This window comes from Rutidosis leptorrhynchoides, chromosome 11, assembly GCF_046630445.1.
Source record: "Rutidosis leptorrhynchoides isolate AG116_Rl617_1_P2 chromosome 11, CSIRO_AGI_Rlap_v1, whole genome shotgun sequence".
Classification (NCBI taxonomy): Eukaryota; Viridiplantae; Streptophyta; class Magnoliopsida; order Asterales; family Asteraceae; genus Rutidosis; species Rutidosis leptorrhynchoides.
In genome coordinates, this window is record NC_092343.1 from 50,605,916 (window position 1) to 50,678,004 (window position 72,089).

Genomic DNA, 72,089 nt, shown 5'->3' on the forward strand with positions numbered 1-72,089 from the left:
TTAAAAATATCTTAAAAATAGATTTATATATATTAAATTTTTTTTTTATATGTTTTAAATAAAAACAAAATACTTAAATAAAACTTATATAAAAATAAAGAAACTTTATAAAACTTAAATATTTAACAAAATCTTAAAAAAACTTATATTTTTGTTTTCTTTTTTATATTTTCGAATATTTAAAACGTATTTTTATAAAAACGAATTTTAATAAAAGTAAACTAAAAATCTTTTTTTTTTATATATTAGCGTTGCGCTTCCGGCTTTTAAGCGAATCCCCGGCAGCGGCGCCAAAAATACTTGATGTTTATGCGAGGTGTATATAAAATACTATTAAATTTTACAAGAAAATACTATTAAATACGGTACAATTTTACACAAGATATTTATTTATTTATAGAATGGATATACTTAAACCTTGCTACAACACTTATAGGCAGTGTACCTAATCGTACAGTAGTGTAGTTTTTAGTAAGTCCGGTTCGTTCCACAGGGAAAATCTTTAAACAAAGCTTAACGCTATATTAGTTTACTTTTATAAAAATATAAATATATATATAAGTAATATTATTATTATAAATGGGGGTTTTTACCGTTTAATGACCGGTTTGTCGATTTTAAAACTTTAGTCGCAGTTAAAACCAAATGTAAAATATTAAAAATAAATACAAGACTTAAATTAAAGCGTAAAGTAAATAACGATAATGAAATTGCGAATAATAAAAGTGCGATAAAATAAACTTGCGATAATTAAAAAAAATACGATAATTAAAAGTGCAATTAAATACAATAACAATAAATAAAAATGCGATAATTAGAAGTGCAATTAAATATAAAATAAAGGAAATTAAATATGAAATAAAAGAATTATGCTTATTTAAACTTCCGTAATCATGATGTTTGACGTGTTGATTTTAGTGTTATGCCCATGGGTTAATTGTCCTTTATCCTGGATTATTTAATATGTCCGTCTGGTTTTGTCCATAACAGTCCATCAGTCATAAATATAAAGTGCGAGTGTCCTCGTCAAATTATTCTTATACCCGAAGTTAAATATTCCAACTAATTGGGGACTTAAACTGTAACAAGATTTTAATATTTTGTTTAATAATTACACCAGGATGTCGACTGAGTGTAACCCCAGGTTTTAATATTTTGTTATCAATTATACCAAGTGTCCTTGTACATAATTTCACCCCTGTTTTAATTATTCTAGTGGCTATTAATCCATTCCCGTATCCGGTTAAATGAACGATTATTCGTACATATAAATACCCCGCCCATCGTGTCCGATCGAGTGTATATGGTAATTTATAGGGACGCCCAATTGTAAATCTTTATATTAACATTAACAAACTATCATTTAGTTAAACAAATATAAAGCCCATTAATAGCCCATAGTCTAATTTTCACGAGTGTCGTTCTTTTGTCCAAACCCCAATTATGGTACAAAGCCCAATTACCCAATTTTAGTAATTAGCCCAACATCATGATTACTTCGTTTTAAATAAGCATAATAATAACTTAGCTACGAGACATTAAATTAAAAAGGTTGAACATAACTTACAATGATTAAAAATAGCGTAGCGTTACACGGACAGAATTTCGACTTACACCCTTACAACAATTGCTAACATACCCTTATTATTAGAATTAAAATTAAAATTAAAATTAAAATTATAATATATATATATATATATATATATATATATATATATATATATATATATATATATATATATATATATATATATATTACAATATAGATAGAGAGATGGATGGATATATTTTGAAAAATGATCAGAATTCGGTTGGCTTTATAGGGAATTGAGTTCAGGTATACTCCGCGACTCGCGGCCCTTTTTGCCTTCAAACTCCGTGAGTCGCGGAGTTTGTAAATACAACTCACAAACTTTGGAGTCTTTCTTGCCGATGGTTTTTTATTATTTATATAATATATAAATAATTATAAGAGTTATTTAAATATTATATTATATTTATGTGCATAGTTGACTTGTAATTTTTAGTCCGTTGCGTCGAGCGTTGAGAGTTGACTCTGGTCCCGGTTCCGGATTTTCGAACGTCCTTGCGTACAATTTAATATCTTGTACTTTGCATTTTGAATCTTGTACTCTTGTAATTTGGAGACGTTTCTTATCAATAATTGAAACCTCTTTGATTTTATTTTGTACTTTTGAGCTTTTTGGTCGTTTGCGTCTTCAATTCGTCGAATCTGTCTTTTGTCTTCACCTTTTATTATTTAAACGAATATCACTTTTAAATAGAACAATTGCAACTAAAAGCTTGTCTTTCTTGAGGAATAATGCTATGAAATATATGTTCGTTTTTAGCATTATCAAATGCATTTAAGTCATTAAATGCACTTGAGTGAATTGTTGGTGTTTAGCCCAACAAGTTTGTTTGTTGATTGAGTACATATTATATTAGGTACTCGGCTTTGAAGCTTTCAGAGGTATAAAATCATCACCAAATCGTTAAGGTGAGTGGAATAATTATATATGTATGTATATGATTTATTTACTTGTGGGTATGGGTTAAAGTTCGATGTTGACGATACCATATCCTAGAATATATTGTTGGTTCGTTTTGATGAGGGTTTAAGTTCGATGTTGACGATACCTCATGTATGGATTTAAAGTTCGATGTTGACGACGCCATATCGCTATTGTAGTGAAATTCGATGAGGGTTTAAGTTCGATGTTGACGATACCTCATATGTGGGTTTAAGTTCGATGTTGACGATACCACATTTATTAGGACGAATGGGAATTAAGTTCGATGTTGACGATACCATTCGTTGGGCTAGCCTTGAGATTTGAATACTAATGGATGTTGTGAACATCAATGCGTATGTATTGTGTTGTAACATATTGTATTGTTTGCGTTATATGATATTGTACACTGGCTTATGTAATCGAGGGTTTTAGCGTTATACATTATAAAGGTATGCTAATTATGTTGCGTATGTATGCAGTTTGTTGTAAGTGTTTGCAAGTAGGTAAGTTATATATGTATATATATAATTATTGCATTCACTAAGCTTTAGCTTACCCTCTCGTTGTTTATCTTTTTATAGGCTCCGGCGTTGACAAGGGTAAGGGCATTCGATTGGATTAGAGATCCCGCTTGTTGTTTAGGGGACGCTTTTGGGATGTGATAGCTTTTGGAGTTTGACCGAGATTTGGGTAGTTTAACCCCAAACACCATGCTCATAGGGTCGTTTGGAATTTAAACTAATGTGGTCGAAACTCATGTTTTGTATGAAACTCGTAAAACGGCCGATGTGGGCCCTGTTTTGTAAAACTCATTTTATTATTGAATCGTGTGAGTTTTAACTATTATAACATGTTGTGAAAAGCGTTTCGTCTAAAAATGTCTGGAAGTGGGAGATCTTTATTTGAAAAATTGTAAAACCGGACAGAACTGAAAACTGAGCTGTGCGCGCCGCGCACCCTGAGGTGGTGCGCGTGGCGCACTCCGCTGTTAAAAAAAAAATTTGTTTCGCGTATTTGGTTGGTTATTGGTTTGGGTTGTTACAAGTGGTATCAGAGCATGGTCTAAGGAATTTAGGCGACTTGAGTAATAGGTGCCTAGACTTAGACTTATTTGTGTATGCGCTTTATGCGGGACTTGTAGGAGACGGGTCAGACCGGGAGTTGATTAGTGCTTAGGTTTATGTGAATTAACCTTGCACTAATTGTTTTGTGTTGTTTTAGCGACCATCAAGCGAGATAGACGTTGTACTAGTGAGTTAATACGAAGTGCTCGAGTAACAATGATTAGCTACCATTGTTACGGGTTCAAATCGTGTCAAACAAGCGATGTACGATGATTGTTGAGCAAGATGGGGTAGTGTAGTGTATATGTATATACATATGTGTTAAGTCCTTTCGTTTCGTTGCTTAATTTACTCCGCTTTATAGAATGAAGATGAGAAATGGACACGACACCAATGACGGAAGTACGAGTGAGGACGTTGAACTCACGGCCAAGGTTGAGGCCATCTTTAAAAGGCTAAAAAGGATTTTCTTGACGATGTTCGAAAGGTTTTCCAAGAGTCGGTTGATGGGCAAGTAACCGAAATGATAAATGAGCGAATGAGTGCCACGATCGAGGAGGCATTAGAAGCTAGAAACATTTGTCCTCGAGGCGAAGGGGGTGCAGATAATGGTGGGGGTGGAAGGCGGGACTTCCACTACAAAAATTTCAAGGATACTCAACCTCCGATGTTTAATGGGGTGAGGGATCCATTGAAAAGCACTTGTTGAATTTTCGATATTGAGGGGGTGTTCCGTACCGCGGAGTGTCCTCCCGAGAAGAAGACGAGGTATGGGTCTAGCATGTTGCGCGAAGAAGGCAAGTTGTGGTGGGACGATAAAATCAAATTATATGGTGAAGAGCAATGCATGAGCTTGACATGGGAGGAGCTTAAGAAGGATTTTTTTCAAGAATACCGAACTTCTTCCGATCTTGATAGAATCCGGGACGAGTTGCACAATTTGCAACAAGGTTCGATGGACTTGGTTACTCTCAAGTCTACCTTCTTGACAAAGACTTGTTTTTGTCCGGAATATGTTGGTGACGATCATAAGCTAATGAAAGATTTCTACCGTACCATGAATGATGAGTATAAGGGTAAGATTAGTCGAGGAGCGGCTAAGTCTTTTGAAGAGTTATTTGAATTGGCTCAGGGTTTTGAGCCGGAGGCTCCAAGGAGAAGTGATTTCACTTTTTCTAAAAGAAAGTTTGAAGGTTTTTGTCATTCTAACTTTTCAAACAAGAAGAACAAGAACAAGAAGGGTTCCGAAAGTGTAAATAGTGTGAAGAAAGGAGGTTTCGGGAACTTTATCCCTACTTGCTACAATTGTGGAGTACGAGGTCATTTGGCTCGGGATTGTACAAAGCCTCCTTCAACAAACAAGCTCACTTGTTTTAATTGCAACAAAGAAGGACACCAAAAGTAGGAGTGCCCCGACTTGAACACCGATCATGTTAAACGGTTGGAGAAAGCGGCGGGCACGGCTAGGGGTCGCAACTATTTGATGACGAATGAGGAGGCCAAGCAATCCAACGAAGTCGTTTCAGGTACTTTCATGGTTAACTCTAATCCGGCACGGATCCTATTTGATAGTGGCGCTAATTTATCGTTTGTTTCTCCAAGATTCGTGCCTAAGTTAAATAAACCTCTAGTTAAGTTAAGTCGTCCGGTAGAAGTTGAAATAGCGGATGGCAAAACGGTGCTAGTGGTTGATGTGTGTAAAAATTGTGATGTTGTGTTTGGTGCTGAAAACTTTAAAATTGATCCCATCCCGATGACTTTGGGTGATTTTGATATCGTTGTTGGTATGGATTGGCTCGATCATAATAGAGCCAATATTGCATGCCATGAAAAATTTATTCGTGTGAAGACCCCAAGTGGGGGAGAGTTAATTATTCACGGTGATAAACTGAGAAGACTTGTGTCGATATGCACTTTTGCACGGGCACGTCGTTTCCTTGTTAGTGGTGGCATGGCTTTTCTTGCCCATGTTGTTGATACTCGTGATAAGCCACCACCCATTCGTGAAATTCCGGTGGTAAATGAGTTTAAAGACGTTTTTCCGGATGAGCTACCGGGTGTTCCGGCGGAAAGACAAGTTGAATTTCGCATTGAGTTGGTTCCGGGAGCTACTCCCATTGCTAAAAATCCTTATCGTTTAGCGCCGATGAAAATGCAAGAGTTGTTAAATCAAACCCAAGAGTTGCTTGAGAAGGGTTTTATTCGACCGAGTGCTTCGTCATGGGGCGCTCCGGTTTTATTCGTAAAGAAGAAATATGCTAACATGCGGATGTGCATCAATTATCGGGAGTTGAACAAAGTGACGATCAAGAATCGTTATCCTTTGCCTAGGATTGACGATTTGTTTGACCAACTCCAAGGTGCAACGTATTTCTCCAAAATCGACCTACGGTCCGGCTATCACCAAATGCGGGTCCGTGAGGAAGATATCGAGAAAACGGCTTTTCGAACGCGTTATGGGCACTTTGAGTTTGTGGTAATGCCTTTTGGTCTTACGAATGCACCGGCGGCATTCATGGATCTTATGAACCGAGTGTGCCAACCTATGTTGGACAAGTCGGTAATTGTGTTCATTGATGACATACTTGTCTATTCGAAGAGTATGAAAGAACATGAACTTCATTTGCGGTGTGTGTTAAAGACGTTGCGGAGGAGAAGTTGTATGCTAAATTTTCCAAATGTGAATTTTGGCTAAGGGAAGTTCAATTCCTTGGCCATATCGTGAACGAAAATGGTATTCAAGTAGACCCGGGGAAGATTGAGACGGTAAAGAGTTGAGGACGACCGACTACGCCTACGGAAATCCGAAGTTTTCTCGGATTGGTCGGTTATTATCGTCGGTTTATCCAAGACTTTTCTAAGATCGCTTCTCCATTGACGAAATTGACGAGAAAGAACGCGAGGTTTAATTGGGAGAACGAACAAGATATTGCTTTTCAACTGTTAAAAGAGAAGTTATGTCAAGCTCCGGTGTTAGTATTGCCGGAAGGGGTAGAAGACTTGACGGTTTATTGTGATGCTTCTTTAAATGGGCTCGGGTGTGTTCTAATGCAAAGGGGTAAAGTCATCGATTATGCCTCTCGACAATTAAAGGAACACGAAACGAGGTATCCGACTCATGATCTTGAGTTGGCGGTGGTTGTTCATGCCTTGAAAATTTGGCGCCATTACTTGTATGGTGTCAAGTGTACGATTTATTCGGATCACAAGAGTCTGAGACATCTTTTTGATCAAAGATATTTGAATTATCATCAACGTAGATGGATCGATGTGGTGAAAGATTATGATTGTGAAATACTTTATCATCCGGGCAAGGCAAATGTGGTCGCGGATGCGTTGAGTCGAAAGAGTCACCACCCGGCATTACGATTAGGATTGTTACGTATGATTATTACTAACGATTTTCTTGAAAAACTTGGTGTGATTCAAATTGAAGCTTACGTTCACAACAAGCATGCGGAACGAATTGTGGGGCAATCGAAATTCATTACTATGGGTTCGCGTGGTTTGTTGTCTTTTCAAGGAAGAGTGTGGGTGCCTAAGATGGGGGATTATCGACGAGTGCTACTTGATGAAGCACATAAGTCAAAGTATTCCATTCATCCGGGCATAACGAAAATGTATCTTGATTTGAGGAAAGAGTATTGGTGGCCGGGCATGAAACGTGATGTTGTTAAGTATGTTGAACAATGCGTCACGTGTTTGCAAGTGAAAGCCGAACACCAAAAGCCGTATGGTAAGTTACAACCGTTAGAAATCCCGAGATGGAAATGGGAGCACATTACCATGGATTTCATTACAAAGTTACCAAAGATGGCGAGAACCCAATTTGACTCGATTTGGGTAATAGTTGATCGGTTGACGAAGAGTGCCTTGTTTCTTCCCATTCAGGAAGCGATATCGTCGGAGACCTTGGCTAACTTGTTTATCAAAGAGGTAGTCGCTCGACATGGGGTTCCTATATGTATTATTTTGGATCGAGATATGTGACGATCGCTCCAAATCCATATGGACGAACACGTCATTCATTGATTTCATTGTGAGGTATTTGACCTCTATGTGATACATTTTGTAACATTGTATTCGTTTGAAAAGGTATTTCATAAATGAATATATAAATTCCAGGTTTTTAACATCTGATGATTTCTACGTATAGACAATCACCATTTAATGGTTTACAATAATACATCTGTTGACAATACAGTCAAAATAAGATACATGGTAATGGTTTGGTGAATGCAAGTTTCTTGTATATAGCATGTATGACTCCAAGCACATATCTTGTATCACGTATAAGCAAACAACGGAAGACTTCTAGAATCCTGAGAATAAACATGCTTCAAGTGTCAACACAAAGGCTGGTGAGTTCATAGTTTTATTATTACACATAATCCGTATATCAATGTGGATTACAAAAGTTCAGTTGTTTTATTCAAAACGTTTATCAATAGGTTTTACATAAAAGGTGGATCACAAGATTTCAGTTATTTCATCCGAAACGTTTATCAATAGGTTTTACATAAAAGGTGGATCACAAGATTTCAGTTGTTTCATCCGAAACGTTTATCAATAGGTTTTACATAAAAGGTGGATCACAAGATTTCAGTTGTTTCATCCGAAACGTTTATCAATCGATTCTACAAAATTGAGCACCCTGGTAACTAAACTTTAATGCTTATATAATTTGTACCCTTTGTATAATCATCTTAATAATACACGCAAACCAACGTGTACGCTTCTCAAATAGCATACGTCCGTTAAAAGGCTAGCGCTCTAGCTCGGACGGGGATATCAAGCCCTATGGATCCATATACTACTACTCGCGCCCACCAGTTCTTATAACCGGCAGTTACTAGTTACCAAAGCTAAGGGATTTTCGGTTCAAACTCGGTGTAGAATTTAGTATGTACTTGTATCCATTGCGTTTAAAATAAAGTGCATGTATTCTCAGCTCAAAAATATATATTGCAAAAGCAATTAAAAAGGGAGCAAATGAAACTCACACATATAAATATTGTATATCGGTTAATAAAGCATTTGCATGTATTCTCAGCCCAAAAATATATTGAGTAAAAGGGATCATATGAAACTCACACAAAATCAGTTTTAGTATTTGTATCCATTTAGTAAAACAGTTTATAAAACTGCGCATGTATTCTCAGCCCAAAAATATATATTGCAAAAGCAATTAAAATGGGAGCAAATGAAACTCACACATATAAATATTGTAAATCAGTTAATAAAGTATTTGCATGTATTCTCAGCCCAAAAATGTAAAGGGTAAAAGGGATCATATGAAACTCACACATATAAATATTGTATATCGGTTAATAAAGCATTTGCATGTATTCTCAGCCCAAAAATGTAGAGAGTAAAAGGGATCTTATGAAACTCACTGTTTAATATTGATATACAATATTGTAGGAAAGCATGTAGACGCATCGGAGATAATAAACACGAGGTTTGATTCACAAAAATATCCCCGAACATTACCCATAACCTCCTTGGCAATAACCCATATTTTCCTTAGCTCTAGCTCGCTCGGAAACTCGTTTTGAAAATTACTTGGACAGTACTCCGTCGTAATATTTTATGTACATTATTATTTTTGTATTGCAAAAATAATAATACTAATAATAAGATTAATAAGATTAATAATAATCTTAATAGTAATAATAATAATAATAATAATAATAATAATAATAAATATTATACGGAGTAATATATATTTGTGTATGTGTGTTTTGATTTTTTTTTTCATTCGAACAAAACACCTGAATTTATAGTACCTGGCCTGGAATTTGGAGTCATGCGACTCGCATGGAAATGGCCTTCTGGCCATGCGACTCGCATGAGGACCAGGGACAGCTCACATTGTTTTGGCTCCTAGCTTGTCGACATAATATAAAAATATAAATATAATATATATAATTTAAATTAATTAATTATATATTATATTAAATTCACGTGCATAGTTGACTTGTAATTTTTATTCCGATAAGTCGTACGTTGTCACTCGACTTATGTCCCGGTTCCGGTTTTTCGAACGCCCTTTCGTACGCTGAGAAAACTTGTACTTTACGTTTCGTGAATCGTACCTTTGTCAAAATATAGTCTTAAATCATCCATAAAATATACCACTGTAGCAAAGTCAATTTTTACTGTAGCAATTCACTGTAGCAAAGTCAATTTCACTGTAGCAAATAGTGATTTTCAAAAACACTGTAGCATTTTGGGTACTGTAGCAATTTGAAATGTTACTATCGTTTACTAAATAACTTGAAATTATATATATGTATATATCTTTTTAATATATATAAATCAGTTTTTTTTTAAATACACATTGGAAGTTATTTATAAATAAATTTTAATAATAAATATTTCAACTTATCATATACATTCAAATAGATATTTAAACCAATAAGTTTAATGTACGGTATCAAACAATTAATACATTGTTACCTTTTCATGTTATAGTATATATGTATCTATTTACATATAATTGTTCGCGAATCGTCGAAAACAACCGAAAGGTATTTAAATATATAAAAGTAATTCAAAAATTTTGAGATTCAGTTTTACAGACTTTGCTTATCGTGTCGGAAATGTTAATCATACAAAGATTAAGTTTAAATTTGGTCAAAAATTTCCGGGTCATCACAGTACCTACCCGTTAAAGAAATTTCGTCCCGAAATTTGAGTGAGGTCGTCATGGCTAACAATAAAAATGTTTTAATGATGAATATGAGTTGATAATAGAGTTTTATCTATGTTTGAATAATATGGATAAAATAATCCAATTACTCGAAGCGTATGAGAGAAGTTATCGTAATCAAGTGAAATGGAGAATAGAGATGCGTCTTATCTCTTGATGTAGTAACAATTGATTTCCGGATTTTAAGGAATAGAAAATCTTCATAATCTAAATAAGATTTGATTCTTCAGAATTTGCGGAAATTAGGATTTTCTTTGATTAAATGCGTAATCTGCCTCTATTGCTGCGTCCGATATTTTGCTATAAATTGACCACTTCCGTTGCATTTATTTTCACCACTTCTATAATCTTCTTCCTTATTTCATACTTCTAACAAATTGTGAAATGCTTCATCCAGTTCTGATTCTTGATATACTCCTAACTTTCATATCTGTCATTCTTCTTTTTCATCTACCACCAGAGGAAATTACTTACTTCTACCATTACCTTGGGGTTATAGTGTTTTTCATTCTCCCGTGTCTTTATATTGCTATACGCATTGATATACACGGTTTGTAATTTCGGGGTTGTTATCGGGCTTTATATTCTCCATTATATTTCGGAGCTTCATACTTTTGTTTTCTCTTCCCGACCTTAAGTCAAACGGATAATGGTCCAGAATTTGTAGGTATGAAGTTTCAGATGAACATAAATAATGTTCTAAGAAAGAAATGGTAATAGTACAATCTGACTTGTCAAATTACCAGAATACCTCGAAAAAGACCGAATCATCAAGAAATATATTTTCTTGTTATATTTAGAGATTATATAGAATGAATGAGTTATGTAACATGGTTCATGATGAGGGTGGGATCTGTGAACCTTTATCACGTTCCATTAGAAACTCAGCATGACTTACTGTAATATAATCACGTTGATCAAGTGTCATTATATTATACTAACTCATGCTTCAGCTCCCAACACCACTTCCAAAATATTCATATTTTAAACTTGAAAGTTTAAGAATTTTAGAAACTAAAATAGTTTCTTTTATGATGTAACACAGATATCTCAAGGAGAAAATTGATTTTCGATACGAATGATTATGAAATTATCTCCAGAAATATGGAGGATATTTATAATGAAAGATACGATGATATTTTAGAATTTCTAATATCAGAGGATGATGAAGAATATTGTCCGTAGGGGTTTAGTATCAGGAGCAAGATATTCGTTAATGACTTCAGCAGATACTGAATCATTTGTATTCTTTGAAGGCAGGTTTAGTCTTTGTGATTTATCCACAACCCTCCTTCATACTTTGCTCAATCCGTTTTCCAGTTTCAAACCTTCTCTTTTTCTCAGTTTTACCACCATATTATTCTTTATCATCAAACTTTTGACTGTTAAGGTCGTTTACAGTTTTTGCTGCTTCATCAGCATTGTTCCAATTTCAGAGAACTAGTTTCATAGTTTGGGGTGTTTTTTGGAAACTTCACATTCGAAGTATGTAATTCGAGGAGGTAGACGTTATATGTACACATATAACTGTTGGCGTAGACGTGCTGCGAGATTTCAAAATACTGATTGCAAATTCCCGATAGTTGGAACGGCAACTATTGTTACAAGATGTGGATGAGTACATGATAGGGTTTCAATGTATATATAGTGATTTCCGGAGAGATTCAAATAGCAGAGTGACGGAGTCGCTGGTACATTTACTGCTAATATGGTGGAACATAAAAGGTTCCCCAGTAACAAAAACGTATATGCCAAAGTTATAAGTCTGAAAGGTCGTCGTTGACTCGTTGAATGGGTGATAATACTGGATACTTTTAAAAAGGAATTGCAAGGTTATTTTCAGTAATGATAATGCCGAAGGATTTATCACAGATACGTGTTAAAGTTTTACTTAGGTTTCGAGAGCTTTCCAGATATATGATTATAATTACAAATCTTTCTTCTCGTAGATATCGTGTAGTTGGTTTGTCTTCTCGTTTGTTCATTAGTTGAAGTGTTTCCAAGAATTTCGATGGGTTTGAACGCAAAATGTAATCATATGATGTTCTAGTACTGTTCTGAATTCAAAGCATGGTTTTCGAAGCATGGTTTTGAAAGATGTAGGAATCTAAGAGTGATGTTTTTCGTTTAATCTTGACTTGGATTCTGATCTATCGAAATCAGAATATGAAATTGAATGAAAATGGTTATTCTGCGATGAACAGATACGTATATCTATAGGTTTGAGCAGTATAGTTAATGATTGTTGAATCAAAATTGAAGAATGTATAGTGTAACATATTAATGTGGAATTTATATATTTCTAGGGTATTACCTACCCGTTAAAATATTCTCATCATTAACAGTTTGTACAAAAGGATTTTCAATTACAATCTTTATGAAAATATATGTATGTATATTTCCTTCAGATGTAATATAAATTTAATGAGTTATTAAACTCATTTGATTTTCGGTTGGAACTAGAAACGAATAATCTCTTCTATATTAAAGATTACATAATCGTCGCAGGATATTTCTCCAATGAAGTTATGAATCAATACTTCATCGTTTATGGTTATTAGTATTCTTCGGTGCCTACGGTGCATATGAGGTTGATACTCGTGGAACAGATTGTGAGGTTGAGGTTTCCGGTGCGGATGTTGTTGTTGGTGGTAATGGTACTGTTGTTGGTTGTGCTGCTGGTACTGGTGGTGCTACCGGTGCTGCCTGTGATGCCTGCAAATTGTGCATCATATTCTCCAAAGCCACAACTCGAGCACGAAGCTCGTTAACTTCTTCTATTATTCCGGGATGATTGGCGGTTGGTACGAGAGGATGAATAAAGTTTAAAATTCTAGTTATCATATAATCGTTGCGAAATATCCTGGAAATTAGGGTAAAGATAGTGTTTCGAACGGGTTCGCCGGTAAGTGCCTCAGGTTCCTCACCAAGAGGTGAATTCGGTTGGTGGAAAGGATCGCCTTCCTCTTGTCTCCATTGATTAAGTTGATTACGAACCCATCCCCAATTCATCCAGAATTGGTGATGACTGATTGGTTGATTCATTCCGGTTACACTGCTTTCGGAACTCAGGTGGAAATTCATATCGGAATCCGAAGAACTCGAATTACTTGCAGAATTCATCTTACACGGTTAGATAAATAATTTTCGATGTGAAATGATTTTCGGATATCGGATGATATTTTAATTACATAGAATACCTTTATATAGTACAAAGGATCCGTAAATTATGGAGAAACTTTCGGAAACTGTCAAGTAAAGGTAACAGTAACAGATACGCTAAGATATTCATTTTGTCTATACACTAGTCATGCAATCCATGCAATAAGTGTGTCTAGACTACAAATGATAAGCAGGTAATTTTCCACACAAGGAATGATAAGCAGGTAATTTCTAACAAAAAAATTATAAGCAACAACTTTTATCATGCAGACATGGTCGAAGTCCAGACTCACTAATGTATCCTAACAATAACCGGTTAGACACACTAATGCAAATTCTGGTTCGCTAAGACCAACGCTCTGATACCAACTGTGACGATCGCTCCAAATCCATATGGACGAACACGTCATTCATTGATTTCATTGTGAGGTATTTGACCTCTATGTGATACATTTTGTAACATTGTATTCGTTTGAAAAGGTATTTCATAAATGAATATATAAATTCCAGGTTTTTAACATCTGATGATTTCTACGTATAGACAATCACCATTTAATGGTTTACAATAATACATCTGTTGACAATACAGTCAAAATAAGATACATGGTAATGGTTTGGTGAATGCAAGTTTCTTGTATATAGCATGTATGACTCCAAGCACATATCTTGTATCACGTATAAGCAAACAGCGGAAGACTTCTAGAATCCTGAGAATAAACATGCTTCAAGTGTCAACACAAAGGCTGGTGAGTTCATAGTTTTATTATTACACATAATCCGTATATCAATGTGGATTACAAAAGTTCAGTTGTTTTATTCAAAACGTTTATCAATAGGTTTTACATAAAAGGTGGATCACAAGATTTCAGTTATTTCATCCGAAACGTTTATCAATAGGTTTTACATAAAAGGTGGATCACAAGATTTCAGTTGTTTCATCCGAAACGTTTATCAATAGGTTTTACATAAAAGGTGGATCACAAGATTTCAGTTGTTTCATCCGAAACGTTTATCAATCGATTCTACAAAATTGAGCACCCTGGTAACTAAACTTTAATGCTTATATAATTTGTACCCTTTGTATAATCATCTTAATAATACACGCAAACCAACGTGTACGCTTCTCAAATAGCATACGTTCGTTAAAAGGCTAGCGCTCTAGCTCGGACGGGGATATCAAGCCCTATGGATCCATATACTACTACTCGCGCCCACCAGTTCTTATAACCGGCAGTTACTAGTTACCAAAGCTAAGGGATTTTCGGTTCAAACTCGGTGTAGAATTTAGTATGTACTTGTATCCATTGCGTTTAAAATAAAGTGCATGTATTCTCAGCTCAAAAATATATATTGCAAAAGCAATTAAAAAGGGAGCAAATGAAACTCACACATATAAATATTGTATATCGGTTAATAAAGCATTTGCATGTATTCTCAGCCCAAAAATATATTGAGTAAAAGGGATCATATGAAACTCACACAAAATCAGTTTTAGTATTTGTATCCATTTAGTAAAACAGTTTATAAAACTGCGCATGTATTCTCAGCCCAAAAATATATATTGCAAAAGCAATTAAAATGGGAGCAAATGAAACTCACACATATAAATATTGTAAATCAGTTAATAAAGTATTTGCATGTATTCTCAGCCCAAAAATGTAAAGGGTAAAAGGGATCATATGAAACTCACACATATAAATATTGTATATCGGTTAATAAAGCATTTGCATGTATTCTCAGCCCAAAAATGTAGAGAGTAAAAGGGATCTTATGAAACTCACTGTTTAATATTGATATACAATATTGTAGGAAAGCATGTAGACGCATCGGAGATAATAAACACGAGGTTTGATTCACAAAAATATCCCCGAACATTACCCATAACCTCCTTGGCAATAACCCATATTTTCCTTAGCTCTAGCTCGCTCGGAAACTCGTTTTGAAAATTACTTGGACAGTACTCCGTCGTAATATTTTATGTACATTATTATTTTTGTATTGCAAAAATAATAATACTAATAATAAGATTAATAAGATTAATAATAATCTTAATAGTAATAATAATAATAATAATAATAATAATAATAATAATAAATATTATACGGAGTAATATATATTTGTGTATGTGTGTTTTGATTTTTTTTTTTCATTCGAACAAAACACCTGAATTTATAGTACCTGGCCTGGAATTTGGAGTCATGCGACTCGCATGGAAATGGCCTTCTGGCCATGCGACTCGCATGAGGACCAGGGACAGCTCACATTGTTTTGGCTCCTAGCTTGTCGACATAATATAAAAATATAAATATAATATATATAATTTAAATTAATTAATTATATATTATATTAAATTCACGTGCATAGTTGACTTGTAATTTTTATTCCGATAAGTCGTACGTTGTCACTCGACTTATGTCCCGGTTCCGGTTTTTCGAACGCCCTTTCGTACGCTGAGAAAACTTGTACTTTACGTTTCGTGAATCGTACCTTTGTCAAAATATAGTCTTAAATCATCCATAAAATATACCACTGTAGCAAAGTTACTGTAGCAAAGTCAATTTTTACTGTAGCAATTCACTGTAGCAAAGTCAATTTCACTGTAGCAAATAGTGATTTTCAAAAACACTGTAGCATTTTGGGTACTGTAGCAATTTGAAATGTTACTATCGTTTACTAAATAACTTGAAATTATATATATGTATATATCTTTTTAATATATATAAATCAGTTTTTTTTTAAATACACATTGGAAGTTATTTATAAATAAATTTTAATAATAAATATTTCAACTTATCATATACATTCAAATAGATATTTAAACCAATAAGTTTAATGTACGGTATCAAACAATTAATACATTGTTACCTTTTCATGTTATAGTATATATGTATCTATTTACATATAATTGTTCGCGAATCGTCGAAAACAACCGAAAGGTATTTAAATATATAAAAGTAATTCAAAAATTTTGAGATTCAGTTTTACAGACTTTGCTTATCGTGTCGGAAATGTTAATCATACAAAGATTAAGTTTAAATTTGGTCAAAAATTTCCGGGTCATCACAAGATACCCGTTTCACATCTCGGTTTTGGGAAAAGTTTCACGAAGATATGGGTACACAATTAAAATTGAGCACGGCGTATCATCCTCAAACGGATGGTCAAACCGAACGTACGAATCAAACATTGGAGGATATGCTACGGGCGTGTATTATTGATTTCGGTGGTAGTTGGGATGAGCACTTGCCTTTGGTGGAATTCTCGTACAATAATAGTTATCATACTAGTATCGGGATGCCACCTTATGAGATGCTTTATGGGCGAAGATGTCGAACTCCAATTTTTTGGGGTGAGATTGGTCAAAAAGAAATCGGGAGTACCGATTTGGTCTTAGAAACGAATAGCAAGATTGATATGATTCGGGATCATTTGAAAAAGGCGCAAGATAGACAAAAGTCGTATGCCGACAAGTGTAGACGAATGATCGAATTTCAAGAAGGTGACATGGTGATGCTTAAGGTTTCACCATGGAAAGGTGTTATTCGGTTTCGAAAACGGGGAAAGTTAGCTCCTCGGTTTATTGGGCCATTTAAGGTTTTAGCTCGTGTTGGTGAAGTCGCGTATCGTTTGGAATTACCCGAAGAGCTTGCGGGGATCCATAATACATTTCATGTTTCCCATCTCCGCAAGTGTCTTGCGGATGATTCATCATGGGTGCCATTAGACGAGATTGAGCTAAACAATAAGTTAGAGTATATTGAGGATCCGATTGCCATACTCGATGAGAAGGTCAAAAGGTTGAGAAATAAAGAAGTGAGAACTTTTAAAGTTCAATGGCATCGTAGTAAAGGTTCCGAGTTTACTTGGGAGCCCGAAGAGTTTGTGTTGGTTTATCTTCCCTTTTGTCATGCGGCTTGGATAGTGAGGACGCACTCCGATTCAAGTGGGGGAGAGTTGTAAGACCCTAATCTTCATTGTACATCAGTGTAAATAGAGTACATAAAGTGTGGGAATGATTGTGCAGTTGAACAGAAGTCAGAAGCTGAGCTGGGTTTAGTGCGCTCAGCGCACACCTAAGGGTGCGCGTGGCGCACTCTCTACTCTAGCCAGACTTAGCTCTTTTATTCAGATATTTTGATGGGTATTTTGGTAATTTCACCTGTGGACGAGTTAAAGGCCAGTAGGTCAGTTTGTGGAGTATCATTCACTCCATTTTCAACAACCTTATCTTCTTCACTTTAATTTTAGAGAGAGAGTGTGATTTCTTGAGTGAGAAAGCTTAAATCCAGGAGGAAGAAGTTGTCCTCGGGCTAAAGTGCGGGTATTAAAGTCATTCATCTACTCACTAGCTACTTTGTGGTTGTAGTGGTAAGCTCTAATCTTGATTTCCTTGTTTTAAATTGTATAAGGTTTAGGGTTTGGGATAGTGATGAACATAAAACCCATATTTAATGATTTTGGGTGTTCTTGGGTAAGATGGAGTCATGAAGACTCAATGGTAATTAACCTAGGATTTTAAAGTGGTAATTGATATTTATGAGTCCTAATTGGTTAGTTAATTACTAGCACACCTAGCTAATTGGTAAATGGGTGTTAGTTGGGTTAGTGGATGACCCGAAATGGGTGTGTTGACTTTAAATGAGTCAAAGGGGTTAATGATTGACCTAGTTGGGGATTATGAGTGTGAATTACCTTAATTGTGTTATAGTTAGTGTTGATAGACCTTAATCACTAGCTTTTAAGTGATTGACAATGGTCTTGATCCTTAAGGGGCGGTTTTGGTGAAAATGGGGCATTTAATGCATTTAAGTCATTAAATGCACTTGAGTGAATTGTTGGTGTTTAGCCCAACAAGTTTGTTTGTTGATTGAGTACATATTATATTAGGTACTCGGCTTTGAAGCTTTCAGAGGTATAAAATCATCACCAAATCGTTAAGGTGAGTGGAATAATTATATATGTATGTATATGATTTATTTACTTGTGGGTATGGGTTAAAGTTCGATGTTGACGATACCATATCCTAGAATATATTGTTGGTTTGTTTTGATGAGGGTTTAAGTTCGATGTTGACGATACCTCATGTATGGATTTAAAGTTCGATGTTAACGATGCCATATCGCTATTGTAGTGAAATTCGATGAGGGTTTAAGTTCGATGTTGACGATACCACATTTATTAGGACGAATGGGAATTAAGTTCGATGTTGACGATACCATTCGTTGGGCTAGCCTTGAGATTTGAATACTAATGGATGTTGTGAACATCAATGCGTATGTATTGTGTTGTAACATATTGTATTGTTTGCGTTATATGATATTGTACATTGGCTTATGTAATCGAGGGTTTTAGCGTTATACATTATAAAGGTATGCTAATTATGTTGCGTATGTATGCGGTTTGTTGTAAGTGTTTGCAAGTAGGTAAGTTATATATGTATATGTATAATTATTGCATTCACTAAGCTTTAGCTTACCCTCTCATTGTTTATCTTTTCATAGGCTCCGGCGTTGACAAGGGTAAGGGCATTCGATTGGATTAGAGATCCCGCTTGTTGTTTAGGGGACACTTTTGGGATGTGATAGCTTTTGAAGTTTGACCGAGATTTGGGTAGTTTAACCCCAAACACCATGCTAATAGGGTCGTTTGGAATTTAAACTAATGTGGTCGAAACTAATGTTTTGTATGAAACTCGTAAAACGGCCGATGTGGGCCCCGTTTTGTAAAACTCATTTTATTATTGAATCGTGTGAGTTTTAACAATTATAACATGTTGTGAAAAGCGTTTCGTCTAAAAATGTCGGAAAGTGGGAGATCTTTATTTGAAAAATTGGAAAACCGGACAGAACTGAAAACTGAGCTGTGCGCGTCGCGCACCCTGAGGTGGTGCGCATGACGCACTCCACAGTTAAAAAAAAATTTGTTTCGCGTATTTGGTTGGTTATTGGTTTGGGTTGTTACAAAGATACTCATATTTCGAAAACAATCTGTGCAGGTCTGCTCACTGCTGTAAAAATCATTCATATGAAGAACACCGGAAATTTACAAAACAATCTCACCAACAGTAGCTAATGCATCGTGCAATGCAAAAATTTCTCACCGAGGGTAGCTAATGCAAAACAATCTCACCAACGGTAGCTAATGCATCGTGCAATGCAAAAATTTCTCACCGAGGGTAGCTAATGCAACCAAGATGCAAAACAATCTCACCAATCGATAGCTAATGCGTCGTGCAATGCAAAAATTTCTCATCGATGGTAGCTAATGCAATCTTTATAGAAATCGAACCATTAATCAAGATGCAAAACAATCTCACCAATCGGTAGCTAATGCGTCGTGCAATGCAAAAATTTCTCACCGATGGTAGCTAATGCAATCTTTATAGAAATCGAACTATTTCAGTAGCTAATGCATCGTGCAATGCAAAAATTTCTCACCGATGGTCGATAATGCAATCTTTATAGAAATCGAACCTCTGAATCCAAATAATTCTATCATAGAATGTAGTTTTGAATACTTGTGTCTATTTTGTCAAACATTTATAAAAGCAATTCATGTATTCTCAGTTCAAAAATATATCTCAAAAGCATTTAATAAAACAGTTATAAAACAGCGCATGTATTCTCAGTCCAAAAAATGTAAAGAGTAAAAGGGAATCAAATGAAAATCACAATACTGTATATCGTAGTAATTATGCATATGATGGCATTGAACAAGTGCAAGGTTGGCCTCAGATTCAGGAACCTATATTAGTGTGTGTGTGTGTGTGTGTGTGTGTGTATATATATATATATATATATATATATATATATATTGGTCAATATATGTCTAACAAATTAGGTCAGGTCATAGTGTATCACAATCCTAATGCTCGAAATTATCATGCAAAAGTTAACAAAAGTCAATTTGACCCAAGATGATTTACAAAATCTATACATGTTTATTATATAACTTAAATAGTCGTTATATATATATAAATATTTTTATTAGATTTTGCTAGGGTAAATAATACAAGTCATTTATTAATAAAGATTTACATTAAAATTTTATATATGATAAAAATATACTTTTATATATCTTAAGTAATAAAATTTATAAAGTTCATTTAATATCATAAAAATATAGTGGTATGTATTATTATATTACGTGTGGTAAAAATATCTTTGTATCACATATTTATTTGATAAGATAATATTGATAGTAATAATAAAAGTTGTATTATTTTGTGATAATAATGATAATTATTATTATTCTACTAATAATAATAACAATATTTATATTTACTAATGATGATATTAATTATGATAAAATGATAATTCTAATCATGATATTTTTAATAATAACAACACTTTTTAATAATAATATTTTTATATAACAATAATAATTCTAAAAAAAATTATAATTTTTATTACTAATACTAAAATAATAATAGTAATGATATTTAATAATAACAATGATGTTTCTATTAAAATCAGAATTTTACTAAAAATGATAGTTTTAATATTAATGATACTTTTAATAATAATAACGATAAAAATAATAAAATGATAGTTTTGATAAAAAAAAAATAGTAATTATTTTAATAATAATGATAATAATAATAATAATAATATTGATTATTAGATAATAATAATAATAATGTCAATAATAATGTCAATAATAACGACGATAACGATACCGATAACGATACGATAACAATAACGATAACGATAACAATAACGATAACGATAACGATAATAATAATCATTTTAACAATAATACTTAAATATTAGATAATTCAATTGACTATAACTTCTAATCCGTTCATCGAAATCATACGCTTTCTAAATGAAAAGTTATTAATTTTTCGCCAGCTTTCCAACGACATGCATATCTTATACCTTATCTCAATCGCATATGTATCAAATTCGTGATTTATTATAAACTATCTAATAAACGAAATTTAACATACAAGCATGCATAGTCATATATACTCGAGCACTAGTCAGGGATATACTATTAATATATAAAAGTTAAGTTATGAGTGCTCACGTATCAATATTGAGATTCAATATTGCAGGAAAGTACGTAGATGCAACGGATATGATAAACACTAGATTTGACTCACGAGCATACCCCCGAATAATACCCATAAACTCCATAGCCATAACCCATAATCTCTATCCCTCTTGAAAACCCATTTTGAAAACATGCAAGCAGAATCTCGTCGTAATATTTTATGTATAAATAATAATAATACTACTACTAATAATAAAATTAATAATAATATTAATCTTTAATAATGATGATAATAATAATAATAATAATAATAATAATAATAATATAAATAATAGATACGAGTAATATAGATAGAGAGATGAGTGAAATGTGAATTGCATCGAGCCAGATTTCGATATTTAAAGAGGTGTGGCTGCCACCAACCCCCCATGCGATCGCATGGGGTTTGGTCTTCCTGGCCATGCGATCGCATGGCCCTAGTTTCCAGCTCACACTCGTTTGTTTTTCATGCCAACGGTTTATATAATAATATATATTAATAATTAATAATTTATATAATTATATATATTATATTATATTTACGTGTCTAGTTAACGTGTAAAATTAGTTCCATTGACTTGGACGTTGTCACTCGACTAATGTCCCGGTTCCGATTTTTCAAACGAAGTTTCGTACACTTAGAAAACTTGCACTTTACGTTACGTGACTCGTACCCTTGTCAATAAATAAACTAAAATCATTGAGAAATTATGTTACACGAAGTATAACTTATACATTTGAGTGTTTTGATCATTTGCTTCTGTAAATCAATTACTCGTTATTCATTAAAATATATTTAATGATATATTTAAAATTTAAAATATTACTTAAATTAAAACTTTTTATAATTATATTAATATTACATTGTAAGATATATATGTGTGTGTGTGTGTGTATATATATATATATATATATCTTTATTTAAGAATATAATTTATATATATAATTGAAATATTTATTCAGTTTTCAAAACCAGTTATCTTTCAAATTCCGCTTTATATAATTTAAACTCGTTTAAATGATAGAAGTTATTATATTAAATAATGTTTTTAATAATATGATAACTTGATAATTAATTTACCAAGGGACACAAGGCAACACTGTAAAGCACGCTTTTGAAATTTAAACGGGAATCTTTACTAACTTTGGACTAACCCTCATTAATGACAAATTTGTTCTTACTTGTACCACTTTACCATTTTCCGAATATTGTTAAAATGGAAAGATTTCTCACATCAATGTGGACCTCACAACCGAGACTTGTAATCATACAATGTATCTGATAAATCAATCATTTGATATTATCTTCCAATTTCATCGACAAACATATTGAAACAAATATGTTCACGTAAAGTATTTTACGTTTAATACTTTGCCGTGTTGCGCACTACAAGGGATGTAAGTGATTGGTGTTATCCGTAAGGATTTATTTGGTTCGGTCTTCATCGTTTTGGGTTGTTGACCTTAGGTTGAGACTTTGTTGCTTTTAGCATTGTACTCGGTAAGGGTACGCTAAGGGATTGATATCTCGGTTCAAGATTGGTCGAGTTTTTCCCGATGTGAGGGATTGAGCAAGGTTTTAGTGCTCGGTTGGTGGATCTGATAAATCGCGGGTCACGATTTAGTTGTTAAAGGTGATTCATTTGGGAAGAATTGTCTAGGAAAGTTCGGATTGGGACTTATGTTGAGGACCGTGGAGTGTAGGTCCGTTTGGTTAAGTGACGAGGATCACGAGGACGTGATCGAGTTTAAGTGGGGGAGAGTTGTAAGACCCAAATATTTATTGTACATAATGTATTTATGGTGTACGATGCGTGTATGAAGTGTACGAAGCATGTACGTATTGCTTGCTCGAACGTCGAAGGAGACTGGACATTGTCTGAAGTGACAAGGTGTGTATGTATCTTTTCAACCCCAAATAAAGTTTGTGTTGATGTGTCAAAGCCTTACCATTGGAAAGAAAATCTTATTACGTTTTTAATGATATTTGATTCATTGAAAACGGAGCTACGGTCAAAAAGTTATGGCCAAAACAAGTTACTGAAAACTGACCTGAAGGTTGGAGCGGCGCTCCACCTTATGGAGCGGCGCTCCGAATGCGTCTGATGCAATTTTCAGCATTTTTAAAGTGTTTAAATGAGGGGTACTTTGGTCTGTTCACTTGGGGTCGATTTGGGGTCATCAAAACTGATCCGTTGATCATTCTTATCCTCATTTCACCCACACAAACACTTTCATCAAACCCTAGAGGGAGAAACCCATTTTAGTGAGAGAGAGAGAGAGCTCCAATTGGAGAAGAAGAAGAGTTTTTCGGGTCAAACCTCAAGTATTAAAGTTGTTTATCTCGTCAACGGCATCATTTTGGCGGTATTGGTAAGTTCAAACTCCGAATTTCATTTGTTAGATTTGATATTCAAGTTAGGGTTTGAGATTGCTAGTTGTAAAACCCATTTAGTTGATGAAGAGGGTTTATGGAAACTTGCTATTTTGATATTTGGCGAGTTTTGGGTTGGTTAATGATTTAATCATGTTTAAGACTTGTAAATGGTGTATAATCACTAGTATTAGTGATTATTGATGTTTTGGAGACCATTAGGGTTCTTGTGGTTGACTAATTTTGACTAGAGTCAAAATTAGGGTTTGTTGATGATTATGACCCAATTGTCGATTTAATAAGGTTTATAAACTTAAAATGAATTAAGTTGAAGTATAAAACCGAGTTAAATATGTTTTGGTGTCAAAACTTGCTAATGGCGTGATGTTGACTCCTTATGGGTCAAAATTAGGGTTTAAGTGTCATTTTGGGCAACATAGGTGTTTAACACCTATGATTGGGTTTAATTGGCGTATTAGGACCATTCTCACTTGTGTTAGTGATTATTGGTTAATTTTGGGCGCGGTTTGTACTTGGAAGTGCATTTGGGTCGAAATTGCACTAAGTGTCAATTGGGTTGGTTTGTAAGTCAACTCTAATTGTGTTACTTGTTATGTGATAAATGGAATAGGTACATTCCATCGGCGATTGCGGATTTTGGTTTGGCATCCATCAAGACTTCAAGGTGAGTGTTAATATCCTATGTGCATATGTATGTGTAGGATGGGTGCGGGTCGGGTGAAGTGGTTCTCGGTTATAGAGCTCACTTCACATATAGGTGGATTTGATGGACTTGTGTATAGGTCTAATTGGCACGGTTGTGCATTTTGGTTGACCACCTTTGGCGAGGTGCACATTTTGTGTGTACGTAATCACACCTGTTTGTGATGTGGATGATATAACCCTAATGGCGAAGGGTTTTGATGTTGAGAAGTGAGTGGCGTGTAGTTCGGATTCACGATGACGCGTGTGGTTTTGGTCATCTCATTGTATTGTGAAAGTGAATCTCGTGTAGTTCGGATTCACGATGACGCATGTAGTTCGGTCATCTTATTGAGGTAGTAATCTCGTGTGGTTTCGGATTACTAAGGCTCGTGTAGTTCAGCCAACCTCGATGTTGTCTTGTTGAAGATAGTAATCTCGTGTGGTTTAGGATTACTAAGGCTCGTGTAGTTCGGCCAATCTTCATTGTGGTGTTTGGTATTCGGTAATGGGTTAAGGGGTTAACCTTATTCGTCATATATTGTTATATATATATATATATATATATATATATATATATATATATATATATATATATATATATATATATATATATATATATATATATATATATTGTTGTATTGTCGTGATGTAGCTAACCCTCCGGGTGTAGTTTCTTGGCGCTGTTGTTGGTGAACTTATGTTTGTTGATGCATATTTAGCTTGTTGCTTAGTGATCGTACGGTATGCTTAGATTAGCTTGCCTTTATGCTTGGATGCTCCGGTATGTGGTATTTGTTTATTTATGTGGCGTGTCTATTTTATGAATATATATGTATGTAGTATATTTTCACTCACTAAGCGTTAGCTTACCCTCTCGTTGTTTACATTTTCTTTATAGATTTGCTTGGATGAGGTGGCTCGGGTAAGCGTGGGAACTAGTGCGCGTAGTTGCTTTAAAAGGCTTGCTTTTTGATTAATTAGGATTGGGTAGCGTATCCCCAATCGCCATGCTCGGCTTTTATTTTGTGTTCAAATTTGTGGGGTCTAAACTTGTATTTTGTACTTAAAGGGTAAATTGGGTCGATGTGGGCCCCGCCTCGTAAAACTTATTTTATGAATGGAACGTGTTAGTTTTTCATATATGAATATGTTGTGAAAAGCGTTTTGTCTAAATACGTCGGGAAGTGGTCAAACATTTTCGCATTTTGGGACTTTTTGGACAGCGGGCTGCCAGGCCCCTTTTGCGCGCCGCGCAAGGGGATGGCGCGCCGCGCCATTTACTGCACCAAGAATTTTTTTTTTAATTGATATTTCCGACTGATCGTTTGTATATCGGGTTAGGTTGTTACAAGTGGTATCAGAGCATGGTCTAAGGGATTTAGGTGACTTGAGATAGGTGCCTAGATTTAGACTTTTGTGTGTGCTTAATTTATTACGGGACTTGTAGGATTACGGGTCGGAATGGGTTATAGTTAGTGCCTTGTTTTTAGGTGGACTAACGTTTATATTAGTAATGCGGATATTATTAATATGTTATTGTGTTGTGATGATAATTCTTGCGTGTGCTTATATCGCGTAGGATTTTGTTTGTGATTGTTTATATCATCGAGCGAGGCGGTCATTGTACTAACGAGTCTATACAGCGTGTGTGCATAATAAGGACTTGCAAACCTTATTACGGGTGCAAATCGTGTCTAGCAAGTGATGTACGACGAGTGTTTAGCAAGATGGGGGCGGTATTGTGTGAGTGCTTTTACGTTCGTGATCTAATCGCTTTTGCATTTCCTTAGAATGGCGACGGGAAACGGGATCGAGACGAACGATTTGGAGTTTAACACTAGAGTTGCGGCTGCCGTTGCGGAGCAAATGAGTGCGTTTCGAGAAGAAATGGATAGGAAGTATTCCGAACTTCAAGGTAGTAGTGGAATGGAGCGTTGTCTTAAGAGCTTCATGAGGGCTAAACCCCCAATGTACGACGGGAAACTGGATCCTTTGGTAAGCACAACTTGGATCTCGGATGTCGAAGGGTGTTTTCGTACTATTGAATGCCCTCCTGAGAAGAGGACAAGACTCGCTACTAGTTTGTAGCGGGGTAGGGCAAAGGATTGGTTGGATGGTAAGATTGATCTTGTCGGTGGTGAACCATTTATGGCGTTATCATGGGACGAGTTTAAGAAGGAATTCTTCGAGGAGTTCCGGACTTCAGTCGACTTATTGGAGTTGCGTAATGAGTTGCGAAATTTGCAACAGGGTTCTATGGATTTGAATACTCTCAAGACGACCTTTATGGCGAAGGCTCGTTTTTGTCCAGAGTATTTAGGGAATGATCGTATGTTGATGGGGGATTTCCATCGGACCTTAAATGATGACTTGAAGAGTAGAATTAGCCGGGGTCAAGCGAAATCGTTTGTGGAATTATTCGCCTTGGCTAGAGGTTTCGAGTCGTATTCACGATCCAAGAAGGGTGAACCTTCAAGTGAAAGAAGGGTTGTTTCTTATGGTGCTCCAAGTAAGAGGACTAAGGGTCCGAGTGTAAGCAGGGGTGGTACACGGATGGGTATATCGGATGCTAGTGCGTCTAGGTGTTACAATTGTGGTATGAGGGGTCACAAGTCTTGGGAATGTCCGGTACCAAAGGGTGATGGCATTGTGTGCTTCAATTGCCAAGAAGAAGGACATCGTAAGTCAGAATGTCCCAAGTTAGCGGGGGACGGGTGCGGCAATGAGACGTTAAGGTACGTTTCATTTTAATAAATATGTCCTTTGATTATTTATTATGCGCCGTTGAGTTTGAGTTTATTAAATGCATTGTGTTGTGCATGTTATTGATATGGGTGACGTTCCTAATGGAAGTACCCTATGGCGACGTTTTGATTGACGGGCGAAGGGCGTAAGACTTGGTGCAACCAAGCATTCCTTAGTATTGGGAAATGTTTCTACCAAACCATGGAAATGGGTTTTGGTGTTCGGTCGTTAAGCGCGTGTTCGCTTTCGGGTTTGATGAACCATGAGGTTCGTCGGGTGGATTGAATTCCTTGAAATCGAGTGTTGATCTCGATGTATGTTGGTAAAGGAGTCTGCGTGACGCGAGATTAGGTGCCTCTTTCATACCTACTAGCGTGATGTTCGGCTCCGATTGGGTTGTGGTTACATTGTACTTAGGGTACCGGGGGAAACCCTTAGGTACATGAGTGACTAGGTGAAATTTGACAAACTAAAGCAAATGGATGATTGCGAGGGTATGGTTTGTGTAATCGTGGTACACTTTTCGTTCGAAGTGTTTAAGGATAGATTAAGATCCTTGGTATGGTCAAGGTTGGAGCAAGATATGTCGATGGGTCGTGTGAACCCAATTGTTGGTAAAGTCTACCTTTGGTAGCACTGTACGGTAGTACGAGTTGTGGATATGGAACGTAGTTCCAAGTGGGGGAGTTACACTCCCGCACGAGGAGACCTTAGGGTGAGAATTCGGATAATGCTTATGGTAGATCCGAAACTTGTGTTGGGACCAAGTTTTGGTCGATTTGTGGTAGAGTACAATTTCGGTCAAATTGTACTTATGATTTTGGATTTAAATTATCACCGAAGTGGTAATGTGGTAAATCTCGTTGAGAGATAATGGACGTGTTTGGCGAACAAGGTGAAATCCCTCGGTTAAGGGATGTGTGTGTCGGGTTTTCTTTTGGGGAATTATTGTTTTGTGCCTATGTTTGATATAGGTGGTTCTTGCTCGATTGTGTGAATGGTTAGTGGTATCCGTTAGGATTCACTATGGCATAGTAGAGCGCGATGTTACGCTACTCGTTGTTCGAGGCCAAAAGGGCATTGATTGGTGAAGCATGACCTTCGGGGTCCGCTGACTTCATCATGGGATTATTGATTGGTAAAGCATGACCTTCGGGGTCCGCTGACTTCATCATGGGATTATTGATTGGTGAAGCATGACCTTCGGGGTCCGCTGACTTCATCATGGGAATATGTGATTGGTGAAGCATGACCTTCGGGGTCCGCTGACTTCATCATGGGCGTATGTGTTATATAGGTGAAGCATGACTTTCGGGGTTCGCTGACTTCATCCGGTGTTGAGTTGTGAATCTCGTGTAGTTCAGATTCACGATGACGCGTGTAATTCGGTCATCTTATTATGGAAGTGAATCGCGTGTAGTTCGGATTCACCAATGACTCGTGTGGTTTCGGTCATTGTAATGAGGAGTGAGTCTCGTGTAGTTCGGATTCACAAATGACTCGTGTAGTTCGGTCGTTCCTTTGGGATAGTGACTCTCGTGTAGTTCGGATTCACTATGGCGCGTGTAGTTCGGCCAATCTCGATTGTTGTTGCGAAAAAAATTGTGAGTCGCGTGTAGTTCGGATTCACTAAGGCGCGTGTGTTTTCGGCCAGCCTTCATGTTGTTTGATCTATTGGTTGTTTGTACACCAATGATGGGGTCGTAAGGACCGTGTTGTGTGATCTATTAATTGTTTTATACACCGATGGTGGGGTCGTGAGAACCATGTCGTAGGATTAGTGATGCGATAGCCGTGTTTCGCTCACATGTTGTTACGGGTGTGACAATAGTCGATTTTGTACACCTTGGGATTAGCGTTTCCATAGTCGTTTTGGGCGCTATCGGTTTTAGCCGTTAGTTTATGATGTTGCGGTAGTGTAACACCCAAATATTTATGGTACATAGAGTTATAATGATGTACGTTTAGTGGGTGAAGCATAGTGTAAAAGTTAAAAGGTCAGAATCTGCCCAGACATAGGTGCGCGCCGCGCACATGCCCAGCGACAGAATTCTGTCTTTTTCTATTTTAAGTTTAATGAGAGGCTTTTTGGTCTTTTCACTTGAGGCCGGATCTCAGGCCTTATCAGCTAGTTTGTATCCACTTTTGGATCATTTTCACATCCATTCATCACTCTCAAGTATCTTAGAGAGAGAGGGAGAATTTTAGTGAGAGAATTGGGGTTTTGGAGAGGAAGGAGCTTGAATTAATCAAAGTCTCGGGTCTTAAAGTTGTTCACCTCGTTCCTAGCTACGTTTTGGTTGTTGTGGTAAGTTCTAACTCCGAATTTCATTGTTTGATTTGATATTCAAAGTTAGGGTTTGAACTTGATTTGTAGAGAAACCCATTTAAAACTCTTGAAGTGAGTTTGTTGATGCTAGTAATCGGGTTTGTTGTTATTGTTGGTGGATTTTGGGTTGGCGAACAAATTGGTCTTGTTTATGACTTGTAATTGGGTTTAATCACTAGGTTTAGTGATTATGGAAGTATTGGAACCCTTTTGGTGTGTTTGAAAGACTAATTTTGGAATTGAGTCAAAATTAGGGTTTTTGGGTGATTTTGAGATTGATAAGTGTTAAACACTTAAGTTTGGGTTCTTTTGGCTTATTAGGACCATTTTCACTTGTGATTAGTGATTAGTGGTTAGTTTGGACTCGTTTGGTGTTTGTAAGTGCAATTGGTCGAATTTGCACTAAGTGTCGAATTGAGTTGGTTTGTAAATCCACTCTAAGTGTGTTATTGTATTTGTGATAATGGATTAGGTACTTTCCATTGACGTGTTGCGGAATTACTCGGTTGCATTCATCAAGGCGAAAAGGTGAGTGTTAATATCCTATGTGCATATGTATGTGTAGGATGGGTACGGGTTGGGTGAAGCGGTTCTTGGTTATAGAGATCACTTCACATATAGGTTCATGATGGCTCGGTTTGCACGATCATCTTATTGTTAAGTTGTGAATTTCGGTTAGAGCGGATTCATGGTGACTCAGTTTATACGGTCATCTTATTGTTAAGGTTAAGTGTTTAGCCTTGGGTTGTAGGTTCGGGGATATTATATTATCTTATGTTTTGATATTGACGTGTTGTAGCTAGCCCTTCGGGTGTAGCTTGGTAGTGTTGTTCATAACGTTGTGAGTGAACTTACATTGATGTTGTAGCTAGTGGTATCGCAATTGTACGGTAAGCTTAGTTTTGCTTGCTATATGCTCGGATGATCCGGTATGTGTTATTTGATATTGTGTGGCGTGTCCATTTTATGCATATATATGTATGTAGTATATTCTCACTCACTAAGCGTTAGCTTACCCTCTCGTTGTTTACATTTTTATAGATTTGCTTGGAGAAGGTGGCTCGGGTAAGCGTGGGAACTAGTGGACTCGCATAGTTGCTTTAGAAGATCTTGCTTTTGGATTGATTAGGATTGGGTAGCGTATCCCCAATCGCCATGCTCGGTCTTTATTTTGTGCTAAAAATCATGTTGTCGAAAACTTGTAGTTTGTACGAAAGTCGTAAAACGGCCGATGTGGGCCCGATCTCGTAAAACTCATTTTATTATTGGAACGTATTAGTTTTAACTAATATAAATTGTTATGAAGAGCGTTTGGTCTAAAAGTATCGGGAAGCAAGAGATCTTTTTGCGAAAATTGGAAAAAGTGGACAGCGGGCTGTCAGGCCCTGTGCGCGCCGCGCACAGGTGTGGGTGCGCGCTGCGCACCCCATCTGGACAGCTCAGTTTTAATTTTTTTATGCTGCGTTTTTGGTCGGTTAACGGGTTGGGTTGTTACAAGTGGTATCAGAGCATGGTCTAAGGGATTTAGGTGACTTGAGATAGGTGCCTAGACTTAGACTTTTGTGTGTGCTTATTTGTTGCGGGACTTGTAGGATTACGGGTCGGAATGGGTTATAGTTAGTGCCTTGTTTGTAAGTGAACTAACGTTTATATTAGTAATGCGGATATTATTAATATATTATTGTGTTGTGATAATAATTCTCGCGTGTGTTGTTGTTGCGTGGAATTTGTTTGTGTTTGTTTATGACATCAAGCGAGGCGGTCGTTGTACTAACAAGTTGATACGGCGTGTAGGCGTAATAAGGACTTGCAAACCTTATTACGGGTGCAAATCATGTCTAACAAGTGATGTACGACGAGTGTTTAGCAAGATGGGACGGTGTTGTGCGTGTGGTTTATACGTTCGTGATCTAATCGTTTGCATTCCTTAGAATGAAAACGGAAGATGGATGCGGAATGAGTGAGCCTATTCACGAAGAGAAGGATGAGTTAACGTTAAAGATTGAGGCCGTGTTTGAACAATATGTCTCGGTTTTCACCGGCAAAGTTAGGGAAGTAACCAAGGAGTTGGTCGAAGGACAAATGACGGAAATGGTCCGAGACCAAGTGACTAATGTTGTAAAGGAAGAGTTTGAAAGGAGGTTTCCCAAACCTCGAGGTAGTGATGATGAAGATGTACTTGCAAGGTTAGGATTACATGGTGCTCATGGTAAGAGGGCACGAAGTACGCCTGAAGGCGTCGGGAATGTGAAGAAGAAGAGTAAGAAGGGTTACAAGCTCACGTGCTTTAAGTGTGGGGAACGGGGTCATTTGGCACAAGATTGTACGGTGGTGCCTTTACGCTCAATCAGGTGTTTCATTTGCCAGATGGAGGGACACCAGAAGTCAGAGTGTTCCGAATCGCATGACGGTCGAGTTAGGAGGTTAGAGCGCGAATACAAGATGGGTAGTGGTGCACGGAAGCCCAACAGTGCTACATCAGGTACCTTTAGTACGAAATTATATGTTGTTCATTTGTAATAACATGCGGTATGTGCGTAAGTCTTAGCTAAACTTTATTCTCCGTTGGAGATAATTCGTAGCAAGCGGGCGGTTTACGTTTATGGTTCCTGTTTGCTCTCAGTAGAGTGTATAAGTGGTGTGTTGTGCCTTGATCCTATGGTGCGAATCCTTGGGTGCTTAAGCATTTTGGTTGGTATCGGGTCGTTAAGCTCATTTGAGTGAGACCCTTAAAGTCTCAATGGTGTTGTGCATGTTATTGATATGGGTGACGTTCCTAATGGAAGTACCTTATGGTGACGTTTGATTGTCGGGCGAAGGGCGTAAGACTTGGTACAACCAAGCATTCCTTAGTATTTGGGAAATGTTTCTACCAAACCATGGAAATGGGTTTTGGTGTCGTTAAGTGCGTGTTCGCTTTCGTGTTGAAGTTGATGAACCATGAGGTTCGTCGGGTAGATTGAAACTCTTGAAATCGAGTGTTGATCTCGATGCATGTTGGTAAAGGAGTCTATGTGATGCTACATTAGGTGCCTTTTTATACCTACTAGCGTGGTGTTCAACTCCGATTGTGTTGCGGTTACATTGTACTTAGGGTACCGAAGAGAAACCCTTAGGTTCATGAGCGATCGGGTGAAATTCGACAAACTAAAGCAATTGGATGATTGCGAGTGTATAGTTCGTGTAATTTGTGGTTGATAATGCTAAAAACGAACATATATTTCATAGCATTATTCCTCAAGAAAGACAAGCTTTTAGTTGCAATTGTTCTATTTACAAGCGATATTCGTTTAAATAATAAAAGGTGAAGACAAAAGACAGATTCGACGAATTAAAGACGCAAACGACCAAAAAGCTCAAAAGTACAAAAGACAATCAAAAAGGTTCCAATTATTGATAAGAAACGTCTCGAAATTACAAGAGTACAAGATTCAAAACGCAAAGTACAAGATATTAAATTGTACGCAAGGACGTTCGAAAATCCGGAACCGGGACCAGAGTCAACTCTTAACGCTCGACGCAACGGACTAAAAATTACAAGTTATATAAATATAATATAATATATAATTAATTATATTAATTATATATATATTATATTTATAAATAAAAACCGTCGGCAGAGAAAGACTCCAAGGGACTGAGCTGTAATTTCATTCTCCGCGACTCGCGGAGTTTGAAGAGGATTTCACCGCGAGTCGCGGAGCCCCAAATTTCGACTTTTCCTATAAAAGCAACCGAATTCTGATCAAAAATATAAATCTCTTTCTCTCTTCTCTCATATATACGTAAAATATATATATATATTTATAATTTATATTTTAATTTTAAATTATAATTCTAATAATAAGGGTATGTTAGCAAATATTGTAAGGGTGTAAGTCAAAATTCTGTCCGTGTAACGCCACGCTATTTTTAATCATTGTAAGTTATGTTCAACCTTTTTACATTAATGTCTCGTAGCTAAGTTATTATTATGCTTATTTAAAACGAAGTAATCATGATGTTGGGCAAATTACTAAAATTGGGTAATTGGGCTTTGTACCATAATTGGGGTTTGGACAAAAGAACGACACTTGTGGAAATTAGACTATGAGCTATTAATGGGCTTTATATTTGTTTAACTAAATGATAGTTTGTTAATGTTAATATAAAGATTTACAATTGGGCGTCCCTATAAATTACCATATACACTCGATCGGACACGATGGGCGGGGTATTTATATGTACGAATAATCGTTCATTTAACCGGACACGGGAATGGATTAATAGCCACTAGAATAATTAAAACAGGGGTGAAATTACATTCAAGGGTAATTGGTGTAATTGTTAACAAAGTAGTAAAACCTTGGTTTACACGCAGTTGATAACCTGGTGTATTCATTAAACAAAGTATTAAAACCTTGTTACAATTCGAATCCCCAATTAGTTGGAATATTTAACTTCGGGTACAAGGATAATTTGACGAGGGCACTCGCACTTTATATTTATGACTGATGGACTGTTATGGACAAAAACCAGACGGACATATTAAATAATCCAGGACAAAGGACAATTAACCCATGGGCATAAAACTAAAATCAACACGTCAAACATCATGATTATGGAAGTTTAAATAAGCATAATTCTTTTATTTCATATTTAATTTCCTTTATTTTATATTTAATTGCACTTCTAATTATCGCATTTTTATTGTTATTATATTTAATTGCACTTTTAATTATCGTACTCTTTAATTATCGCAAGTTTATTTTATCGCACTTTTATTATTCGCAATTTCATTATCGTTATTTACTTTACGCTTTAATTTAAGTCTTGTATTTATTTTATATTTTACATTAGGTTTTAACTGCGACTAAAGTCTTAAAATCGACAAACCGGTCATTAAACAGTAAAAACCCCCCTTTATAATAATAATATTACTTATATATATATTTGTATTTTTATAAAAGTAAACTAATATAGCGTTAAGCTTTGTTTAAAGATTTCCCTGTGGAACGAACCGGACTTACTAAAAACTACACTACTGTACGATTAGGTACACTGCCTATAAGTGTTGTTGCAAGGTTTAAGTATATCCATTCTATAAATAAATAAATATCTTGTGTAAAATTGTATCGTATTTAATAGTATTTCCTAGTATAAAATAATACTATTTTGTATACACCCCCTACGACATCAAGTATTTTTGGCTCCGCTGCCGGGGAAGTTCTTAAACGCCGGAAGCGCAACGCTATATAAAAAAAAAAGATTTTTAGCTAACTTTTATTAAAATTCGTTTTTGAAAAAATACGTTTTAATTATTCAAAAATATAAAAAGAAAAACAAAAATATAAGTATTTTTAAGATTTTGTTAAATATTTAAGTTTTATAAGTTTCTTTATTTTTATTTTAGTTTATAAAAATATAAGTTTTATTTAAATATCTTTTATTTATTTAAAAACAGAAAACAGAAAATAAAAAAAAATAAATAAAGAAAAACGCGTCGAATTTAATAAGCTGTCATCTGAATTTCTGAACCCCGCGACTCGCGGGGTTTTCTTTATAAATTACCGCGACTCGCGGAGTGACTCTGACACGCGACAAAACCCTAATCCTGCATTTATTACGGATTATTATTAATTATTATTATTATTAACCATAATTATTATTATTATTATAATTAAGTTTATTTTTAATTTAAGTTTTATTTAATTTATATTTTGTTTAAATTAGTTTAATTAAATTGTAAAATTAATAGTTTAATAAAATAAATAATATAAAAATAATATTTTTATAAAAATTGTAATTTTTGCAACTTTTTGTATATTTTTATAGTTTGTCCCTTTTTAATCGTTGTAGCATAACTTTTGTATTTTTAGCTCATATTTAGTTTTAAACTTAGTTTTTGCCATAGTTATTTTTACTCCTAGATTTTTAGGCTTTGCCGTAGAATTCCTTAAGTGCTTTTTCTTTAGACTAAGATTTAGGTACTTTAGAATTTTGCGACACCTTTTTAAGTTTTAGTTTTTTTTTTAAGTTATTTTCATTTGGGATTTAGTTTTTCCTGTAAGCTTTAATATTTTTAGACACCTTTTACTATGTATCAATTATCATTCCAATTAGTAATTTCAATTTGCGATTATAATTTTAAGTTAGTTGTAGTAATAAGATTAGGTTAGTCAAGTATTTTTAAGTTTTATAAGTTTCTTTTATTTTATTTTTCGTCACCTTTTATTTTTCAACCATTTTTCTTTTTCGACCTTTTGCGACGAACTCTTTTTCTCTCTTATTTCTCGCCATTCTAGTTTTTAGGACTTAGAATTTTTTCTACTTCTTATCTAAATTTTCTTAAAATTACGAAAATTTATTTTAAGTGGTTAAATTGATAGACATCAAAATTTTCTGGTTCGTAGTAATAGTTGGATTTGTACGTGGACCGGGTTATTGGAGCCAAACAGTCCTCAATTATATTGAGACCAAACGAATCCTGCCCCTCTGCTGCATCTTTTGGCTATTCGAAACGTGGGCAAAATCAGAAAAGTCTATTGATTGGATAACTTATTATAATTTTTCTTTCCTTTTTAAAACTAATAGGATATTCAGTGAATGCACCGAGCAAGACGTTCATCACCTTTTGTACGTTCACCACCTGTAACTCGATCAAGACATTTAGCAAATATTACCGCCGTTGATTTTTCTTTAGAATCGTCATCCAGTCGACCAAGTACTTCAGTTCAAATTTCCGATAATCCATTTTTTGAACCCGACCTCACAATTGAGAATCCGGAGAATATTCAGGAACGGTTCGTAGATCCTGAACCATTAAACTTTCCTCCGGAGCCACCAATCATTCAAACAGAGATTGTTGAGGAACGAACCATTAAATCAGAATCATCTAGTGATACCGATTCAACAAATTCAATTATGGAGAATCTGGAACCTTTAAGTATGGAAGACCGAATGAGAGCTAAACGCACTGGCCAAGGTCACGCAATTACTCATCCAGACATTAATGCACCAGATTATGAAATCAAAGGACAAATTCTACACATGGTGACTAATCAATGCCAATTTAGTGGTGCGCCGAAGGAAGATCCAAATGAACATCTTCGTACCTTTAATAGGATCTGCACACTATTTAAAATCCGAGAAGTGGAGGATGAACAGATATATCTCATGTTATTTCCCTGGACTTTAAAGGGAGAAGCCAAAGATTGGTTGGAATCGTTACCTGAAGGGGCGATCGATACATGGGACGTTTTAGTTGACAAATTTCTTAAACAATTCTTTCCTGCATCTAAAGCCGTAAGACTTCAAGCAGAAATTGTTACGTTTACACAGAAGCCAAATGAAACTCTATATGAGGCATGGACAAGATATGGAAAGTTGTTAAGAGGATGTCCGCAACATGGTTTAGACACCTGTCAAATAGTACAAATATTCTACCAAGGATGCGACATCACTACAAGGAAAGACATAGATATAGCAGCTGGTGGTTCTATTATGAAGAAAACCGAAACTGATGCTTACAAAATTATTGATAATACTGCTTCCCACTCACATGAGTGGCACCAAGAAAAAGACATCATTAGATCATCTAAAGCAGCTAGAGCCGATTCTAGCCATGACTTAGATTCCATTTCCGCAAAGATAGATGCCGTGGAGAGACGAATGGAAAAGATGACTAAAGATATTCACTCAATACGAATTAGTTGTGAGCAGCGTGGAGGACCACATTTGACAAAAGATTGTCTCAGTATTGAATTAACAATGGAACAAAGAGAGAATATTTCATACATAAATCAAAGGCCTGGAAATAATTATCAGAATAATTATCAACCGCCAAGACCAATTTACAATCAAAACCAGAATTATAACCGAAATATTCCATACAACAACCAACAAGGTCCTAGCAATCAACAAGTATCTAATAATACTTACAATCAGCAAAGACCAAATTTTCAAAACAAACCACCACAACAAACCGATGATAAAAAGCCAAATTTAGAAGATATGATGACGAAGCTAGTTGAAACTCAAACGCAGTTTTTCACATCTCAGAAACAAACCAAAGAACAAAATGCTCAAGCATTTAGAAATCAACAAGCTTCTATTCAAAATCTGGAACAAGAAGTGAGTAACCTAGCAAGGTTAATAGGTGAAAGAAAACCGAGAAGTTTACCGAGCGATACAAATGCTAACCCCCGAAATGAAACAGCTAAAGCCATTACCACAAGAAGTGGTACAACACTTAAACCACCTGAAATACCTGTAACTTCTGATGAAGCTATTCCTACTCCACAAGAACCACAACCTGATCAAGATAAGGAAAAAGAACCGGTAGTTGAGAAGGTTAATGAAGATAACACAGTTAAGGATAAACCTTATGTTAAACCATACCAACCACCACTTCCTTACCCGAGTAAAATGAAGAAAGAGAAACTTGAAGCCAAGCAATTCAAATTCTTGGATATGTTTAAACAGATAAATGTAAATCTTCCTTTCATTGATGTGATTTCAGGAATGCCTAGATATGCTAAATTCTTGAAAGATCTAATCTCAAATAGAAAGAAAATGGAAGAACTCTCGGCTGTTACTATGAATGCTAATTGTTCAGCAGTGCTGTTGAATAAGATACCAGAAAAATTATCTGATCCAGGAAGTTTCACAATTCCATGTTTTCTGGGTAGTCTTAGTTCAATAGAAGCATTGGCAGACTTAGGTGCTAGTATAAATCTAATGCCGTATTCACTATACACTAAACTAGACCTTGGAGAATTGAAACCAACCAGAATAAGCATACAACTAGCCGATAGATCAATAAAATATCCTAGAGGGATAATGGAAAACATGCTAGTTAAAGTTGGTACTTTAGTATTTCCAGTAGATTTTGTTGTTCTGGACATGGAAGAAGATTCTCAAGTTCCTCTCATATTAGGAAGACCATTCTTAAACACGGCTAAAGCAATGATAGACGTGTTCGGTAAGAAACTGACCCTAAGTATAGAGGATGAGAGTGTTACCTTTTCAGTTGATAGAGCAATGCAACAACCACAATCTGCAGATGATACATGTTATTATATTCAAACTATAGATGCACATGCAGAATTATTAGAAGAATTTCCAGAATTACAAGGAACAGGAGAATGTTCTTTAGGAGAAGGTAATGAACCAGTTGATGATGCTGAAATGTTAGCTACACTTATAGCTAATGGATATGAACCAACAACAGAAGAAATTCAAATGCTAAAAGAAGAAGACAGATATCGATACAAATCATCGATAGAAGAACCTCCGAAATTAGAGTTAAAGCCACTTCCAAACCATTTGGAATACGCTTATTTACATGGTGAATCTGAATTACCTGTAATAATATCGTCTTCTCTTACTGAAAATGAGAAATCACAACTCATTTCTGTGTTGAAAGCTCATAAACCAGCCATTGCATGGAAGATTCATGATATTAAAGGAATAAGTCCTTCGTATTGCACACATAAAATCCTTATGGAAGAAGGTCATAAAACGTATGTGCAACGCCAACGAAGACTAAATCCTAATATGCAAGATGTAGTTAGGAAAGAGATTATTAAACTGCTAGATGCAGGTTTAATTTATCCAATCTCTGATAGTCCATGGGTAAGCCCAGTTCAATGCGTGCCTAAGAAGGGTGGCATGACTGTCATTACAAATGAGAAAAATGAGCTTATTCCTACTAGGACTGTAACAGGATGGTGTGTATGTATTGATTATAGAAAATTAAATGACGCCACCAGAAAAGATCACTTTCCCTTACCTTTCATTGATCAAATGTTGGAAAGATTAGCCGGAAATAGTTACTATTGTTTTCTAGATGGATTTTCCGGATATTTTCAAATTCCAATAGCACCCGAGGACCAAGAGAAAACCACATTCACGTGCCCTTATGGTACTTTTGCTTACAAACGCATGCCATTTGGACTTTGCAACGCCCCTGCAACCTTTCAAAGGTGTATGATGGCGATTTTTCACGACATGATAGAAGAATGCATGGAAGTATTCATGGATGACTTTTCAGTCTTCGGTGATACATTTAAATCATGTCTAGTTAATCTGGAACGAATGCTAATTAGATGCGAAAAATCAAATCTAGTACTTAATTGGGAGAAATGCCATTTCATGGTTAAAGAAGGCATCGTTCTTGGACATAAAATTTCAAAAGAAGGAATTGAAGTGGATAGAGCTAAAGTAGATGTAATTGCTAAACTTCCACATCCCACAAATGTTAGAGGAGTTAGGAGTTTTCTAGGGCATGCCGGTTTTTACCGACGTTTCATAAAAGATTTTTCTAAAATTGCCACTCCTATGAATAAACTCCTAGAAAAGGATGCGCCATTCATCTTTTCAGATGAGTGTATCAAATCTTTTAATATTCTTAAAGAGAAACTCACTAATGCGCCGATCATGATAACACCAAATTGGAATCTACCATTTGAACTAATGTGCGATGCAAGTGATTTTGCAATGGGAGCCGTTTTAGGACAAAGGATTGAAAAATGATTTCAACCTATATATTATGCTAGTAAGACGTTACAAGGAGCACAAACGAACTATACAACTACTGAAAAAGAACTCCTTGCTATTGTCTTTGCTTTTGACAAATTTCGATCATATCTCGTTCTAGCAAAAACGGTGGTCTATACCGACCATTCTGCTCTTAGATACCTATTTTCAAAACAAGATGCTAAACCAAAATTAATCCGTTGGATCTTACTCTTACAAGAGTTTGATATTGAAATCCGAGATAAAAGAGGAGCAGAAAATCTCGCCGCTGATCATCTTTCTCGTCTTGAAAATCCTGAGTTAGAAGTTCTAAATGAATCGGCCATACAAGACAACTTTCCTGATGAATATCTATTGAAGATAGATTATAAAGAAATCCCATGGTTTGCAGACTATGCAAACTACTTAGTTTGTAGATTCCTTGAAAAAGGATTATCGTACCAAAGACGAAAGAAATTCTTCAGTGATATAAAACACTATTTCTGGGAAGATCCACACCTGTTTAAAAGTTGTTCCGGTGGAATAATACGCCGATGTGTATTTGGAGATGAAGCTAGTAAAATTTTAAACCATTGTCACACAGGACCAACAGGAGGGCATTATGGGCCTCAACTAACAGCAAGAAAAGTTTATGATGCTGGATTCTATTGGCCTACAATTTACAAAGACGCACACCTTCTTTGCAAATCCTGTGATGCTTTTCAAAGGGCCGGAAAAATAAGTCAACGTGATGAAATGCCACAAAATGTCATCCAAGTATGTGAAGTATTTGACATTTGGGGTATTGACTTTATGGGTCCATTTCCAAAATCTCATAATAATCTATATATACTCGTAGCCATTGATTATGTATCTAAATGGGCGGAAGCACAAGCTCTCCCAACTAATGATGCACGAGTTGTAGTCAACTTTTTAAAACGTCTTTTTGCAAGGTTTGGAACACCGAAAGCTTTAATAAGTGATCGGGGTACTCATTTCTGTAATAATCAACTTGAGAAAGTTCTTAAAAGATATGGAGTAACTCATAAAATCTCCACCGCATATCATCCACAAACAAGTGGACAAGTTGAAAATACCAACCGAGCTTTAAAACGTATTCTAGAGAAAACCGTAGGATCAAATCCGAAGGAATGGTCCATTAAATTGGAGGATGCACTCTGGGCTTTTAGAACAGCCTACAAAACTCCAATTGGAACCACACCTTTTAGACTTGTTTATGGAAAAGCATGTCATCTTCTAGTAGAAATTGAACACAAAGCATTTTGGGCTTTGAAGACATGTAATCTTGATTTACATGAAGCTGGACGTCTACGATTAAGTCAACTAAACGAATTAGAAGAATTAAGACATGAAGCATACGAAAATTCGTTAATCTATAAAGAAAGAACGAAGAAATGGCATGATAAAAGAATCAGAAGTTCAAAAGAATTTAAAGAAGGAGACAGAGTTCTTCTTTTCAATTCACGATTCAAGCTATTTCCTGGAAAATTGAAATCAAGATGGTCTGGACCATTCATAGTCAAAAGAGTTTTCCCATACGGAACGATAGAATTAATAAATTCAAATGGGATGGAATTTAAAGTTAATGGTCACATAGTTAAACATTACATACATGGTCCGATGGAAGTTGACAACGAAGTTAATCATAATTTCAACACCACAGCTAACTAAGTGTGGGGAGAATCAAGTTTTTAAAGGATAATATGTATTTCTGTTAGAGTTAGATTGTCTGTTTTCGTATAGTTCTCGAAAATGGAACCCGAATGGTCTTTCCCTAGCAGACCCTAAAGAACTAGTCTTCTCCCCCCATTCTGAATTTTTATTTTTTTTTTAGGTTTTTACGAAATGAAGACTGCCTGTGAACTAAACCATGGTCTAATGCTACACGCTTTGATCACTAAACGTAATAATGACATACTACCGAGTGAAATAGTATCAGTAATCAGAGAAAGAATGGACGGAGTTAGAAAAGAATCCAGATGCGAAGATAATAAGTTACAATTTGGTAAAGGAAAATCAAAATCCGCAGCGAAAAGAAGAGCACGACACCTAGAAAGATGTCACAAATGCGGAAAATGGTCACATGGAGGTAAATGTTCAAATAATCAAACCTATTCAAATACCGAATTTGTTACTTTATGCAGAGACGGACCGTTCATATGTTTAGAAGAAAAGACACTGAATGCTCGAGGTTACGCCTATGTAGCCATGGAAAACCAATTAAACCGACTATCTTATGAATGGGATAGATCATATAACTAAGAAATCTATTTCACAGGTATGTCTGTACAGTTTTTATTTTTATTTTTATTTTTAACCTTTTGATAATAAACGCTAATTTGTTCGCTAAAAAGTATTAAATTGGTATTGAATAAAATTAGGTTTGGCGACCGAAATTATTGATATCATTCAAAAATTTATTACATCACTGCGAAATTTAACGTTTATTCTTAAGGTATAAATATCTTTAATCAATCAACCCAAAATATTTCAAAAATTCGTCATGAGTTAAATTAGGTCTTGGAACCGAAATTACTTTACCGAAAAGAGGGGCGCATATTTTTGATAATATTTGATTGATTAAAGTGGGATAAAAAGACAAAAAGATTTTTAATTTTATTCTTACCATGTTTTTAATATTAATATTTAAATCTTAAATTAATATTGTAAACTTTGTAAAAACAATATATTTAAAATTGTAAATATTTGAAAAATTAATATAAGTTTGGTATGAATTTATAATATGAATTTTTAAATTAAGTTTGGTGTGAATTTTTAATTTTTAAAATATAAATTTTTAATTTTATGCATTTCAATTTTAAGTTTGGTGTGAATTTTTTTTTTATATTTAAGTTGTGTGAATTTAAAAACAAAAATTTACTTTATCTCATTAAGTTAAAAATATGATTTTTAAAATTCGTCGTAAGTTGAAGACTAGGTCTTTGAACCGAAATTGCTTTACCCGAGGGAGGGACGAGAACTTTTATTATCATTATTTTTAATCTTATTGAATTAAAGTATGCCAAAAACATTAAAAAAAACCCCAAAAATCTTAGCTTTTAAAACAATCACTACAAAAAGACAAATTTTAAAATTTTGTCGAAGGACGGACTAGGACATCGATCCGAAACGACCTCGTCCTAAATAACAAGGGAAACAAAATTTTAAAATTAATTACTTAATTGTTTTATAAGTTAAAGATTATATATAAAAAAAAAAAAAAAGCAAACTCCGCGACTCGCGGAGTTTGAAATGGAAATCTCCGCGACTCGCGGAGGGACCAAAACCCAGAAAAAAATAAAACGTAAAAACAGATCAGTTTACTCCCCACAAAAACACACTGCGAAGAACACAGCGAAAAAACCCCGAAAATACACGAAAAATACACCCTAAAATCACAATTTTTAACCGTTAATCACCAAATCTTTTGCTAAAATCATGTTGAGAAGGATGCTATCTAAGAATTACTCAAGAAAAACGGTAAATTTCTACACCTAAACACCATTTAATCCGAAATTAGTGTTCTTGAGCCATTTTTTCCCCAATTTGATTTTGATGCTTTTTAGTGTAATTATTCTTAAATTGTTTATGTATTATGCTTGTATAACCTAGATTGATGCTGTTTAACATGATTAGAAGCCTTAAACTTCAAATTTTGAGTAATCTAGGGTTTGTGTTCTTGAGCAAATTTGGGGCTTTTTGATATAAACAGGTTATGGCCGATTTTTGTCATGAATTGTTGCTAAATTAAGTAGTGTAACATGTCTAGGTAGTTAAATGATCCAAACTTTGAGCCTAAACATGATTTTGAGAATTAAAGTGGACTTTTTCAAGTCTAAAAATTCATGAACTTGATTTTTGAAAGATAATGCCATTTGAGACTTGTTTGATTGCTAGTAATGATTATTTTGACATGTTGTTTGAGTTAAGTGCTTATGAACTTGGCGAACATTTTCGTATATGCTTATTTGAAAAAGTGTAGATTTGATGAAAATATGAAAATAAGCTTAAGTTTGATATAAATTGATAATGTCATTGTAATTATTTTGATTGATGATTTTGCTGACACTAATGCATATTTGTATGCACAAAATTTGTGTTTGATGTGTTTTGCAGACTGAAAGGGGTGAATCTTCATCCCAAGCCCGCAATGCTCCTGCTAAGAATTTGGAACAACAGGAGGTGGATAACTACTACAAGCAGGATATACCTCATCCAGTCATGACCTTTTCTGATATGCACTTGGAAGAGTTGCACCCGAACCTGAGATTTGACAGACTTTGGATAGATTATCCAAAATATCAAAGGGGTTTGCATACTCTTCATTCTAAGGTTGTTGAGGTACCGAGGGTCATAGAATGGGGACCCTTAGAAGCTGTAGAATTGGTCGGGCCAATTAGGGAATTACTTGTACAGAGGTATGGTAATTCTTCTTTTAATGACTGGGTACGTTTATTCACCATGCGTAGACCTGTATATAAAGTATGGTGTGAAGAATTGTTATGTAGTATAGAGTTGAATGATCGGGTAGCTAGTTTAACTGATCGTTCTTTTATTAGATTTTTGTTAGGCGGTTCGATGCGCCACATGTCTTTACTGGACATGGCTCAGGCTTTACGTATATATACGCCTGAGGAGTTAGCGTCTGCCGATTGTAGAGGATTGATACTAAACGGTAGAAAGATAGATGAAAATTTTGATACACACGGTGTGTGGAGTCAAATGACAAGCCATCACCGTTTCAAAGGGGGAAATTACTCTTATTTGGATATAGATAGAGCCGAATTAAGAGTGATACATAGGTTTTTAGCTAATTCGATTACACAAAGGGGTAAGAACAAGGAAAAAGTAAATGAACAGGATTTGTTTTACCATATGTGTATTCGAGACCCACAAAGCGCTGTAAGTATACCGTATTGTGTGGGTTATTATTTATCAGCTATGGTTCGGGGGATGCGACCGCATAGCATAATAGGAGGTGGTATTTTTATTACTTTGATTGGTGAATATCTCGGTGTGGATATAAGTCGGGGGGGATTATTAGTAGAAGAACCGGAACCCCGCGATACTATAGGTTTAAATGTATACCATGGTGCGAAAGTTTTGAAGAGGCGAAATAACGCCGCAGTACGATACCATGGTAGACATCCACAGGTGGAGAGAAACCAATAGCAAGGTAATGTAGGAGGGGGGAATGAGATGCAAGAAATGCAAAGGTTTATAGCTTCTCAGGAATACGAAAATGCTAGACAGAGAGCATTTGAAGATTGGCAAGTTCATCAGAACCAAATCATAGCTCATTGCCAACATATAGGTAGAAACTATATTCCTACACCGAAACCCATCTTCCCTCCCTGGTCTATAGAGATGCAGCCACCGTATCCTACGTATGACCCTGCCGAAGCATTCTATAGCACCTATGGTTATGCCTGGAACCCCTATTGGTACCAATATCATCCTTAGTTTACTTATTATTTTTTTTTATTTTGTAATTTGTAATTATTGATACGTTTAATACTTTTGTTAATATTGTAATCATTTTTATAATTATCTAACTTTTATTCTTAGATTTTAATAATTTTTGAATGTGGGGTAATATACCAAACTTCAAAAATATGTATATATGTTTGCAGTTTATCTTATGTACACAACAGGGTAAAACAACGCATTTTCAAAGACTGGCATTAAGTTCAGCAAAAGCAACTAATTTTGACGACAAGATGCAAAATATATGTGAAATAACAACAAGACGGAATGAACAAATGATGTGCACCATTTATCATTCAGCAAACAAACGCCAATATATTTGGAAACTTTGGTAAAAATTTAATCATTTTCACACAAATCACCCTCAATAATTTAAATTGTTACTGATTTCTTGCAAATGAGGGCATTGTAAGATCTTAAGTGTGGGAAGGGGTTAAATTCTTTCAGATTTTAAAAATTTTTACTTTATACACTTGGTTACCATTAAAAATACTAGTAAAGCAGTAGTTGTATTAGAATCTAGTGCTCTCTGATAATAAAGAACAGCCCTGGTCTTATATACTGACTACCCAATTCTAGTAAAATTTTTCAAAATTTTCAATTAAATGAACTCAAAATCATGTTTATACATATTTATGAACGATAAAACTAGGTTTTAACACCGAAATTATTGTTACCTCAAAAAGGACATAAATTGAGAAACAAACCAAAATGTTAAAATTCATTTAAAATGGAATAGAGGACGATAAAAAGGAAAATAAAAGCCAAGTGTGGGAAAATTTACCAAGTTATCTTAAACATATGTCACATATATCTGTAACAAATAACTGAAAATACTTTTGCTTTGGACTAAACTAAACTGTTTTACCCGATGAAAGAAAAGAAGAGATGGATCTAAACGATGAATCAATTCCATCATTAAAAGGAAGTAAAGTCTTCCGAAAAAGACACGCGCTTCTTGATTTAGGTCATGAAGTTGTCGTCCAGACCAGCTGTAGGTTGACGAAAAATCTAGAAAAGTCATCACTAAAATCAGCAGGAAATCCACGGACCTCAGCATTAAACAGGGTCGCCAAGTGGTCAGATTTATCCTAACCATGAGAAGGATTTATCTCGTATAATGGGGGGCACCATGCAAATTAGCTGGATAAGACTAATGAATCAGATCCCCAGAAAGGATAATCTCCTTAAAGATTAAAAATCAGTTTTTAAGACTGATATTACTCAATCCTTGAGATTGACCTTAAAGATTGAGAATTCAAACTCATGGAATTCAATGATATCTAAACTTGAGCTTGAACGAGAAAATATTTTGATCAAAATTACAAACCGATTTGTTTTCTGAAAACCCTATTTTCAATGCGTTCATTACCATTGAACGTAAAATCCTAGGAATTCACCTGGAATTCATTAGGTCACCTGAACTAAATCGGGTGTCAACCGTAAGAACGGTGGTTGCCTAGTGGTCAAAGACAGGACCTTGTGCCATACCGAAAAATCATAAGGGTGAACTTTACTATTGCTCCTACCAAGGATAGTAATTGCGTCCGACACGTTATAGACCATAACTAAAAGCATGTCAGGGGACATTGCCTTAATAGTTGCTTGTTCAACGCTTTCCTTTACAACCGGACAGTAGTTTACCGAAAGGTAATATACGGGACAAGTAAACTGGACGTGTTGCTTTCCAAATACAAGGTTAGCAAGTGGGTGACACAAAACCATAAGTTTTGAGCTAAAATTTTCAAATCTGAAACCCACCAAACCCACAAAAATATTTTGCAAACACCGGTAAAGGGTTATTCCGGAAAACTTATCTAGGGTAAAAACTAGATTTAATTTTCAAAAGATCAAATGTTTTCATAAAGATCCAATTTCCTTAATGGATCTAAATTTTTATAGTCATGTGGGACTGTAAACCATATCGTTACTACCATTGTTTATACCGCCGTATAGAAATCACTGATGTACAAAGTGTGAAGAATAAAGAAGTGATTCTAGTATTTCAAGACAATATTGCTTGAGGACAAGCAACGCTCAAGTGTGGGAATATTTGATAATGCTAAAAACGAACATATATTTCATAGCATTATTCCTCAAGAAAGACAAGCTTTTAGTTGCAATTGTTCTATTTACAAGCGATATTCGTTTAAATAATAAAAGGTGAAGACAAAAGACAGATTCGACGAATTGAAGACGCAAACGACCAAAAAGCTCAAAAGTACAAAAGACAATCAAAAAGGTTCCAATTATTGATAAGAAACGTCTCGAAATTACAAGAGTACAAGATTCAAAACGCAAAGTACAAGATATTAAATTGTACGCAAGGACGTTCGAAAATCCGGAACCGGGACCAGAGTTAACTCTTAACGCTCGACGCAACGGACTAAAAATTACAAGTTATATAAATATAATATAATATATAATTAATTATATTAATTATATATATATTATATTTATAAATAAAAACCGTCGGCAGAGAAAGACTCCAAGGGACTGAGCTGTAATTTCATTCTCCGCGACTCGCGGAGTTTGAAGAGGATTTCACCGCGAGTCGCGGAGCCCCAAATTTCGACTTTTCCTATAAAAGCAACCGAATTCTGATCAAAAATATAAATCTCTTTCTCTCTTCTCTCATATATACGTAAAATATATATATATATTTATAATTTATATTTTAATTTTAAATTATAATTCTAATAATAAGGGTATGTTAGCGAATATTGTAAGGGTGTAAGTCAAAATTCTGTCCGTGTAACGCCACGCTATTTTTAATCATTGTAAGTTATGTTCAACCTTTTTACATTAATGTCTCGTAGCTAAGTTATTATTATGCTTATTTAAAACAAAGTAATCATGATGTTGGGCTAATTACTAAAATTGGGTAATTGGGCTTTGTACCATAATTGGGGTTTGGACAAAAGAACGACACTTGTGGAAATTAGACTATGAGCTATTAATGGGCTTTATATTTGTTTAACTAAATGATAGTTTGTTAATGTTAATATAAAGATTTACAATTGGGCGTCCCTATAAATTACCATATACACTCGATCGGACACGATGGGCGGGGTATTTATATGTACGAATAATCGTTCATTTAACCGGACACGGGAATGGATTAATAGCCACTAGAATAATTAAAACAGGGGTGAAATTACATTCAAGGGTAATTGGTGTAATTGTTAACAAAGTAGTAAAACCTTGGTTTACACGCAGTTGATAACCTGGTGTATTCATTAAACAAAGTATTAAAACCTTGTTACAATTCGAATCCCCAATTAGTTGGAATATTTAACTTCGGGTATAAGGATAATTTGACGAGGCCACTCGCACTTTATATTTATGACTGATGGACTGTTATGGACAAAAACCAGACGGACATATTAAATAATCCAGGACAAAGGATAATTAACCCATGGGCATAAAACTAAAATCAACACGTCAAACATCATGATTATGGAAGTTTAAATAAGCATAATTCTTTTATTTCATATTTAATTTCCTTTATTTTATATTTAATTGCACTTCTAATTATCGCATTTTTATTGTTATTATATTTAATTGCACTTTTAATTATCGTACTCTTTAATTATCGCAAGTTTATTTTATCGCACTTTTATTATTCGCAATTTCATTATCGTTATTTACTTTACGCTTTAATTTAAGTCTTGTATTTATTTTATATTTTACATTAGGTTTTAACTGCGACTAAAGTCTTAAAATCGACAAACCGGTCATTAAACGGTAAAAACCCCCCTTTATAATAATAATATTACTTATATATATATTTGTATTTTTATAAAAGTAAACTAATATAGCGTTAAGCTTTGTTTAAAGATTTCCCTGTGGAACGAACCTGACTTACTAAAAACTACACTACTGTACGATTAGGTACACTGCCTATAAGTGTTGTAGCAAGGTTTAAGTATATCCATTCTATAAATAAATAAATATCTTGTGTAAAATTGTATCGTATTTAATAGTATTTCCTAGTATAAAATAATACTATTTTGTATACACCCCCTACGACATCAGTGGTACACTTTTTATTCGAAGTGTTTAAGGATAGGTTAGGATCCTTGGTATGCTCAAAGTTGAAGCAAGACGTGGTGATGGGCCGTGTGATCCCAATTATTGGTAAAGTCTACCTTTGGTAGCATTGTGCGGGTGTACGAGATGCGGTTATGGAACGTAGTTCCAAGTGGGGGAGTTACACTCCCGCACGAGGAGGTTTTAGTGTGAGATTTCGGACAATGCTTTTGGTAGATCCGAAATTTATGTCGGGACCTAGATTTGGTCAATTTGTGGTAGGGTACAATTTCGGTTAAATTGTACTTATGATTTTGGATTTGAAATATCACCAAGGTAGTAATGTGGTAAATCTCGTTGAGAGATAATGGACGGGTATGGTGAGCAAGGTGAAATCCCTCGATTAAGGGATGTGCTTATCGGATCCTCTTTTAGAGAATTATTGTTTTGTGCCTATGTTTGATATAGGCGGTTCTTGCTCGATTTTGTGAATGGGTAGTGGTATCCGTTAGGATTCACTATGGCGTAGCAGAGAGCGATGTTATGCTACTCGTTGTTCGAGGCCAAAAGGGATCGTTGACTGGTGAAGCATGACCTTCGGGGTCCTCTGACTTCATCATGAGATCATTGATTGGTGAAGCATGACCTTCGGGTTCCGCTGACTTCATCATGGGATCGTTGATTGGTGGAGCATGACCTTCAGGGTCCTCTGACTTCATCATGAGATCATTGATTAGTGAAGCATGACCTTCGGGGTCCGCTGACTTCATCATGGGATCGTTGATTGGTGGAGCATGACCTTCAGGGTCCTCTGACTTCATCATGAGATCATTGATTGGTGAAGCATGACCTTCGGGGTCCGCTGACTTCATCATGGGATCGTTGATTGGTGGAGCATGACCTTCGGGGTCCTCTGACTTCATCATGAGATCACTGATTGGTGAAGCATGACCTTCGGGGTCCGCTGACTTCATCATGGGATCGTTGATTGGTGCAGCATGACCTTCAGGGTCCTCTGACTTCATCATGAGATCATTGATTGGTGAAGCATGACCTTCGGGGTCCGCTGACTTCATCATGGGATCGTTGATTGGTGGAGCATGACCTTCAGGGTCCTCTGACTTCATCATGAGATCATTGATTGGTGAAGCATGACCTTCGGGGTCTGCTGACTTCATCATGGGATCGTTGATTGGTGGAGCATGACCTTCGGGGTCCTCTGACTTCATCATGAGATCATTGATTGGTGAAGCATGACCTTCGGGGTCCGCTGACTTCATCATGGGATCGTTGATTGGTGGAGCATGACCTTCGAGGTCCACTGACTTCATCATGAGATCATTGATTGGTGAAGCATGACCTTTGGGGTCCGCTGACTTCATCATGGGATCGTTGATTGGTGGAGCATGACCTTCGGGGTCCTCTGACTTCATCATGAGATCATTGATTGGTGAAGGATGACCTTCGGGGTCCGCTGACTTCATTATTGGATCGTTGATTGGTGGAGCATGACCTTCGGGGTCCTCTGACTTCATCATGAGATCATTGATTGGTGAAGCATGACCTTCGGGGTCCGCTGACTTCATCGTGAGATCGTTGATTCGTGAAGCATGACCTTCGGGGTCCGCTGACTTCATCATGGGTGTAGTGTTATATCGGTGAAGCATGACCGTTGACGGGGTCCGCTGACTTCATTCGGTGTTGAGATTTGGGAAGTGGGTCGCGTGTAGTTTTTTTTGCCAGCCTTCTTGTTGTTGGATGTGTGATCTATTGGTTGTTTTATACGCCAATGGTGGGGTCGTAAGGGCCACGTTGTGTGAACTAACGGTGGTTTTATACGCCGATGGTGGGGTCGTGGGGACCATGTCGTGGGATTAGTGAGGTGATAGCCGTGTTTCGCTCACATGTTGTTACGGGTGTAACACTAGTCGATTTTTGTGCACCTTGGGTTTAGCGTTGCGATAGTCGTTTTGGACGCTTTCGGTCTTAGCCATTGCTTATGATGTTAGGATAGTGGCGTATTGGTTGTATTGCGCGCCACAAAGGATGTTTAGTGGTAAGCGTATCCGTAAGGATTCGTTTTTGTTCGGTCTTCATCGTTTCGGGTTGTTGACCTTAGGTTGAGAGTTGGCTGCTTTTAGCATTGTACTCGGTAAGGGTACGCTAAGGGATTGATACCTCGGTAAGAGATTGGTTGAGTTTTTCCCGATGTGAGGGATTGAGCAAGTTTTAGTGCTCGGATTTGAGGACTTGATAAAACGCGGATGACGATTTAGTGTTAAAGGCGGTTCATTGGGGAGGATTGCCTAGAGAGATTGGAAGGAAACATGATGTTTTCACGAATGTTAAGGGTTTGTGGTAGTTTTCGGATGTCGTGTGTATTGCATGTCTCGAAATGCATGCACGTGTGTAATTGGTAAATGGTTTAATCTTCGAGTTTATGATAATTGTTGTAGGAGTCGGTTTGGAACGTATGTTTGAGGACCGTAGAGTGTGGGTCCGTTTGGTTTCGTGACGAGGATCACGAGGACGTCATCGATTCTAAGTGGGGGAGAGTTGTAACACCCAAATATTTATGGTACATAGAGTTATAATGATGTACGTTTAGTGGGTGAAGCATAGTGTAAAAGTTAAAAGGTCAGAATCTGCCCAGACATGGGTGCGCGCCGCGCACCATAAGGTGTGCGCGCCGCGCACATGCTCAGCGACAGAATTCTGTCTTTTTCTATTTTAAGTTTAATGAGGGGCTTTTTGGTCTTTTCACTTGAGGCCGGATCTCAGGCCTTATCAGCTGGTTTGGATCCACTTTTGGATCATTTTCACATCCATTCATCACTCTCAAGTATCTTAGAGAGAAAGGGAGAATTCTAGTGAGAGAATTGGGGTTTTGGAGAGGAAGGAGCTTGAATTGATCAAAGTCTCGGGTTTTTAAGTTGTTCACCTCATTCCTAGCTACGTTTTGGTTGTTGTGGTAAGTTCTAACTCCGAATTTCATTGTTTGATTTGATATTCAAAGTTAGGGTTTGAACTTGATTTGTAGAGAAACCCATTTAAAACTCTTGAAGTGAGTTTGTTGATGCTAGTAATCGAGTTTATTGTTATTGTTGGTGGATTTTGGGTTGGCTAACAAATTGGTCTTGTTTATGACTTGTAACTGGGTTTAATCACTAGGTTTAGTGATTATGGAAGTATTGGAACCCTTTTGGTGTGTTTGAAAGACTAATTTTGGAATTGAGTCAAAATTAGGGTTTTTGGGTGATTTTGAGATTGATAAGTGTTAAACACTTAAGTTTGGGTTCTTTTGGCTTATTAGGACCATTTTCACTTGTGATTAGTGATTAGTGGTTAGTTTGGACGCGTTTGGTGTTTGTAAGTGCAATTGGTCGAATTTGCACTAAGTGTCGAATTGAGTTGGTTTGTAAATCCACTCTAAGTGTGTTATTGTATTTGTGATAATGGATTAGGTACTTTCCATTGACGTATTGCGGAATTACTCGGTTGCATTCATCAAGGCGAAAAGGTGAGTGTTAATATCCTATGTGCATATGTATGTGTAGGATGGGTGCGGGTTGGGTGAAGCAGTTCTTGGTTATAGAGATCACTTTACATATAGGTTCATGATGGCTCGGTTTGCACGATCATCTTATTGTTAAGTTGTGAATTTCGGTTAGAGCGGATTCATGGTGACTCGGTTTATACGGTCATCTTATTGTTAAGGTTAAGTGTTTAGCCTTGGGTTGTAGGTTCGGGGATATTATATTATCTTATGTTTTGATATTGATGTGTTGTAGCTAGCCCTTTGGGTGTAGCTTGGTAGTGTTGTTCATAACATTGTGAGTGAACTTACATTGATGTTGTAGCTAGTGGTATCGCAATTGTACGGTAAGCTTAGTTTTGCTTGCTATATGCTCAGATGATCCGGTATGTGTTATTTGATATTGTGTGGCGTCTCCATTTTATGCATATATATGTATGTAGTATATTCTCACTCACTAAGCGTTAGCTTACCCTCTCGTTGTTTACATTTTTATAGATTTGCTTGGAGAAGGTGGCTCGGGTAAGCGTGGGAACTAGTGGACTCGCATAGTTGCTTTAGAAGATCTTGCTTTTGGATTGATTAGGATTGGGTAGTGTATCCCCAATCGCCATGCTCGGTCTTTATTTTGTGCTAAAAATCATGTGGTCGAAAACTTGTAGTTTGTACGAAAGTTGTAAAACGGCCGATGTGGGCCCGATCTCGTAAAACTCATTTTATTATTGGAACGTATTAGTTTTAACTAATATAAATTGTTGTGAAGAGCGTTTGGTCTAAAAGTGTCGGGAAGCAAGAGATCTTTTTGCGAAAATTGGAAAAAGTGGACAGCGGGCTGTCAGGCCCTGTGCGCGCCGCGCACAGTTGTGGGTGCGCGCCGCGCACCCCATCTGGACAGCTCAGTTTTAATTTTTTTATGCTGCGTTTTTGGTCGGTTAACGGGTTGGGTTGTTACAGGTAGTTGCGTATTGGTCGTGTTGCACCCTACAAGTGTGACACCGCTAATTTTTTTTTTTTTTTAATAAATACGTGGCGGAAGCATAATATTAATTAAATACGATATCGACATTTGTACAAACCAATGTCACGTGTCATTAAAACAATTTACATATTAACAGGAAGAGACGTAAATACATTATGTTTTCAAAAGTACATGGTTCATATTCTAAAAGACCACATCAGAGTTAACCCTGTCAAACATAACATCATCATGCCCGTCTTCTCCCAGAAAGTACTATCTACAAAAGCTATCAACCTGCAGGGAGCAGATGGAGGGGAATTAGCACGAAGCTAAGTGAGTACGACTAACTACAGGCCATAGCATACATAAGTTTTATACTAATCATGTCACAATAGTCTAACACACAAACATCACCCAAGTGCCGTCTACAGAGACTCTGGCGGCTCGGCCAAACCATTAACCACCAGCTGATCGGACTGGGGCTTACTAGAAGTTCCTCCACCACCGTATGCATATACATAATTCACACGCGACGGACGCGTCATTCACATATATATATACACCACGGTTGTCTAGGCTACCATAGAGGAACCCAACCCGCAGGTTGATCTCTCCTACTGAGGCTACCACACAATAGGGACGCACTGGGCTCCAGCAGACAAGCATCAACTAACATGCAGTCATCACAAGAACTAACTAACCACAACAAAAAGTATATCTAACAAGCATGGCAATCATAATATAACATGCTTATATATACTATAATCTCCAGTTAGTCCCACTCACCAAATACCAGCAAACGAGAAGGTGTTCAGCTATCTAATCACTGAACCTTCTCTTTCTCCTTTTCTCCTGAGAAATACATATACACGAGTTAGTTTATGTCCATAAACACCAAATAACACAATACAGAAAATTTTGTCAGAAAACTGTCCACTAAAAATTTTCTGCTTAACACTTATGCACTTTCAAAATTTACATCCTAAACACCAAAATACAAACGGGCAGCATAACGGCTAAAAAATCAACACTTAGGTAAAATATTCTGCCCTGGACACTCAGTCGGTTGACTGACTCTTACAGTCGGTCGACTGACTCTTACAGTCGGTCGACTGTCGACACAACCGGTCGACTGTCCTTCCCAGTCGGTCGATTCATTTGGTATTACATCAATCGACCGAAGGTAAATCTCAGTCGGTCGGTTCACTCAACAGTCGGTCGGTTCAACCCTCAGTCGGTCGACTATCGACCGACAGTCGGCCGAGTGTGTTCATCTTCATCAGAAACTGAACAAAGGCTACGGACTTCACGAAGAAATCCTCAAATCTCGATCTAGAGCTCGTTTTAAATACCAAAATTGACCACAACTTGTTCACTACTTGTTATAGACTCAAAACCCACAACAATTTGATCATAACAACACTTAAATCACTTGTTTTGACACAAATTTACACTTTTATGAAAACTAACACAAAAACTCCATTTTCTTGGAAATTAAAGCATGAAAAGCTATGAATCTTACCTTGTTAGAATCAGTAAATCACAAGGAACACAAAGATATGAACAATTTGAGCTCTAGCTAAAGATTAAGGATTAGGGTTTGATTGAAGGTGGAAGGGAAGGTACGGTGTTTAGAGAAGAAGGGTCTAGAAATGGAAAGAAAGAACACAGACCAGTCACTTAATTGTGGATAATTCCCACACTGTGCGATACACTGGTATTTATCAGTTATCTGATATCTTTCGTACTTCATTTTGCAACCCAAACGGAGTCCAAATTAAATAAACAAACCTGTTCTGTGACCCTTGTCACAAACTGATTCTAACCACATCATTAAATAATAACAAATATTAAATAAAAATAAAAGCATATAGTAACACAATACTAACTTAAGGGCAATCTAGTAATATTACATCTAGGCCCGATTGAGGATGTTACAAATCTACCCCCTTAAGAAGATTTCATCCTCGGAATCTGGTCAAGGTCAAACAACTGGGGATAGCGCGCCCTCATTAACTCCTCGGTTTCCCACATCAAGTTAGAACCTAAATTGTGCCGCCATTCTACTAACACCATTGGAATCTGTTTCTTTCTTAACTTCGTGACTTTCTTGTCCACTATTCTAACCGGCTCTTCTACTAGTTTCTTAGTCAAGTCGACTTTCAAATCTTTCAATGGAAGAATCTGACTTTCATCATCTACTTTACACTTCCTTAAATAACACACATTAAACGTGTTGTGAATTCCTGCTAACTCTGATGGGAGATCTAAAACAACAGTTTGATCATTCAGAATTTCTATGATTGGAAATGGCCCAATAAACCTCGGAGCTAGTTTACCATGTTTGCCAAATCTGATCACCCCTTTCCACGGTGATACCTTCAAGTATACACGATCACCTACATTAAAAATTACCGGACGCCTACGCGGATCAGCATACATCTTTTGTCGATCTCTAGCTGCTTTTAACTTTTCACGTGCAATTTCAACTTTTTCTGCAGTTAACTGAACAATTTCGGGACCTGCAAATTGTTTCTCACCTGTTTCTAATCAACATGTCGGAGTTCTACACTTACGACCATACAACATTTCATATGGCGGCATTCCAATACTAGAATGATACGAATTGTTGTAAGCAAACTCTATCAGTGGAAGATGCGAATCCCAAGAACCACCATATTCTAAGACACACGCTCTCAACATGTCTTCTAACGTTTGAATCATTCGTTCACTCTGACCGTCTGTTTGTGGATGATATGCTGTACTTAAATTCACACGCGTACCCAGATTATGTTATAAACTGTTCCAGAAGTTAGATACAAACCTAGTACCTCTATCGAAAACTTTTGACAACGGTATACCATGTCGACTAACGATCTCTTTCAAGTACAATTCTGCCAAATCACTTAACGAAGCTGTTTCACGAGTAGCTAAAAAGTGAGCACTCTTTGTTAAATGATCCACAATCACCCAGATCATGTCGTGTCCTTTCTGGGTTTGGGGTAACTTGGTTACAAAATCCATCGTTATATGATCCCATTTCCACTGAGGAATTTCTAACTATCTTAGAGATCCATACGGTTTCTGATGTTCTGCCTTAACTTGCGCACAAATATGACATTTTTCGACAAAATTTGCAACATCTGTCTTCATTGTAGGCCACCAATACAATGTTTTCAAGTCTCTATACATCTTTGTACTACCTGGATGCACTGATAATCTCGATTTATGCACTTCAGTAAGGATTAAATCCCTCAAATCTCCAAGCATAGGCACCCAAATTCGATCTTTATAGGTCTTTAATCCTCTAGAATCATTGCATAGGTTAAGTTTTCTTTTAGTCATTTGTTCAGTCTTTAGGTTTTCGTCATTCAAAGCTACTATCTGAACGGTTTCCAAACGATCGATCAAGTCTGAAACTATCTCAATTCTCATAAATCTAACGTTTTCGACGATTTTCTTGCGACTCAGAGCATCTGCGACCACATTTGCTTTACCCGGATGGTACTTAATCTCACAATCGTAGTCTTTAATCAATTCTAAACATCGACGTTGACGCATATTTAATTATTTTTGCGAAAAGATATATTGAAGACTCTTATGATCTGTATAGATTTCACAATGTGTACCATACAAATAATGTCTCCAAAGCTTCAAAGCAAACACAACTGCAGTTAATTCTAAATCGTGGGTAGGGTAGTTTCGTTCATGATTCTTCAACTATCGTGAAGCATACGCTATAACTTTATTTCTCTGCATCAAAACGCAACCCAGACCTGCACATGACGCATCGCAGTAGACCACATAACAACTGTTTGAGAGTCTGAAAAGCCTTTTCTTGTTCATTAGTCCATCGAAAGGCTACATCTTTTCTAGTTAACTTATTCAACGGACCTGCTATTTTAGAGAAGTCTTTGATAAATCGGCGGTAATAACCTGCTAAACCCAGAAAACTCTTAATTTCTGTCGGCATTTTCGGTGAGTTCCAATTCATTACGGCCTCTATCTTAGACTGATCTACTTTAATACCCTGTTCACAAATCACATGACCCAGAAACTGTACTTCCCGTAACCAAAATTCACATTTGGAAAACTTAGCGTACAACTGTTCCTGTTTCAGAAGTTCTAATACCAATCTCAAATGTGTAGCATGATCTTTCTCGGTTTTTGAATATATTAAGATATCATCTATGAAGACAATCACAAACTTGTCAAGATACTGCCGACACACCCTGTTCATTAAATCCATAAACACTGCTGGTGCATTTGTTAACCCAAAAGGCATAACTAAAAATTCATAATGACCATATCTAGTTCTGAACGCTGTTTTCGGTATATCGTTCTCTGCAACACGTACTTGATGATACCCTGAACGTAAATCAATCTTTGAAAAGTAAGAAGCACCCTGTAACTGATCGAATAAATCATCTATTCTCGGTAAGGGATACTTATTCTTTATTGTTCTCTTATTCAAATCACGGTAATATATACACATACGAAGCGACCCATCTTTCTTTTTCACAAACAACACAGGAGCACCCCATGGTGAAGAACTTGGTCAAATAAACCCCTTATCTAACAATTCCTGAATTTGAGACATCATTTCTCGGATTTTTGATGGAGCTAATCTGTAAGGAGCTTTTGCAACTGGCGTAGCACCGGGAACCAAATCAATTTTATACTCTACTTCACGTACTGGAGGTAACCCTGGTAAATCATCTGGAAATACTTCGGAAAATTCTGACACAACGGGAATATCAGTCACCTGCTTCTTCTCTTTCTTAACATCAATCACGTAGGCTAAGAATGAATCACACCCTTTCGTTATTGCTTTCTGAGCTTTCATTAGGGAAACCATAGGAAAGTTAAACCCACTGCGCTCTCCCCTAGCTATCACTCGGGATCCGTCGGCCAAACGGAAAGAAATCAACTTCTTATCACACTTAATATTAGCCATATTAGTTCTTAACCAATTCATGCCTATGACTACATCAAAGCTAGGTATAGGCATCATGATGTTATGCGAGGTGTATATAAAATAGTTTATATTTTACAAGGAAAAACTATTAAATACGATACAATTTTACACAAGATATTTATTTATTTATAGAATGGATATACTTAAACCTTGCTACAACACTTATAGGCAGTGTACCTAATCGTACAGTAGTGTAGTTTTTAGTAAGTCCGGTTCGTTCCACAGGGAAATCTTTAAACAAAGCTCAACGCTATATTAGTTTACTTTTATAGAAATACAAACATATATATAAGTAATATTATTATTATAAAGGGGGGTTTTTACCGTTTAATGACCGGTTTGTCAATTTTAAAACTTTAGTCGCAGTTAAAACCTAATGTAAAATATTAAATAAATAAAAGACTTAAATTAAAACTTAAAGTAAATAACGATAATGAAATTGCGAATAATAAAAGTGCTATAAACTTACGATAATTAAAAAGTACGATAAATAAAAGTGCGATAATTAGAAGTGCAATTAAATATAAAATAAAGGAAATTAAATATGAAATAAAAGAATTATGCTTATTTAAACTTCCGTAATCATGATGTTTGACGTGTTGATTTTAGTTTTATGCCCATGGGTTAATTGTCCTTTGTCCTGGATTATTCAATATGTCCGTCTGGTTTTTGTCCATAACAGTCCATCAGTCATAAATATAAAGTGCGAGTGTCCTCGTCAAATTATTATTATACCCGAAGTTAAATATTCCAACTAATTGGGGATTCGAATTGTAACAAGGTTTTAATACTTTGTTTAATGAATACACCAGGTTATCGACTGCGTGTAAACCAAGGTTTTACTACTTTGTTAACAATTACACCAATTACCCTTGAATGTAATTTCACCCCTGTTTTAATTATTCTAGTGGCTATTAATCCATTCCCGTGTCCGGTTAAATGAACGATTATTCGTACATATAAATACCCCGCCCATCGTGTCCGATCGAGTGTATATGGTAATTTATAGGGACGCCCAATTGTAAATCTTTATATTAACATTAACAAACTTTCATTTAGTTAAACAAATATAAAGCCCATTAATAGCCCATAGTCTAATTTCCACAAGTGTCGTTCTTTTGTCCAAACCCCAATTATGGTACAAAGCCCAATTACCCAATTTTAGTAATTAGCCCAACATCATGATTACTTCGTTTTAAATAAGCATAATAATAACTTAGCTACGAGACATTAATATAAAAAGGTTGAACATAACTTACAATGATTAAAAATAGCGTAGCGTTACACGGACAGAATTTCGACTTACACCCTTACAACATTCGCTAACATAACCTTATTATTATTATTAATTAAAATTAATAATTATAAATATTTATTTATATCATATGTTTGAGATAGAGGGAGATAGATATTATGGTGTTTTTGTTGGTCTCTAAAACTCGGCAGAAAACTGGCTTTATATAGGACCTGACCAGCATTTTCACTCCATGCGACTCGCATGGATTTTGTGCCTCTGGCCATGCGAGTCGCATGGCCACCCTGGATCCAGCCAAATTGGTTTGTTTTCTTCTTGCCGACGTAATATAATAATAATATATAATATAATATATAATTATATATATATTATATTATATTCTTGTGCATAGTAGACTAGATATTTTTGGTCCGTTGCGTCGGGCGTTTCTTCTTGGCTCAGGTCCCGGTTCCGGATTTTCGGACGTCCTCGCGTATTATTTTAAATCGCGTACTTTGCGTCTTGTAACTTGTACTCTTGTCATTTTGAGACGTTCCTCATCAATATTTTGAACCTTTTTAATTGTATCTTGTACTTTTTAGCTCTTTGGACCTTTTTGTCTTCAATTTGTCGAATCTACCTTTTATCTTCTCTTTTTAAAATTTAAACGAATATCGCTTGTAAATCGAACAATACCAACTAAAATCTTGTCTTTCTTGGGGAATAATGCTATAAAATATGTGTTCATTTTTGGCATTATCAATATTCCCACACTTAAGCGTTGCTTGTCCTCAAGCAATATAGTCTTGAAACACTTGAGTCACTTCTTTATTCTTCACACTTTGTACATTAGTGACTTCAATACGGCGGTATAAACAATGATAGTAACGATGTGGTTAAAGGTGGGTGTGTCTTTTTATGGTTGCCTCGGGTTTAGGTCAACGACACTGGCAATCAAATAGCCAATTTACTTTCGGTTTCCAAAGCAAAGTGCACATTTGAAAGGCGGTTTACAGTCCCACATGACTATAAAAATTTAGATCCTTAAGGAAATTGGATCTTTATGAAAACATTTGATCTTTTGAAAATTCAAGCTAGATTTTATCCTAGACAAGTTTTCTGATTTAATCCATTCTTTGGTGTTGCAAAATATATTTGTGGATCAATATTTTGGCTAAAACTTTTAGGTTTGTGTAATCCACTGCTATCCCTGTATCGGAAAGCACACATCCAGTTTACTTGTTCCGTATATTAACTTTCGGTAAACTACCGTCCGGTTGTAAAGGAAAGCGATGAACAAGAAACTGTTAAGGCAATGTCCCGTGACATGCAGATGATTATGGTCTTTTAACGTGTCGGATGCTAGAACTATCCTTGGTAGGAGCAATAGTAAAGATCATCCTATGATTTTTCGGTCTGGCACAAGGTCCTGTCTCCGACCATGCTATGCAACCACCGTTCTTACGGTTGACACCTGATTTGGTTCAGGTGACCTAATGAATTCCAGGTGAATTCCTAGGATTTTACGTTCATTGGTAATGAACGCATTGAAAATGGGTTTTCAGAAAACAAATTGTTTTGTAATTTTTATCAAAATATTTTCTCGTTCAAGCTCGAGTTTAGATATCATCGAATTCCATGAGTTTGAATTCTCAATCTTTAAGGTCAATCTCAAGGATTGAGTAATATCAGGCTTAAAAGCTGATTTTTGATCTTTAAAGGAGATTATCCTTTCTGGGGATCTGATTCATTAGTCTTATCAAGCTAATTTGCACGGTGCCCCCCCATTGTACGAGATAAATCCTTCTCATGGTTAGGATAAATCTGACCACTTGGCGACCCTGTTTAATGCTGAGGTCCGTGGATTTCCTGCTGATTTTAGTGATGACTTTTCTAGATTTTTTGTCAACCTACAGCTGGTCTGGACGACAACTTCTTGTCCTAAATCAAGAAGCGCGTGTCTTTTTCGGAAGACTTTACTTCCTTTTAATGATGGAATTGATTCATCGTGTAGATCCATCTTTCTTCGATAGTTTCATTGGATAAAACAGTTGATTATTGTTCAAAACAAAAGTATTTTCAAAAATTTGCACAAAAATATGTGATATGTTTTGAATAACTTGGTAAACTTTTCCCACACTTGGCTTTTATTTATGTTTTTCTTTGCCTTTTTCTCTTCTATTCCATTCTTATTAAATGAATTCTAACATTTTGGTTGTTTCTCAATTTATGTCCTTTCCGAGGTAACGATAATTTCGGCTCAATGACCTAGTTTTAATCGTTCATAAATATGTATAAACATGATTTTGAATTCATTTTTTTTAAAAATTTTGAAAAATTTACTAGAAGTGGGTAGTCAGTATATAAGACTAGGGCTGTTCCTTGTTATCGGAGAGCACTAGATTCTAACACAACTACTGCGTTACTAGCATTTTTAATGGTAACCAAGTGTTTAAAAAAAAAAATTTTAAAATCCGAAAGAATTTAACCCCTTCCCACACTTAAGATCTTGCAATGCCCTCATTTGCAAGAAATCAGAAATAATTTAAATTATTGAGGGTGATTATCGCAGAAAAATGATTAAATTTTACCAAAGTTTCAAACATATTGTCGTTTGATTGTTTGAATGATAAATGGTGCACGTCATTTGTTCATTCCGTCTTGTTGTTATTTCACATATATTTTGCATCATTGTCGTCAAAAATTACTTGCTTTTGCTGAACTTAATGCCAGTCTTTGAAAACGCGCTGTTTTACCCTGTTTTGTGCATAAAATAGAATACATACAATACAAATATAATCATACATGCAATTTGAAATGGAACTTTGGCATCCCACTTTCAAACTATAAGAAAAATATTAGTACACAATAATAATAAGAATATCAAACATTACATAAACGTAATAAAATGTTAAGTGTTTAAAATAAAAATAAAAATTACCAACTTATCTTTACTCATCAGGAGGCGGGTTAGGAGGAAAATTAGGATATGGATCCCAATTCATGTTCGCGTCCGGGTTCCATGGCTGATGATAGGTGAACTGGTATGCTGCGTCATAATCATATAAATCATAGGGTGGTCTCATTTCTGGCTGATGTGCAGGATAGTATGCGGGTCGGGTCGGATAATACATCTCGCCAGGCTGCAACTGGCTTATAATTTGGCGCTGATGATAATCCCATCGGCCATGCTCTCGTTGCCGGGAATGCTCGTAGTCATTCCGACGTTGCCATGCCTCGTACTGCATATGCCTATCATAGTTCGTCATGTATTCATCCTCCATACGAACGCCTAAATCAAGAGCAGTCTCCCGAACAACTCCTATAATGTTGTTCGCCTCTTCCATTTCGTCATCCGAACCTCTTTCTACCTGTCGCTGAGGTCCCTCGTATCGATATACCCGACCACGTCTCATCAATAATACCCTTGCACCGTGATAAAGGTTTGAACTTATAGTTTCAAATTCGTCCTCTATTTCGTTCATTGGACCCCCTTGGTGCTTATCCACACCTAAATACTCTCCAATGAGAGTAATGAAAATACCACCACCTATAATACTCCCCGATTTCATCCCCGAAACTACATTAGCGAGATAATAACCAACACAATAGGGAATGTTAACGAAACTCCTCGGGTCTCTAATACACTTGAGGTAGAACAAATCGTTTACGGTCAATTTCTCTTTATTCTTACCCCTTTGTGTAATTGTGTTTGCTAAAAATCTATGAATCACCCGGAGTTCAGCTCTATCTATATCTAAGTATGTATGATTTCCACTGGCGTGAAATTCATTAAAGTGGGACATACGCCTCCAGATGGCGTTAATATCAAATTCCCTATCTATCCTTTCTCCTTGGGCAATCAGGCTATTACAGTCGGGGCTCAAAAGTTCAGCAGGGGTGTAAATCTGTAAGGCCCTGGCTAAATCTATCATGGACATTCTGTACATGCGTCCACCTAACAGAAATCTAATAAAGCTTCTATCATCTATCCTCCTAACATCACTGTTTAACTTAATAGTACTAAGTAATTCTATACACCATTCCCTATATATGGTTCTACGAATGGAAAATAGGCGCATCCAATCGTTAAACTGAGAATTACCATACCTTTGCACCAATAATTCCCGAATCGGTTCGGCAAGGTCAACTGTTTCCAAAGGTACCCAGTCAATTGCCCTTGGCATTTCAACAACCTTAAAGTAGAGAATGTGCATGTTCTTTTGATAATCTGGATACTCTATCCAACATCGATCAAATCTCAGATTTGGGTGTAACTGATCTTCAGTAATGTCTAAGCTCAGAATCATTTGATGTGGAGCGAATTGACGAAACTGATTCATGAATAATTGATCTTGATCGTGATATGGAATATGTTGATCCTCATGTTGTTCTTCTTCTTGTTGCATATGTTGTTCTTGTTCATAAAACATTTCCGGTTCGGGCTCTGGTTGTCTGGACGATGATGCACCGTCCGTATCTGTATTTCTCTGCAAAACACATTAAACACAAAATTTGTGCATCCAAATATGCATTATTGTTAGCAAAATAATAACTTGAAACAATTATGATGACATGTTCAATTCATAACACATTTTATACACATTTTCTTAACAATAACAATTCTACACTTTTACATACGAAAATGTGTACAATGTTTTATCACATTTAAACTCTTAAACATGTCAACAATAATCATTATAGCAATTAAATACTTGTTACATGGCATTCATATCAAACTAGTGCTCATTTTCATATTTTTGTCAATCCTACATTTTTTCAAATAAGTACATATGAAAATATTCATCAAGTTTATAAGCATTTATCTCAAATAACATGCCAAAATAATCACTACTAGCAATGAAACAAGTTTCAAATGGCCTTTATATCAAATTATCCAAGTTCATGAATTTTTAGACTTAAAAAGTCTACTTTAATTCTCAAAAACATGTTTAGGCTCAAAGTTTGGATCAATTAACTACCTAAACATGTTACACTACTTAATTTAGCAACAATTCATGACAAAAATCGGCCATAACCTGTTTATATCAAAAAGCCCCAAATTGCTCAAGAACACAAACCCTAGATTCTTAAAAATTTGAAGTTTTTAGCTTCAATCCATGTTAAATAGCTTCAATCTAGGATATTCATGCATAATATAACAACAATTTAAGTCTAATTACACTAGAATTTAACAAAATCAAAATATAAAATTTATAGCTCAAGAACACAATAATTCGAATTTAAAGAGATTAGGGGTGAAATCTTTACCGTGTTCCTGAAGGGGTTGAGCCTACTGAATCTACGCATGATTATTGTGAAGTTTTGCAAGTAATTTGGTGAAAAAATGGCGGATTTTTGAGAGTATTTGGGTGCAAGTTCGTGTATATGTGTGTGTATTGTGAGAAAGAAACAGCAGCGACTGAATAAATTGATCCTGGCCAGTTTTTTGTAGCCATGCGAGTCGCATGACTTTGTGCCTATCCCCATGCGACTCGCATGGGGTGTATTTTCTGGATTTTAATATTTTTTTTTTTTTTTTTACTATAAAACCTTAAACTTTTAAAACATAAATTAAATAAAATTTTAAAAATTTTGTTTCTTTTTAAGACGAGGTCGTTTCGGGACGATGCCCTAGTCCGTCCCTCGACAAAATTTTAAAATTTTGTCATTTTCAAGCGATTTTTTTAAAAGCTTAGATTTTTGGATTTTTTAATTTTTTTGGCATACTTTAAATCAATAAGATTAAAAATAATGATAATAAAAGTTCTCGTCCCTCCCTTGGGTAAAGCAATTTCAGTTCAAAGACCTAGTCTTCAACTTACGACGAATTTTAAAAATCATATTCTTAACTTAATGAGATAAAGTAAATTTTTGTTTTTAAATTCACACAACTTAAATATAAAATTCAAAATTAATATTAAAAATTCACACCAAACTCAAAATTTGAAATGCATAAAATTAAAAATTCAAATTTTAAAAATTAAAAATTCACACCAAACTTAATTAAAAATTCATAAATTCATATTAAACTTATATTAATTTTTCAAATATTTACAATTTTAAATATATTGTTTTTACAAAATTTACAATATTAATTTAAGATTTAAATATTAATTTTAAAAACATGGTAAAAATAAAATTAAAAATCTTTTTGTCTTTTTATCCCACTTTAATCAATCAAATATTATCAAAAATATGCGCCCCTCTTTTCGGTAAAGTAATTTCGGTTCCAAGACCTAATTTAACTCATGACGAATTTTTGAAATATTTTGGGTTGATTGTTTAAAGATATTTATACCTTAAGAATAAACGTTAAATTTCGCAGTGATGTAATAAATTTTTGAATGATATCAATAATTTCGGTCGCCAAACCTAATTTTATTCAATACCAATTTAATACTTTTTAGCGAACAAATTAGCGTTTATTATCAAAAGGTTAAAAATAAAAATAAAAATAAAAACTGTACAGACATACCTGTGAAATAGATTTCTTAGTTATATGATCTATTCCATTCATAAGATAGTCGGTTTAATTGGTTTTCCATGGCTACATAAGCGTAACCTCGAGCATTCAGTGTCTTTTCTTCTAAACATATGAACGGTCCGTCTCTGCATAAAGTAACAAATTCGGTATTTGAATAGGTTTGATTATTTGAACATTTACCTCCATGTGACCATTTTCCGCATTTGTGACATCGTTCTAGGTGTCGTGCTCTTCTTTTCGCTGCGGATTTTGATTTTCCTTTACCAAATTGTAACTTATTATCTTCGCATCTGGATTCTTTTCTAACTCCATCCATTCTTTCTCTGATTACTGATACTATTTCACTCGGTAGTATGTCATTATTTCTTTTAGTGATCAAAGCTTGTAGCATTAGACCATGGTTTAGTTCACAGGCAGTCTTCATTTTGTAAAAACCTAAAAAAAATAAAAATTCAGAATGGGGGGAGAAGACTAGTTCTTTAGGGTCTGCTAGGGAAAGACCATTCGGGTTCCATTTTCGAGAACTACACGAAAACAGACAATCTAACTCTAACAAAAATACATATTATCCTTTAAAGACTTGATTCTCCCCACACTTAGTTAGCTGTGGTGTCGAAATTGTGATTAACTTCGTTGTCGACTTCCATCGGACCATGTATGTAATGTTTAACTCTGTGACCATTAACTTTAAATTCAATCCCATTTGAATTTATCAATTCTATCGTTCCGTATGGGAAAACTCTTTTGACTATGAATGGTCCAGACCATCTTGATTTCAATTTTCCAGGAAATAGCTTGAATCGTGAATTGAAAAGAAGAACTCTGTCTCCTTCTTTAAATTCTTTTGAACTTCTGATTCTTTTATCATGCCATTTCTTCGTTCTTTCTTTATAGATTAACGAATTTTCGTATGCTTCATGTCTTAATTCTTCTAATTCATTTAGTTGACTTAATCGTAGACGTCCGGCTTCATGTAAATCAAGATTACATGTCTTCAAAGCCCAAAATGCTTTGTGTTCAATTTCTACTGGAAGATGACATGCTTTTCCATAAACAAGTCTAAAAGGAGTGGTTCCAATTGGAGTTTTGTAGGCTGTTCTAAAAGCCCAGAGTGCATCCTCCAATTTCATGGACCATTCCTTCGGATTTGATCCTACGGTTTTCTCTAGAATACGTTTTAAAGCTCGGTTGGTATTTTCAACTTGTCCACTTGTTTGTGGATGATATGCGGTGGAGATTTTATGAGTTACTCCATATCTTTTAAGAACTTTCTCAAGTTGATTATTACAGAAATGAGTACCCCGATCACTTATTAAAGCTTTCGGTGTTCCAAACCTTGCAAAAAGACGTTTTAAAAAGTTGACTACAACTCGTGCATCGTTAGTTGGGAGAGCTTGTGCTTCCGCCCATTTAGATACATAATCAATGGCTACGAGTATATATAGATTATTATGAGATTTTGGAAATGGACCCATAAAGTCAATACCCCAAATGTCAAATACTTCACATACTTGGATGACAATTTGTGGCATTTCATCACGTTGACTTATTTTTCCGGCCCTTTGACATGCATCACAGGATTTGCAAAGAAGGTGTGCGTCTTTGTAAATTGTAGGCCAATAGAATCCAGCTTCATAAACTTTTCTTGCTGTTAGTTGAGGCCCATAATGCCCTCCTGTTGGTCCTGTGTGACAATGGTTTAAAATTTTACTAGCTTCATCTCCAAATACACATCGGCGTATTATTCCATCGGGACAACTTTTAAACAGATGTGGATCTTCCCAAAAATAGTGTTTTATATCACTGAAGAATTTCTTTCGTCTTTGGTACGATAATCCTTTTTCAAGGAATCCACAAACTAAGTAGTTTGCATAGTCTGCAAACCATGGGATTTCTTTATAATCTATCTTCAATAGATATTCATCAGGAAAGTTGTCTTGTATGGCTGATTCATTTAGAACTTCTAATTCGGGATTTTCAAGACGAGAAAGATGATCAGCGGCGAGATTTTCTGCTCCTCTTTTATCTCGGATTTCAATATCAAACTCTTGTAAGAGTAAGATCCAACGGATTAATCTTGGTTTAGCATCTTGTTTTGAAAATAGGTATCTAAGAGCAGAATGGTCGGTATAGACCACCGTTTTTGCTAGAACGAGATATGATCGAAATTTGTCAAAAGCAAAGACAATAGCAAGGAGTTCTTTTTCAGTAGTTGTATAGTTCGTTTGTGCTCCTTGTAATGTCTTACTAGCATAATATATAGGTTGAAATCGTTTTTCAATCCTTTGTCCTAAAACGGCTCCCATTGCAAAATCACTTGCATCGCACATTAGTTCAAATGGTAGATTCCAATTTGGTGTTATCATGATCGGTGCATTAGTGAGTTTCTCTTTAAGAATATTAAAAGATTTGATACACTCATCTGAAAAGATGAATGGAGCATCCTTTTCTAGGAGTTTATTCATAGGAGTGGCAATTTTAGAAAAATCTTTTATGAAACGTCGGTAAAAACCGGCATGCCCTAGAAAACTCCTAACTCCTCTAACATTTGTGGGATGTGGAAGTTTAGCAATTACATCTACTTTAGCTCTATCCACTTCAATTCCTTCTTTTGAAATTTTATGTCCAAGAACGATGCCTTCTTTAACCATGAAATGGCATTTCTCCCAATTAAGTACTAGATTTGATTTTTCGCATCTAATTAGCATTCGTTCCAGATTAACTAGACATGATTTAAATGTATCACCGAAGACTGAAAAGTCATCCATGAAAACTTCCATGCATTCTTCTATCATGTCGTGAAAAATTGCCATCATACACCTTTGAAAGGTTGCAGGGGCGTTACAAAGTCCAAATGGCATGCGTTTGTAAGCAAAAGTACCATAAGGGCACGTGAATGTGGTTTTCTCTTGATCTTCGGGTGCTATTGGAATTTGAAAATATCCGGAAAATCCATCTAGAAAACAATAGTAACTATTTCCGGCTAATCTTTCCAACATTTGATCTATGAAAGGTAAGGGAAAGTGATCTTTTCTGGTGGCATCATTTAATTTTCTATAATCAATACATACACGCCATCCTGTTACAGTCCTAGTGGGAATAAGCTCATTTTTCTCATTTGTAATGACAGTCATGCCACCCTTCTTAGGCACGCATTGAACTGGGCTTACCCATGGACTATCGGAAATTGGATAAATTAAACCTGCATCTAGCAGTTTAATAATCTCTTTCTTAACTACATCTTGCATATTAGGGTTTAGTCTTCGTTGGCGTTGCACATACGTTTTATGACCTTCTTCCATAAGGATTTTATGTGTGCAATATGAAGGACTTATTCCTTTAATATCATGAATCTTCCATGCAATGGCTGGTTTATGAGCTTTCAACACAGAAATGAGTTGTGATTTCTCATTTTCAGTAAGAGAAGACGATATTATTACAGGTAATTCAGATTCACCATGTAAATAAGCGTATTCCAAATGGTTTGGAAGTGGCTTTAACTCTAATTTCGGAGGTTCTTCTATCGATGATTTATATCGATATATGTCTTCTTCTTTTAGCATTTGAATTTCTTCTGTTGTTGGTTCATATCCATTAGCTATAAGTGTAGCTAACATTTCAGCTTCATCAATTGGTTCATTACCTTCTCCTAAAGAACATTCTCCTGTTCCTTGTAATTCTGGAAATTCTTCTAATAATTCTGCATGTGCATCTATAGTTTGAATATAATAACCTGTATCATCTGCAGATTGTGGTTGTTGCATTGCTCTATCAACTGAAAAGGTAACACTCTCATCCTCTATACTTAGAGTCAGTTTCTTACCGAACACGTCTATCATTGCTTTAGCCGTGTTTAAGAATGGTCTTCCTAATATGAGAGGAACTTGAGAATCTTCTTCCATGTCCAAAACAACAAAATCTACTGGAAATACTAAAGTACCAACTTTAACTAGCATGTTCTCCATTATCCCTCTAGGATATTTTATTGATCTATCGGCTAGTTGTATGCTTATTCTGGTTGGTTTTAATTCTCCAAGGTCTAGTTTAGCATATAGTGAATACGGCATTAGATTTATACTAGCACCTAAGTCTGCCAATGCTTCTATTGAACTAAGACTACCCAGAAAACATGGAATTGTGAAACTTCCTGGATCAGATAGTTTTTCTGGTATCTTATTCAACAGCACTGCTGAACAATTAGCATTCATAGTAACAGCCGAGAGTTCTTCCATTTTCTTTCTATTTGAGATTAGATCTTTCAAGAATTTAGCATATCTAGGCATTCCTGAAATCACATCAATGAAAGGAAGATTTACATTTATCTGTTTAAACATATCCAAGAATTTGGATTGCTCGGCTTCAAGTTTTTCTTTCTTCATTTTACTCGGGTAAGGAAGTGGTGGTTGGTATGGTTTAACATAAGGTTTATCCTTAACTGTGTTATCTTCATTAACCTTTTCAACTACCGGTTCTTTTTCCTTATCTTGATCAGGTTGTGGTTCTTGTGGAGTAGGAATGGTTTCATCAGAAGTTACAGGTATTTCCGGTGGTTTAAGTGTTGTACCACTTCTTGTGGTAATGGCTTTAGCTGTTTCATTCTGGGGGTTAGCATTTGTACCACTAGGTAGACTTCCCGGTTTTCTTTCACCTATTAACCTTGCTAGGTTACTTACTTCTTGTTCCAGATTTTGAATAGAAGCTTGTTGATTTCTAAATGCTTGAGCATTTTGTTCATTAGTTTGTTTTTGAGATGTGAAAAACTGTGTTTGAGTTTCAACTAGCTTTGTCATCATATCTTCTAAATTTGGCTTTTTATCATCGGTTTGTTGTGGTGGTTTGTTTTGAAAATTAGGTCTTTGCTGATTATAAGTATTATTGGATACTTGTTGATTGCTAGGACCTTGTTGGTTGTTGTATGGAATATTTCGGTTATAATTCTGGTTTTGATTGTAAATCGGTCTTGGCGGTTGATAATTATTCTGATAATTATTTCCAGGCCTTTGGTTTATGTATGAAATATTCTCTCTTTGTTCCATTGTTAATTCAATACTGAGACAATCTTTTGTCAAATGTGGTCCTCCACACTGCTCACAACTAATTCGTATTGAGTGAATATCCTTAGTCATCTTTTCCATTCGTCTCTCCACAGCATCTATCTTTGCGGAAATGGAATCTAAGTCATGGCTAGAATCGGCTCTAGCTGCTTTAGATGA